General features: G+C 37.3%; 1 pseudogene; it reads right to left on the reverse strand.

The window, feature by feature from the left end:
• Window positions 1–24,639: 24,639 nt before the first annotated feature.
• Window positions 24,640–44,394, reverse strand: LOC132659714 (uncharacterized; annotated as a pseudogene).
• Window positions 44,395–72,089: the final 27,695 nt, after the last annotated feature.

The raw sequence follows: 72,089 nt of genomic DNA on the forward strand, positions 1-72,089 counted from the left end.
GCTTTAAGCCAACTTTTCCACTCTCCTCTTTCACTTCCATCAAGAGGCTTTTTATTTCGTCTTCACTTTCTGCCATAAGGGTGGTGTCATCTGCATATCTGAGGTTATTGATATTTCTCCCGGCAATCTTGATTCCAGCTTGTGCTTCTTCCAGCCCAGCATTTCTCATGATGTACTCTGCTTATAAGTTAAATAAGCAAGGTGAAGATATAAAAACTTGACATACTCCTTTTCCTATTTGGAACCAGTCTGTTGTTCCAAGTCCAGTTCTAACTGTTGCTTCCTGACCTGCTTATAGGTTTCTCAAGAGGCAGATCAGGTGATCTGGTATTCCCATCGCTTTCAGAATTTTCCACAGTTTATTATGATCCACACAGTCAAAGACTTTGGCATAGTCATTACTGTCTTTAGTTGGCTTTAATATCGCCTGACTCCCTGTATGTGTCATGTGTCACTTGACAGTTTTTTAAATATCACTCACTCTTAGTATAATCTGCTATTGTGGTACAATGGGGGATGGGGAGGGAGTGGTGAATCTCCAAGAGTTCTTTTGAAGCATCTGATTAAAGAATTCATCATTTTTAAATACTAGTCAAATCTAAGGATGAAGCTGCCAACTCTGGACAAGAATGTGTGTGTGTTCAGTTGTTCAGTTGTGTCCAACTCTTTATGAACCCATGGACTCTAGCCTGCCAGACTCCTCTGTCCATGGGATATTCCAAGCAAGAATACAGGAGCAGGTTGTCATTTTCTTCTCCAGGCGATCTTCCCGACCAAGGGATTGAACCCATGTCTCTTGAGTCTCCTGCATTGACAGGTGGGCTCTTTACCACTGCACAAAATGAGAAGCCCATGGACAAGAATAGTTAAATAGAAACATTCTTGCCTCTTGCCCCCTCTTTCTCCTCTGCTACCTTCAATCCTGGATATACAGCTTAATGGGTAGCAGAGAAGAGAGTATAAGTAAAAGTGCAAAGTGGATAACTAGAAGGCAAGATGCTAAACCCTTCTCCACAGCAGAAGGCTAGCCTGAAGCAGAGCACAGCACGGGATAAGTGGGGAGTGATGTGTGGGGGTGGCTGGATAAGGAAGTTGCTGCTGCTGCTAAGTCGCTTCAGTTGTGCCCAACTCTGTGCTACCCCATAGACGGCAGCCCACCAGGCTCCCCCGTCCCTGGGACTCTCCAGGCAAGAACACTGGAGTGGGTTGCCTTTGCCTTTGCCTTCTCCAGTGCATGAAAGTGAAAGTGAAATCGTTCAGTTATGTCCGACTCCTGGCGACGCCATTGACAGCAGCCCACCAGGCTCCCCCATCCCTGGGATTTTCCAGGGGAGAGTACTGGAGTGGGGTGCCACTACCTTCTCCAGGATAAGGAAGTACTATAGGCTAAATTGTGTCACCCCATATTAATATTGTGACATCTTACTTAGCAGGGTTTTCTTTTTTAATTAATTAATTACTTTTAACTGGAGGCTAATTACTTTACAGTAGTGTAGTGGGTTTTGCCATACATTGACATGAATCAGCCATGGGTGTACATGTGTCCCCCATCCTGAACCCCCCTACCACCTCTTTCCCCACCCCATCCCTCAGGGTCATCCCAGTGCACCGGCTCTGAGGGCCCTGTCTCATGCATCGAACCTGGACTGGCAATCTATTTCAAACATGGTAATATACATGTTTCAATGCTGTTCTCTTAAATCATCCCACCCTTGCCCTCTCCCACAGAGTCCAAAAGTTTGTTCTTTATTTCTGTTTCTCTTTTGCTGTCTCACATACAGGGTCATCATTACCATCTTTCTAAATCCCATATATATGCATTAATATGTTTTTCTTTCTGACTTACTTCACTCAGCAGTTTTTAAACTTTGATTTAAAAAAAAAAGTTCACAGCCTTTAACCTAGTGATCATTCTCTAAGACATGTATCCTATAGAGACAGCAAAAACTAAAGATACTGATATTCTCTACTAGTAAAAGCTTAAATCCTTAAGGGCAACAATAGACAAACTACTAAATATGACATGTCCATAGGATAATATATTTTTCATCCATTAAAATATTTATAAATATACCAGTGTTCACAAAACAATCACTAGCTGGAGGAGGGAGATAGGAGGGGAGGTGGGACTATATGTGATTAGTAATTTATATATATATTTTCCCTTACTTTTTAAGTCAAATCATAATTTCAATAACTCAAAGATGTTGTAAAAAGAAAAACAACTAAGCAAGCTTTGAGACTTTAAAATTATGTGACAGTTAAAGAGGGATAAAATGGCACAAGAAAGAGAACATTTATTTAGTTAGAATAAAGCCTTTTATACTGAACTAGATTCTCCCAGATAATTAAAAATTATTTTGGCAATTTAGACTCACTTAAGGGAGTCCTGTTGTGGTGAAAGAGATTGGATAGCTCAATGAAGTTATGAAACATCTCAAGAAGGGCTACCTAAGACAGATGGGTCATAGTGAAGAGTTATGTCAAAACATGGTCCACTGGAGGAGGAAATGGCAAACCACTCCAGTATTCTTGCTGCAAGAACCCCATGAACAGTCTGAAAAGGCAAAAAGATATGACATGGAAGATGAGACATCAAAGTCAGAAGATATCCAATGTGCTACTGGGGAAGAGTAGAGGGCAATACCAATAGCTCCAGAAAGAATGAAGCAGCTGGGCCAAAGTAGAAATGACAAGTAGTTGTGATGGGTCTGGTGATAAGTAAAGTCCAGTGCTGTAAAGAAAAATATTACATAGGAACCTGGAATTTTAGATCCACTAATCAAGGTAAATTGGACATGGTCAAGCAGGAGATGGCAAGAGTGAACATAGACATCTTAGGAATCGGTGAACTAAATGGATGAGAACAGGGAAATTTAATTCAGATGACCTTTATATCTACTACTATGGGCAAGAATCCCTAAGAAGAAATGGAATAGCCCTCACAGTCAATGAAAGAGCCTGAAATACAGTAATTGCATACAATCTCAAAAATGACAGGATGATCTCAGTCCACTTCCAAGGCAAACCATTCAACATTGCAATAATCCAAGTCTATAACTCAACTGTTGACACTGAGAAGCTGAAATTGACTGGTTCAATGAATACCTAAACACCTTCTAGAATGAAAACCAAAAAAGATATCCTATTCATCATAGGGGATTGGAATGCAAAAGTAGGAAGTCCAGAGATACCTAGAGTAACAGGAAAGTTTGCCTTTGGAGTATAAAATGAAGCAGTGCAAAGATTAACAGAGTTTTCTCAAGACCACACACCAGTCACAGCAAACACCTTTTCCCAATAACCCAAGAGATTACCTACACTTGGACATCATCATATGGTCAATACTGAAATCAGATTGATTACATTCTTTGCAGCTGAACATGGAGAAATTATATAGAATCAGCAAAAATAAGACATGGAGTTGACTATGGCTCAGATCATGAGCTTCGTATTGCAAAATTTGGTTTCAGTTGAAGAAAGTAGGTAAAACCACTGGGCCATTTAGATATGACCTAAATCAAATCCTTTATGAATACACAGGGGAGGTGATGGATAAATGTCTACTTATCTGGTAGACAGAGTACTTGAAGTTCTTAACATTGTATGGAAGAAAAAACAGGGTACGGAAGATGGAAGTTCAGAACCTCATACAGGAGGCAATGACCAAAACCATCCCAAAGAAGAACAAATGAAAGACGGTAAAGTATCTGAGGAACTCTTACAATAGCTGGGAAAAAAGAGAAGCAAAAGGCAAAGGTAAAAGGTAAAGATGCACCCAATTGAATGCAGAGTTCCAGAAAACAGTTAGGAGCAACAAGAAGACCTTCTCAAATGAATAATGCAAAGAAACAGAATGGAAAATACTGGAGATCTGTTTCAGAAAATTAGAGATACCAAGGGAACATTTCATGCAAGGATGGGCACAATTAGGACAGAAACAATACAAACCTAACAGAAACAGAAAAGATTAAGAGGAGTAGCAAAAATACCCAGAAGAATTAAACAGAAAAGGTCATAATGACTCTGATAACCATGATAATCACTCACCTAGAACCAGACATCCTGGAGTATGAAGTCAAGTGGACCTTAGGAAGCATTGCTATGAACAAACCTAGTGGAGGTGATGGAATTCCAGCCAAGCTATTTCAAATCCTAAAAGATGATTCTGTAAAAGTACTGCACTCAATACCTCAACAAAACTCAGCAATGGCCATGGGACTGTAAAAAATCAGTTTTTGTTCTAATTCTAAAGAAGGGAAATCGCAAAGAATGTTCAAACTACAGCACAATTGCACTCATTTCACATACTAGCAAGATTATACTGAAAATCCTTCAAGCTAGTCTTCATCAATATGTGAACTTAGAATTTCCAGATGTATAATCTGGGATTAGAAAATGCAGAGAAACCAGAGATCAAATTACCAACATTCCCTGGACCATAGAGAAATCAAGAGAATTCCAGAAAAAAAATCTACTTCTGCTTAATTGAATATGCTAAATCCTTTGACTGCATGGATCACAATAAATTGTGGAAAATAATTAAAGAGATGTAAATATCAGACCATCCTACCTGTCTCCTGAGAAACCTGTATGTGCTCAAGCAGAGCACAGGAGAACTGGACATGGGACAATGTACTAGTGTAAAATTGGGAAAGTGGTACCACAAGGCTGTATACTGTCACCCTACTAATTTAACTTTTATGGAGAGTATATCATATGAAATGCTGGACTGGATGAATCATAAGCTGGAATCAAGATGGCCAGGAGAAATATCAAAACCTCAGATATACAGATGATACCACTTTAATGGCAGAAAGTGAAGAGGAACTAAAGAGCCTCTTGAAGAGAGTGAAAAATCTGGCTGGAAACTCAACATTCAAAAAAACTAAGATCATAGCATCTGGTACCATCACTTCATGGCAAATAGAAGGGGAAAAAATGGAAACTGTCACAAATTTTATTTTCTTGGGCTCTAAAATCACTGAAGACAGTGACTGTAACCATGAAATTAAAAAAAAAAAAAACAACACACACTTGCTTCTTTGTAGAAAAACTATGACAAACATAGACGGTGTATTAAAAAGCAAAGATATCACTTTACTGACAAAGGTCCATATAGTCAAATTATGGTTTTCCAGTAGTCATGTATGGATGTGAGAGCTGAACCATAAACAAGGCTGAGCCCTGAAGAATTTATGCTTTCTAACTGTGGTGCTGGAGAAGAGTCTTGAGAGTCCCTTGGACTGCAAGGAGATCAAAACAGTAAATCCTAAAGGAAATCAACACTGACTATTCATTGGAAAAACTGATGCTGAAGCCGAAGCTCCAATACTTTGGCCACCTGATACAAAGAGCCAACTCATTGGAAAAGACCCTGATGGTGCAAAAGATTGAAGACAAAAGGAGAAGCGCACAACAGAGGGTTTGATAATTATATAGCATCCCTGACTTGAGCATGGATTTGAGCAAACTCCTCGACATAGTGAAGGACAGAGGAGACTGGCATTATCTATGGAGTCTCAAGGAGTCAAGCACAACTTAGTGACTGAACAGCAACAATGGAATGGTTTCTGAACTTTGACTTACTTAAAAACTATTTTATCAACTTTCAGTTAATATGTGGGAATTGGATTGTAAAGTTAATAGGAAGGTCAAAAAGGAAGCAGCATCCTTTTTTGCATAAATAGTTTAATTTTAATGAATAAAAGCCAGCCTAATGAAAGATGGTCAGTTTGCTTCCCAGATCTTGATTTTTTAAAGCCTCCTGCTTAACCCTCAGTCCAGAGACAGAAATAAAAATCAAGTTATGCACCTCTTCTCTCATTGTGCTTCTCTTCTTCATCCTCTCAGAAAGAGACAACACAAGCTTAAAAGAATCATGCAATTTATACAGACTGGAAATAGGTTATGCATAGAAACACAGAAGTCAGCTATTGAAGAAATTTTTCTGGCACGCCATAAAAGGAGTGCCTTCAGACCCCATATTTGTGTTTATTTAACCACTTCTTATTGAATTATTCAATAATGTTCGACTCTTTGCCACTCCATGAACTGCAGTACACCGGGCTCCTCTGTGATGGAACTTCCCAGGCAAGAATACTGGAATGGGGTGCCATTTTCTTCTCCAGGGAATCTTCCTGACACAGGGTTTGAATCCACATCTCCTGAAAGCCTCATGCATTGCAGGCTGATTCTTTATGTCAAGACACCAGGGATCCCATTCAGTCACTACTTTAATACAAAATATCAACCAAAGTTAACTGCTACACCCTGTTTCTTTCTGAGATTGTATGTGTGCTTTGAGATTACTGTCATGTATCAGTTTTAAAATTTGAATCAGGTTCACATTATTTGCTTAGTACAGGATGGTATGCTATGGGCAGGGTTATAAAATGGAGCCTGCATAGCACAGTCTTTCTGTTTTGAATTCAATACTGTTGAAAAGTGCTGACTCCTCTGCTTGGGGCAGCATCAGCTACATCAAACACCAACAGTGAAGGCTGCTGAATGAAGTGTAATGGTGGTAATGATGTGTCAGTTTGTGAGGATTTAATGTTTAATAAATGTAAAGTCTATCAAGGTGATCAACCAAAAAACCTTTGCAAAAGTAGAGATTGCTTCTTTGATCTGAAAAGAGAAAACCCAAACTGAGAATATAAGAAATTCAGATTCCTCAGGTAAATTGCTTCTCAGATAAAAGAACCATAAGTAGACTTGAAAGAAAATCAAGGCATACATCCTAAAAAAAATGTTCTCTCCTTGAATATATGTGTACGTTTCTAGGATGGTAAATTAGATGACTACTAGAAAGAAAAGTTTCATTCTTTGCCCTCAGAAATGTATTGTCTTTGTGCAAACCATCTTACCATTAATATATTACATTATGAATTGTATATGGCTAAAATCAGTCTCTCTTTTGAAATTAGCCTTTCTTCTTTGATTATGGTCTAGTCTTGCCTATTTATCCTTTTCTATGTTGTTTTTTTCTTTTTCTTTAATTGGAGCCATCTTTTCTTGCATTCACTAAACCCATTTGCATCAAAAATGTATCACAGTACCATAAAAACCTACTAATTTAGTAATCATAAAAAACTGTAATTTAACAATCATACAATGCATTTCCCAAGTATCTAAAAATTCAAAAAATATGCATAAGAACAGAACTAATTAAAAAAAAAAGCAGGACTGACAGATTCAAAGGTCTCTGCACTGTCTCTTGAGCTTCTCACATAATTATGATGAATTCTGGTTCTGTTAACTGGGTCTCACACTTAGTTCCTCTTGTCCAAATCTCTCCCTGGAAACATTATGCTTAGACCATGAGTGAGGCCCTAATCCATACCTGCTGGGACCTCTTTGGGAACTGAGTTCTGTGTCCCCATCTACTTCTTGAATCCACTGCCCTCATCATTAACTACCACGTGTTCATAGTTGCTCTATACTTCTTTTACTTCTGTTTTGCCTCTCTACCTTAAAAATATTTTCCCCAGGAGTCTATAGAATCACTTAGAGAGAGCTGGCTCTCTGTTCTAGCATGTCCTTCCCACTCAGTCTTACTACAATAAATTTCACCTCTCTCAAAATATAACTCTTTTAATTTCCTTGAGTACTTTTCTTTCTTACAGGAAGATCATGGCCTACTATCAATCACTATGTTTTCTGAAAGTTACATGAAAGAACTATTAAAACATCATTTCATTTTGCCCAGTTAATAAAGATCAATCTTGAAGAGATTACTAAAATCACTCATTGATTTAGGGCATGTCTTCAACTGTGTAGCTTCAATTTGCTGAGATTTCCTCTCACACAACAGAGTAAAATCAATCTAAGAGCATCATAAGTGCTCCAATTTGGTAATTTTCTGTTCCTAAATCTGCTACATGTGATTCAATGGCAAACAGCTGTTTATTTTAGTATAAAGGCATCTGACTGACATTTAGAACTTCATGAAAGAAAGGTTTCAATAAAATAAAGCTTCTAATGTTTTTTTTTAATAGTTAATCAAGAAAAAGACATTCATCAGGGAAAGATATTCAAAATGTTACTGAAGTCTAAGGGTTTCTATTTCAGGCTTCATTCCCTAGCTTTCCTTTGGAAAACCAGCAGGTAGATGTCCTTTTTCTTAGACAGACATGTGGTTCAGGAAGTAGAAAATATAATTTCCAAATCTCCAAAAGAAGCGGTTCCTTCTTCCAGGGTGACCACAATTTGCTTCTACGGCATGCTTTCTCGTGAAGAGAGTAATATTACCCTTATTGTGAATGCTTAGCAAATTAAATTATTTCACTCATCACTGAATAAATACAGTGATTCCAAAGACCTTTAAGTAAATGTGTCTGAGATGAATTATTAATTGGATCTCATATATACTGATTTGATGATGTATAATTGCTTAATTTAGAACATTGGCCTGATTGATAAAATTAATCTCTCTACATTTTTTAAAAACTCCTAGTAATGCCACTCGATTGCCTTTTATTTGACAAGAAAGATGTCACAGAGCTTGTGCCTAATTCAATTTTCCATATCAAGTCTATACCACATGGGATAAATGCCTTTTAAATAACATTATAATAATGTAACTACTCAGATCAGTTTAGTTCAGTCATTCAGTCATGTCCGAAACTTTGTAACCTCATGGACTGCAATAGCCAGGCTTTCCTGTCCATCACCAACTCCCGGAGCTTACTCAAACTCCTGTCCATAGCATGAGTGATGTCATCCAAGAATCTCATTGTCTGTTGTCCTTTCTCCTCCCACCTACAGTCTTTCTCAGCATCAGGGTCTTTCCCAATGAGTTGGTTCTTCACATCAGGTGATCAAAGTATTGGAGTTTCAGCTTCAACATCTGTTCCTCCAATGACTATTCAGGACTGATTTACTTTAGGTTGGACTGCTTGGACTTCCTTGCAGTCCAAGAGGCTTTCAAGACTCTTCTCTAACACCACAGTTCAAAAGCATCAATTCTCTGCTGCTCAGCTTTCTTTATAGTCCAACTCTCACATCCATATATGACTACTGGAAAAACCACCATTTTGACCAGATGGACGTTTGTTAGTAATGTCTCTGCTTTTTAATATGCTGTCTAGGTTAGTCATAACTTTTCTCCAAGGAGCGAACGTCTTTCAGTTTCATGGGTGCAGTCACCATCTGCAGTGATTTTGGAGCCCAGAAAAATAAATTCTCTCACTGTTTGCATTGTTTCCCCATCTATTTGCCATGAAGTGATGGAACCAGATGCCATGATCTTAGTTTTCTGAATAGTGAATTCTAAGCCAACTTTTTCACTCTCCTCTTTCACCTTCATCAAGCGCCTTTTTAGTTCTTCACTTTCTGCCATAAGGGTAGTGTCATCTGCATATCTGAGGTTATTGATATTTCACCTGCCAATCTTGATTCCAGCTTGCTCTCCATCCAGCCCAGTGTTTTGCATGATGTACTCTGCATATAAGTTAAATAAGCAGGGAGACAATATATAGCTTTGACATATTCCTTTCCTGATTTGGAGCCAGTCTGTTGATCCATATCCAGTTTTAACTGTTGCTTCTTGACCTGCAGAGAGATTTCTCTGGAGGCAGGTCATTTGGCCTGGTATTCCCATCCCTTTCAGAATTTTCTGCCGTTTGTTTTGATCTACACAGTCAAAGGCTTTGCTGTAGTCAATAATGCAAACGTAGATGTTTTTTCTGGAACTGTCTTGCTTTTTTGATGATTCAGTGCTTGTTGGCAATTTGATCTCTGGTTCCTTTGTCTTTCTAAATCTAGCTTGAACATCTGGAAGTTCAAGGTTCACGTACTGTTGAAGCCTGGCTTGGAGAATTTTAAGAATTACTTTGCCTGCGTATGAAATGAATGCAATTGTGAGGTAATTTGAACATTCTTTGCCATTGCCTTTCTCTGGGATTGGAATGAAAACTGAGCTTTTCCAGTCCTGTGGCCACTGCTGAGTTTTTCAATTTTGCTGGCATATTGAGTGCAGTACTTTCACAGCATCATCTTTCAGGATTTGAAACAGCTCAACTGGAGTTCTATCACTTCTACTAGCTTTGTTCATTGTGATGCTTCCTAAGGCCCATTTGACTTCACATTCCAGGATGTCTGGCTCTAGGTGAATGATCACACCATCATGGTTATCCAGGTCATGAAGATCTTTTTTGTATCATTCTTTTGTGTATTCTTGCCACCTCTTCTTAATATCTTCTGCTTCTGTTAGGTCCATACCATTTCTGCCCTTTATTGAGCCCATCTTTGCATGAAATATTCTCTTGGTATCTCTAATTCTCTTAGAGGTCTCGAATCTTTCCCATTGAATTATTTTCCTCTATTTCTTTGCATTGATAACTGAGGAAGACTTTCTTATCTCTCCTTGCTATTCTTTGGAACTCTATATTCCAATGGGTGTATCTTTCCTTTTCTCCCTTGCCTTTAGCTTCTCTTTTCTCAGCTATTTGTAAGGCCTCATCAGACAACTATCGTTATAATATTAATAATAATTAATACAATGTTATTGAGCATTTTGTGACAGATATTATAGTAAATGAAAAATACATTGGGTTTTCTATTGTTATCTTAACAAAATTATGTGAATTAGCTTTTTTGGTATGCCCATTTCACCGATGCAAGAAATAGGTTTAAGGAGACCCAGCATCACAAGATCATTTGGATACTTTTAGCTGTATGGGAGCTTGAATTATTATGTCTCATGGCAGTACTTTTTTATTAAAAATGTTTCTTTTCTATTCTTTTATGATTTAATTAAAGATATACCTCTGATCCATCTTTAAGGAGTTATAAGCCACTAATTGTTGTTTTCAAATAGCAATCTAATCATCTCATCACTATTAAAATGTTTCTATTTTTTTCCACTGTTTTGAAATGTCAACCTTATTTTCTCATCTATTTCCTTTCATTTTATTGTATCTACTTCTGAAATCTCCAATCCAGCCTACTTACTTTTCTGCTTATCTGACATTGTATTGTGCTGTCTTATTTACTAGCTATTATTGGAAATTAATAATATATTCAAATGGGTAGTAAGAGCAATTCACTCTTTTAAATATTTTTGTTTTGAATTATCCTCAGTATTCTTTACAAGTGATTGGCTTGAATCTCATTGGAGAAGAAATAACATTTTTATTTTATTGAAGATTCTTAACACTCTGTGTGTGTGTGTGTGTGTGTGTGTGCATGAGCACTCATAAGTGTGTTTCCTAACCATAATTCTGAGCTCACTTGTATTAGGGCACATTCATATGGTTTCTTCTGGGACTTCAGTTGTGAGTAGAAATGATACTCAGATTGGCACTTTTAACTTATAAGACTATTTTTTCCTCCTTGCTGTGGTCATTGGGAAGTTTTGAATCGGTTGATTCAGGGACTTGAATCTGAACAAGGAGATTGATAACTGTTCACCAAATGAATTGCGATGAATTTATCACCATTTCACCATGTGAAATATACATCCCTTGACAAGTTACTAAGTGTCCATGAGGATTTTTTTTAATGCCAGGATATTTGTAGTTCCTTAGTAAAAACAATTGTTCTATGAAGTTTCCCTTTAAACTATGTATGCCTGGTTCTGCTAAATTTATACTAATATTGGAATACAATTGTAGAAGTTTCCCTTTTAACCTATTTCTCTGTAAGATTATTTTAAACATAGAATCTAACATTATTAGAAGTTTGAATAAAATTTGCTGTAAACCTAGTTAGGTAAATTTTTGAGTGCTGATTAAATTATTTAAAGTTTTAGATTTTTTTTTCAATTTTGTCATATCTATACTTTTATTTTCAATCAGCAATTTTATATAGATTTTAAAATTTATTAGCAAATTTGAAGTGTTATGTAAATATTATTTAATCCCTATTTTTTAAATTAGATAAGGTTCATGCTCCTAATCTTCATTAGTTTCTTCTCTTTTTAGTTCTTTCCTTTGATAGCATCCACATTATCAACATTTTTTACTTGTGATATTTGTTTCAAGTATGTTTTTTTTTATATTCAATCATTTTCTTTATATTTGTTTCTTCTTTCCTATATCTAAGCATAAGGTAAAGGAATTCCTATCTGGTCAAGTCTTTAAAGATATATGTACTAACTTGTTTCAAGCATAAATTGTTCCTATTTTTTTTATCTTTGTGGGGGAGATTTATTAATTCTCTTCTGAGAAACATACACTGCATACAATGAATTTTATTAACGATTTTTAATATTGAATATTTGGGGAATTTTTATTCATTGTATTAAAAGACACAATTCTCTTAATGAAAATCTGTACTCAGCTTGGTGGTTTCTTTTAATTGAATTCATTTTTCCCCCTGATATTCAGGGTTATTTTTATCTATAGTCTTTCCTAAGGGCTTGTCAGATGACTCAGCAGGTAAAGAATTTTCCTCCAATGCAGGAGACCTGGATTTGAGTCCTGGGTAGGGAAGATCCCCTGGAAGAGGAAATGGCAGCCCACTCCAGTATTCTTGCCTAGAGAATCTCGTGGACAGAGGAGCCTGGCGGGCTACAGTCCGCAGGGTTGCAAAGAGCTGAAGTAACTGAGCACATACACAGTTTTTTCCTTATGTATTCTTTGACACTAGCGTTATGAATCCTCTCAGCAGACTTTAAGAAACCAGCTTCTATTTACCATTTTGGATGAAAGGGGCAAAATCACTACTAGAGAAAAGTGATAGCTCTGTTTTCATTTTGTATATTTATCAACAGAACTCTGAGAAACAAAAAAACAGACAAGTGATACTGCAGCTATCAATAGCTATTCTTTCCACTTTGGCCTAGAACACCATAGAATTTCATCCTGTTACTCATTTTAATAATTAGATTTGGAGTGTGCTACGTTGCACATGCACATTTATTATAGTCATTACAATACCAAATGGTGTTCTATTCTTTTCTGCTCCAATATTGCTGTTTACTGTGTATTGACATAACATTTGCAAAAGTCCTTGTACATTCTCAATTTCAAAGACAAAACAGAATTACAGTCAATAAAACGTGAAGAACAGAGTCTAAGCCAGATGATAAAACAAAAGGGTGAATGAGACATAAACACAGAGAGGTTATTGGGAAAAAACTGTTTAATTTTTCCTTTAAAAGGAAGTCCTCTGAGTAGAAAAAATCAGATTAGCATATTGGAGAAATAAAAAAAAAAGTTCATGTTTCTATGTTAAGCTTAATGTTTTATTTCAGAACAGATTTTAGCTCTACATGAAAATGAGAACTTTAAGCTCAAATGGCCTCACATATTCAAAACTATGACTGCTTTTACTATAAGAACCTGATTTTAAAATATTTTTAATTGAAGTATAATGACCTGTGATACTATGTTAGCTTTAAATTCACAATACAGAGATTAGGTATTTCTGTATGTTAAGAAACAATCTGATAAGTCTAGTCATCACTGAAATTGACTCTTTTAAAAGCGTTAATATCACTTGATGGCAAAGTTGTTATTTAGTAAGTTTGCTAATGTTTATCCACTATCCTGTTCAATGATGTTATTTTGATTGGTCTGTTTTCTTCTAAAGCAGTATAACCATATCTTTCTTATTACCAAGAGAGAGAAATTTCTATAGTTGGCCATCTGTAAGAAAGTTCTCTGTGAGAAAGAGATTCATAAGATGTGAAATCAAGTAACATAGATACGTATCTTCTGGTGGCATAAGTAAGTTAAAGTCGCTCATGACATAAGGAAGTAAAGTAGCTCAGTCGTGTCTGACTCTTTGAGACTCTTTGGACTGTAGCCTACCAGGTTCCTCTGTCCATGGGATTTTCCAGGCAAGAATACTGGAGTGGGTTGCCATTTCCTTCTTCAGGGGATCTTCCCAACCCACGGATTGAACCCAGGTCTCCAGCATTGTAGGCAGATGCTTTACCGTCTGAGCCACAAGGGAAGCCCCTGGTGGCATAACGTTCCTTCAAACAATATTGGAATTAAAGATGAGTTGAAGAATCCAGATCTTTGTTGAATGTGTTAACTTAGATTGCAAATTGCATCATATGGTTTGCAACCTATGTTACTGTTATGTGAAATTGTGAAGTTGCTCAGTCGTGTCTGACTCTTTGGGACCCCATGGACTGTAGCCTACCAGGCTCCTCTGTCCATGGGATTTTCCAGGCAATAGTGCTGGAGTGGATTGCCTTTTCCTTCTCCAAAGGATCTTCCCAACCCAGGGATCAAACCCGGGTCTCCCACATTGTAGACAGACGCTTTACCATCTAAGCCATCTAATGCTTTATTAGCTACTGATTTTAAAGGGTCAGTTTATCTATATGGAAGCTAAGATTTGTTCCTTAAATGCTAAGAAATAATTGTTATACATATAGTTTAAATGGTTAGAAAAATCTACATACTATCTTCACATCATACAGGAGAACAGTCTATCAGTAATCCTAATGTATAGAAACAATACAAACCTATAGATGCATTCTGATCAATAGAAAATACTTAGGAATGTTTGCATTTGTTATAAGGTAAGAACCAAGATCTTTTTGAACTGTGGTGTTGGAGAAGACTCCTGAGAGTCCCTTGGACTGCAAGGAGATCCAATCAGTCCATTCTGAAGGAGATCAGCCCCGGGTGTTTTTTGGAAAGAATGATACTAAAGCTGTACTGTCCAGTATTTTGGCCACCTCATGCGAAGAGTTGACTCATTGGAAAAGACTCTGATTCTGGGAGGGATTAGGGGCAGGAGGAAAAGGGGACGACCGAGGATGAGATGGCTGGATGGCATCACCGACTCAATGGACTTGAGTTTGAGGGAACTCCGGGAGTTGGTGATGGACAGGGAGGCCTGGCGTGCTGCAATTCATGGGGTCGCAAAGAGTCGGACATGACTGAGCGACTGAACTGAACTGAAGAACCAAGAGGTCTTGAAGATAAACTATATTTTAATGATATTTTCCTAATTATAAATTAATATTTATTATAAAACATGCAAATACAAAAATATTTTAAATAGGAGATAAAGTGTTCCTATAGAGAAACCTGCCATGGGTATCACATTTAGATTATCATTAATATTATGTGCACCGTCTATATGCTATAGGTCACATGTTTACGGACATTCTATAAAAACTACATTGAAAATAAATATCCTTCTAAAATAGAATTTTTATGGCTTCATAGTATTCCATCAATGAATGTTCTCTAATTTAACTACCCCTTTGTTGAGGATATTTCCCATTTTTCATTAATATTTTTCTATGAAATCTTATTGAAAATGTTTGACTAATTCATCCTAATGAATTTCAAGAATTAGAATTATTTATGTTGCTCAATATATTTAGCCAAATTTTACAATTTTTTTACCTGCCTTAATTCTACTAGATATAAAATAGGGTACATTTACTTATATATTCATCATGTTTAAGTATTATAGTTTTAATAGCTGTCACTTTTATAAGGAGAAAATGTCTTGTTTTTATTTTAATTTTATTTTTTAACAGGGAGACCAGTGCATGTTAAAATTTTAAAAACTTTTATAACTAAGTATCATAGTTTCAAATCAATTTTTCTTAATTATTGTTTTTCAATAGGGATTTTACATAAATCTTGCTTTTACTATAATCATGACTGAATGACTTCACTTTGAATTTTCACTTTCATGCATTGGAGAAGGAAATGGCAGCCCACTCCAGTGTTCTTGCCTGGAGAATCCCAGGGACTGGGCAGCCTGTTGGGCTGCTGTCTATGGGGTTGCACAGAGTCGGACATGACTGAAGTGACTTAGCAGTAGTAGCAGCAGCAAAAAGTCTATCCTACTGAAATTCTTTCTCTGTCATTTAAATTCAACCTTCTGCTAAGTCACTTCAGTCGTGTCCGACTCTGTGCGACCCCAAAGACGGCAGCCCACCAGGCTCCCCCATCCCTGGGATTCTCCAGGAAAGAACACTGGAGTGGGTTGCCATTTCCTTCTCCAATGCATGAAAGTGAAAAATCAAAGTGAAGTCGCTCAGTCGTGTCCGACTCTTCAGGACCCTATGGACTGCAGCCCACCAGGCTCCTCCGTCCATGGAATTTTCCAGGCAAGAGAGCTGGAGTGGGCTGCCATCGCCTTCTCCATAAATTAAGCCTAGACTTATATAAATCAAATCTGAAAATAACTGCTATTTTAGATTACCATACTATAGTCCCACAACTTTTTAAAGGAAGAGATTGCATCCTACTACTTTCTGTTATTATTCAGTAAGAATGGTGGCACTAGTGGTAAAGAATCCAGCTACCACTATAGCAGATATAAAATACTCTGGTTTGATCCCTGGGTTGGAAAGATCCCCTGGAGAAGAAAATATCAATACACTCCAGTATTCTTGCCTGGAGAATCCCATGAACAGAAGAGCCTGGCAGTCTACAGTTCATGGGGTGGCAAAGAGTTGGACATGACAGCCTGTCTGAGCAATAATAATATCAAAAAGAATGTCATTTAAATTTCTAAAAACTATAATCTTTCAGAGCCTTCTGGCTCCATATGTTATGAAAGAAAAGAGAAATGTGCCAAAAATATTGTTATATTAATGTAACTTAAAAAATATTATTAATATATTTAGTACGTATTGCTGGGTGAAATTTTGAGGATTCATAGAAATTTGGGACTTTTCAGATGTGTGAGATGTTGTCTATTTTAAAAGAATCTCTGAGTATTTTTACAACAATGACAAATCTTTGTAGTTAGACATTGATATATTAATACAGGCACTTTCTGATTAATCTACCGCATCATTTTAATCATCCTCTTCATTAAAATTATTTCCCCATTATGATTTAAGTCTTTCACCAAAAGATAATGACAGAAAAGGGAATATGAGACTTACTTCTAATGTTTAGAGATGAAGCTCAGACAAAGTATGTTTTACTATCTAGAGATATTAGGTATTGATAATACCACCTTTAAGATGGCTTATTGAGTATGAACAGAATTATTGGTCAAAGAGATAATATAAAGATAGAAGTGAGAAGAAACTACTTTCTTGATGCTTCTGTGAGGCTATGGAGAACAATAAGGGAGAGATGATAGAAAGCAATCAATCTTCAAGTAAAACTGGAGGTGGGGAAGTTGAGACACATAGTTCACCTATGAAATCTTTTTCACTGAGGCATATCTTGAAGAAGCACTAAGTTCTGATGTCTGATCACTCCTCTGCTGCTGCTGCTGCTGCTAAGTCGCTTCAGTCGTATCCAACTCTGTGCGACCCCATAGACGGCAGCCCACCAGGCTCCTCCGTCCATGGGATTCTCAGGCAAGAACACTGGAGTGGGTTGCCATTTCCTTCTCCAATGCATGAAAGTGAAAAGTGAAAGTGAAGTCACTCAGTCGTGTCTGATTCTTTGCCACCCCCCTGGACTGCAACCTACCAGGCTCCTCTGTCCATGGGATTTTCCAGGCAAGAGTACTGGAGTGGGTTGCCATTGCCAAAGAGTATTTTACCATATACTTTAGTCTTTTATTTGGAATATGGCCTATATTTGTCCTTAAATTTCCCTTTTCAATATTGGCTACATTTTCTGGGGCTTCTGTTGTAGCTCAGTTGGTTAAGAATCTGCCTGCAGTGCAGGAGACTCAGGTTCGATCCCTGGGTCAGGGAAGATCCCCTGGAGAAAGAAATGGCAACCCACTCCAGTATTCTTGCTTGGAAAATCTCATGGACACAGGAGCCTGGTGGGTGGCAGTCCATGTTGGCAGTCATATATATATATATATATATATATATATGAACATTGATTTATCTTATAAAATTTTTCATAGTATATAAAACAAAATCAGCTTATGATATTATTTTCCACACAAATTGTAGATTACCTTCCATCTAATTGGAGTAAATTTCAGTTTTCTTACTTTGTTTTATGGCCCCAGTGATTGTACTTCCACAGACTTGCCTTTCTGGGTCCATAATGGCAAACTCTCCCTTTGTTCACTCGTGCCAGCCACACTGACCTCCTTACTAACTATTCTTTGGATATGCTGAACACTTTCTTACCTCAGAACTCTTCTTCCTCTTGCCCAGCATATTCTTCTGTTAACAACTACATGCCTTACCACCTTACTTTCTCTTGTTCATTATTCAAACATCACATTATCAGAGAGGTTTTCTGTGATAAATAGGGTGCATGCATGAATTCTAAGTCTCTTCAGCCATGTCAGACTCTTTGCAAACCCATGGACTGTAGCCCACCAGGATCCTTTGTCCATGGGATTCTCCAGGCAAGAATACCGGAGCAGGTAGCCATGCCCTCCTCCAGGAGATCTTCCTGACCCAGAGATCGAACCCACGTCTCTTACATCTCCTCCATTGGCAGACAGGTTCTTTATCATTAGCGCCACCTGAGAAGCCAGATCTAGATGTATACATACCAAATTATTTTCAGATTATCTCTGAGTCTTAGTAAGGGAGAAAGAGGCAGCTTTCATTTCTACTACTTTTTATAAAGCATGTGCTATTTTGCAATAAAATTAAAATACAGAAATTAAAGACAAATAGAAATCATACCATAGTGTGTCTTTGCCTCTGTCAATCATTTATTCTAGTTTTCTCCTTATAATAGTCTTCTTCTATAAAATATAGGAGAGTACAGTGTGAAATATTTATGTCTAAGATCCATGCAATCTGTTATTTAAAAACTGCAATTTTCTAGGTGTATACAAATGTATCTTTAGTATATAGAGAAAGGATATACAATTAAGGTCCCTGGTATTTCCACATATGTTAAAAAAGCACATTAAGATACTTAAAATAGCATCATTGGCTATTTAGAGTCCAGATGATTATATGTTGGAAAACATGCACAAGTTCCGCTTCCTGACTAATGGATGTTATCGTCCAGATGGATTGGGCTATAGATAGAACTGTTCTCCCAAGGATAATCAGTGCCTTTTGATAAAACATAAAATTACTTCTTGGTTGAAATAGTTACCTCATTTCTGGGTAGCTTCAGTCTCTTTCCAAAATATCTTGGCAAAAGAGTAGAGTAAGGAATATGTAAGAAAAGTATGCATTTCTTTTAAGTGGACCATCTTTGGCATGAAGAATTTAATGGCAATAGAATTGGCTAAACTAATAGGACAGCCATCTGTCAGGGGCAGCTTTGGAATGCTGCTTTCTATGATTTACAGGATGTTGGTTTTTCTTTAGAAATACATAAATATGTGTATATATATGTGTATATGTATGTATGTATATATATGTATATATGTATATATGCATAGGCTTTCCCAGTAACCCAGCAGTAAAGAATCTGCCTGCAATGCAGGAGACTCAGGTTCAATCCCTGGGTTGGAAAGATCCCCTTGAGGAGGGCATGGCAACCCACTCCAGTAGTCTTGCCTGGAGAATTCCATGGACAGAGGAGCCTGCTGGGCTGTATAGTCCATGGGTTTGCAAGAGTCAGGCATGACTTACTGCCTAAACGATCACCACCAACATATAAATATGGTATTTTAATTTCATGATAATGTAGTGGGTTTAATCTTTCTTCCTGCATTGTACTAGAGACTTGCAAATATTCTATAAATTCATATTTTCTGGAAAATTTTATATTATTATTATTTCTAATTTTTATTATATCATTTCTTTGCTACATCCTTTCTATTTTTTTTAAATTTTGTATGTGTGTGTATGTGTGTGTGTGATCTATGAATCTGATAATAAATTTGTCAGAATGTTTCTCTACTTTTATGTTTCTTACTCTATATTTATTCCCTGTGAGATTTCCTCAAATTTGAACAGCAAACTATTAGCTGTTAACTTAGAATTCCATATCTTTGATTTCTAGGACCATTCTCTTGACCTACATTGCTTTAATTTTTTTCTCAATAGTACTTCATTTTGTCACGATGCAGTATCTTCTCCTATCTGTAACAGTATATAAAGGACTTTCCTCTGTTTTTCTGTTCTTTCCTCTGACTTCTTTCATTCTATTTATTACTTTTATTTTTACTGTTTATGTTAAAGGTGATCCTTGACTGCCATTTATATTTGATGTGTTATGTTACCAACTTGTGCTTCCCTGGTGGCTCTGACTATAAAGACTGCCTGCAATGCAGGAGACCCAGGTTGTGTACCTAGGTTGGACAGATACCCTGGAGGAGGGCGTGTCAACTCACTCTAGTATTCTTGCATGGAGAATCACATGGACAGAGGAGCCTGGTGGGCTATAGTCCATGGGTCACAAAGAGTCGAACACAGCTGAGCAGCTATCACTTCCCCTTTCATTATCAACACACAGATATTACAGTCATGGCATTTGGACAGGGTTAGGGTGGAGAGGTCTGGTTGACTGGTGTACTGTTTTGTTTTCCCTGCTTCAATAGTCCATTTACCACAAACTGGGTCAAGATTTTTGCCTTATGAGTTTAAGTTTAGCTATCAACATATTTGGATTGGAGAATGGTCCTTTGGTTGCAGAAAAGTGTTTTCTCTCTCCCTAACCTGTTCCTGGTTTTATTGACTACAAAGACTCCAGGGTAACTTCTCTAGCATGAAAGCCTCTTGCCTTCTGCAAGAATTAGAGAGGAATAGAAACCTGGCTACTTGGGTGGATGAAAGAGATCTTGGGGTCTAACAATTCCATAGACATCCAAACATGCTCTTAGTCTTAGTCCTACCATGTGCCTTTGCCTTCAAAAATCCCTGACGAGTTGAATTTCTGAGCTCTTATTGGAGAACCAGACAGCTTTTTGTTATCTGCACTGGTCTCTAATAAAGTTTCCTCCCACACTCACACATACTCTGTGGAGCAGTAAAACTTTAACTTTCCCTTTCCATATTCCATGGCATCATTTTTGTCAGCTCTTTCTCTGTCTTTGAAGCTCCATATGTGCTTTATCCCATTATCCCATATGTGCTTTTCCCCATTGTTCTAGTAGGATTTGGGAATGGTTCAGAGACAGACATACGTGCTTGATTTTTCAGTTTTAAAACTAAGCCTATAATGTTGATTTTTTTTTTAAAAATTCAGGAACAAGTTATATGTTTCCATTTATTCAGGATCCCTGTTGTACCCCTCAATAGTGTCTAAAAATTTTCTTTGTATCATTTCTACATATTTTTTGTTATTTTCCTAGTTTTTTTTTTTTTTAACATTTTGGAAGTTCAAAACACAAATTTTTAAAATGTTCATAGTCTTTCATTTGAAATTTTCATTTCCACAGATCTGTCCTTAGAGAATAATCTAAAACTCACATAATGGATTATGAAAACAATGGCACAGTTTTCTTTTACAATAGTATATTTATACAACTTAAATAGCCAAGGAGAAGAGTATTTCATAAGTATGTTACATGCATCAGTAACATTAAGGTGATTTCTATAATCCTTCTATAAGCCTTCTATAGGCTTTCAATGTCTTGAGAACACGTCTTGGATATAATTTAAGTTGATCAATTCACATGGAAGATTAGAGGAATAGTGATAAAATCTTAAACATCTTTATCTTTGGGTATAAAGATAATGGTTGTTTTATCCATTTTGTCTGTCTTTTTCCAAACTTCACACAATGTAAAAACAGGTTTCTTTTATTTTCTAAGCAGAAAAAAAAAAGTGTTCATATTATGCAACTGATACAATGAGGAAATAAACAATGAAAAAAAATTTTTTCCAGATGGCTGATTTTTAACCATTAAAGCACTGAACATAAATTAACAAAGGAAAGTTTCCAAAATGACACCTTTCTTGTTTTTTAAAACTGATCTAAGATATTCATTATAAAAATTAAAGTGTGTAATAACAAATGTATAGGATATTTATAGTTTATATATAATGCATATATTTTTATATTTATTTATAGATATAATTAAACAGAACATAATGATTTTATAAATGTAAGGGTGAATGTAGCTCACTCTGTAAAGAATCTGCCTATAGTGCAGGTGACCTGGGTTTGATCCTTGGGTTGGGAAGATCCCCTGGAGAGGGAAATGGCAACCAACTCCAGTATTCTTGCCTGGAAAATCTCATGGTCAGAGGAGCCTTATGGGCTGCAGTTCATGGGGCCACAATGAGTCAGGCATGACTCAGTGACTAACACTAACACTAAGGGTGAATCTCAGAGAAGCCTTATGGCCCTTGCAGGTGGAGTCTCTCATACCTTCAGAGATTTAGGACATTCCTCTTTGTTTGTACAGAAAAAGTCACATTCTGAGAGCTTTCCAAAGATGGGATCAAAAATTTATAATACATATTGAGAATTTCTGATTGTTCCAAATGATTGATTTGAAACATAAAATTAAAATTATAAAAATGAGTTATTTAACTGTAATCTGTAAATTTTGGTAGTAATTACAAATATAACTTTAAATTGTATTAATTTTTAGGGAGTAATTTTCCTGAGAAAACTAAATGATAGTACTCTATTTGTAATTAACAATCTGAAGATTAGGAGGATCATTTTTGCAAGAATTTTCAAGGACCCCTTCATTAAAATTCCAAAATACTCCCCTATCTTTTGATATTCAAATCATTCTCTCTTAAAAGATCTATTTTCTTATCTTTTACATTTCTCATCTTCTGCAGTTAACTGGGATAGCTCTGCTAGAGTCTTCAATTCTTAATAGCTTTGTGTTTATTGTATTAATTCTCAAAAAATCACTTTACTAAATTTCATGAAATCTTGGAATTTTTATAAGAATCAGAAATTTCCTACCTTTTTTGCTTAGCATTTTTGTGAATAGACTTTCACAGTATCTGAAAAGAAAGTAAGACACGACAGAGATAAAGCAATAGATTTAGTTCAAATGGAGTATTTTAATAATCAGTTCATAATGAATATATTCATTAATGAACATGTCTTGTTAACTATTAGCATTGGAATGAATGGCTTTCCTGTGTGCATGTTTATTTGTCCCTCTTCTAAACTGCCATGAGCTTTGCTTTTGTTTGATGTTTACAATAGTTCATTGGTCTCCAGTGTCAGCATTAGCTCTTCCTGGCTTGTCAGGTCTTGCTGGTACCAGTGAATCTGACTATGGCCAATTCTCCCTCACTCTTAACACCCCATGTCTCAATACAAACACATTGCCTCCACTTACTGATTTTTTACAATAGCAGAAGGTAAGTTCCAGACACCTGGGCTTCCCAGGTGCACTAGTGGTAAAGCACTTGACTGTGAATGTAGGAGATATAAGACACTCAGTTTCAGTCCCTGGGTTGGAAAGATCCCCTGCAGGAGGGCATGGCAACCCACTCCAGTATTCTTTCCTGGAGTCCCAGGGACTGAGCGGCCTGGTGTGCTACAGTCCGTAGGGTCAAACAGAGTAAAATATGGCTTAGCAAGATATGCAAGCTATAGACAAGATTTAATGGGCCATCTTGTAAGTGATATGAGCTGTGGGATGCAGATTTTGTGACTTTATTTTAACTGCTTAAAATGAACTTGAAGAATTCTGTCATATTTCTGTGAGAAGTTATATATTACACACACACATACACACACATATATTCCAATGGTATATATTTGCAGTTTCTTTCTTTTTTTTTTTAACTGCAAGACATCTTAGAGCCTTTTTTAGGCAAAATGACTCTTCAGTGTGAAGATGTAATATGTAGCATGTCTCTGAATCTGGTTAGCTTCAGATTTATTCATTTTTAATATATTGATGGACTACTCATTTCAGTTCACTTCACTCGCTCAGTCGTGTCTGACTCTCTGCGACCCCATGAATTGCAGCACGCAGGCCTCCCTGTCCATCACCATTTCCCGGAGTTCACTCAGACTCATGTCCATTGAGTCAGTGATGCCTTCCAGCCATCTCATCCTCTGTCATCCCCTTCTCCTCCTGCCCCCAATCCCTCCCAGCATCAGAGTCTTTTCCAATGGGTCAACTCTTCACATGAGGTGGCCAAAGTACTGGAGCTTCAGCTTTAGCATCATTCTTTCCAAAGAAATCCCAGGGCTGATCTTCAGAATGGACTGGTTGGATCTCCTTGCAGTCCAAGGGACTCTCAACAGTCTTCTCCAACACCACAGTTCAAAAGCATCAATTCTTTGGTGCTCAGCCTTCTTCACAGTCCAAATCTCACATCCATACATGACCACAGGAAAAACCATAGCCTTGACTAGACAGACCTTAGTCGGCAAAGTAATGTTGCTGCTTTTCAATATGCTATCTAGGTTGGTCATAACTTTTTTTCCAAGGAGTAAGAGTCTTTTAATTTCGTGGCTGCAATCATCTGCAGTGATTTTGGAGCCCCCCAAAATAAAATCTGACACTGTTTCCACTGTTTCCCCATCTATTTCCCATGAAGTGATGGGACTGGATGCCATGATCTTCATTTTCTGAATGTTGAGCTTTAAGCCAACTTTTTCTCTCTCATCTTTTACTTTCATCAAGAGGTTTTTTAGCTCCTCTTCACTTTTTTGCCATAAGGGTGATGTCATCTGCATATCTGAGGTTATTGATATTTCTCCTGACAATCTTTATTCCAGCTTGTGTTTCCTCCAGTCCAGTGTTTCTCATGATGTACTCTGCATAGAAGTTAAATAAGCAGGGTGACAATGTACAGCCTTGACATACTCCTTTTCCTGTTTGGAACCAGTCTGTTGTTCCATGTCCAGTTCTAACTGTTGCTTCCTGACGTGCATACAGATTTCTCAAGAGGCAGGTTAGGTGGTCTGGTATTCCTATCACTTTCAGAATTTTCCACAGTTTATTGTGATCCATACAGTCAAAGGCTTTGGCATAGTCAATAAAGCAGAAATAGATGTTTTTCTGGAACTCTCTTGCTTTTTCCATGATCCAGCAGATGTTGGCAATTTGATCTCTGGTTCCTCTGCCTTTTCTAAAACCAGCTTGAACATCAGGGTGTTTACAGTTCATATATTGCGGAAGCCTGGCTTGGAGAATTTTGAGCATTACTTTACTAGCATGTGAGATGGACTACTATTGAGATAATATTTTGAGAAACCCAGCTTACATCTGCTTTGTTCTCACTTACTTTTGAATCTTATTTCATTCCCCAAAACTGAGAACACCACATAGCTCATACTTATAGAAACAAAGTGTTATATTTGGCATTTTAATCTTATCATGGGACTCTGTGTACTGGTATTTTTCTTAAAGCCAAGTTCAGTTAAAAATACCAACTCCTCGTTGAAACTTTCAAGGCATTTTCACTTTCTTTTCTTTTTTACCACCAGAGGTAGTGAGCCACAGGCTCTCTTGGCTTTCTTATAGACCAGAGGTGCTCAGTGAAGAATGGGAGATGTCTGGGTACATTCTTGGTTGCTACTGCTGGCATCTAGTGGGCCAGGCCAGAGATGATGTTATATGTTCAGCACTGCAAAAGAAAGAGCTTAAACTAATTATGAGGAAGGCCCAGACTGCTATAGATGGCTCTGCTTTCCACACACCCTTTTCACAAATCTCTGAAGTGATATTATGTTAAAAAATCTGGAAGTGCCCAGGTTAAACTAAAAACCAGAAAATATATTAATATGGATTTCTTCTCTTTCAGGTAAAATAAACATTAACTGAGAAAAGGCAACTTTCTCAAATCCCAAAAGTGCAAGGCTAATTATAAACTCTTACATAGTCTAAAACAAACACTAACTGAACTTGATAGGTAAATTAATGCTGGGGGCCAATCTCTTGCAACACTCATGCTTTGACACTTAACGTTTTCCCTCCTTTCTAATACTTGGACTGAAAGTGCATTTCTAATTCTTATTCCAGTCATTACATAACGGGAACACCGAGGTCACTGCAAATAAAGCAGTATGAGTTAATGAGAACAGCTTTAGCCAAAGAGGAGGTAGTTCTCCAAGTACATCAAGTGCTTCACATATATTAAGAAACCCCAGCTGAATCGATTTAATAATGTTGGGATTTACACAATTATTAAAGAACCTTCATTATTCACCCAGTCTGCACATACCACAGCACAAATGAACATCTCAGTCTGGTGGTATTAACATTGCCATTTTCTCACCCATTCCCAGACCATCTGCTCCAAGCTGATCATTCACTGCTTTAACATTTAACAGTTACCCAACTGCAACTTAGCAGATTTGTGTACTTTTGAAAACAGCTGGTTTAATAACTGCTTCAGAGCTTCTGGATAAAGAAATTATTTTGTAGTGCTTTATAATAGTCTTTTTTTTATCGGTGCCTCTGAGGAAACAGTATTATACTTGCTCCATTTATGCATCTGCAATCGCTCGTAATATTTCTTGTCACATTTGGAAACATATTTTCAGTATTTATAGCACAATAATGTAAGAAGTCTTTATTACTCTCCTTGTTTCTGCTGTTTGTTTTTTTTAAATGTCTCTGAGGGCTAGAGTGAACCTTTTGCATGGAATAATTTAGCCTGGCACAAAGGTATAAATTTAAGTTGTCTCTGTCTCCACTCCTTTGCTGTGTCTTGTGAATTTGTTTCTACTTCAGTGATGTTCCTTTTTCCCCTCTTTGTTAAAGACAAGGCAAGAAAGAAAATAACTACTTGTTTCAATCTTCTGGGCCTCCAACTAGATATATTACCTCTGGGGAGTTTATTAGGTAACTTTTTGAATTGGCTGCCCTGTTAATGGCTGGAAGTGGCCTAAGGGCTGCTTCCAGGATCTGGCACTACTTTGATTTCTTGATCTGGGTAGGGATTACTTGTGCATGTTGACTTTGTGAAAGCTTATTGAGGTGTACATTTTGCATATTCTTTTGTAGGTATATTATATTTCAAATAAATTTTCAATTAGTAAATATACCAAAAGAAGAAATTGTTTCACTGGGTTCTTTTTCTTGTCTGGACTAGAATCCTAAACTCTTCATTATGGCATAGAAGGTCTTTGGTCCTGACATGACTGTGACCTCAGTCTAATATCCTACTGTTCCTAACTTTACACATTGTATTCAGCTATACAGAGCTGTTTGCATTTGAAATACAACTTGCTGTTTTCCACCCTAAGGCTTTGCCACTGATTCTATTCCCTGGTAGTGGTAAAGGAGGAGAGTAAATTTTTGTTTGTTTTGTGTGTTTTTTAATTTATTTTTTATTGAAGGATAATTGCTTTGCAGTATTGTGTTGGTTTATTTTTTTCAGTTAATTTATTTATTTTGATTGAGGATAATTAAAATATTGTGATGGCATTTTGCCATACATCAACATAAACTGGCTACAGTACACATGTGACCCCTCATATTGAACTCCACTCCCACTTCTCCCCCCACCCTATCCCTCTGGGTTGTCCCAGAGCACCAGCTTTGGGTGCCCTGCTTCATGCATCAAACTTGCCCTGGTCATCTGTTTTACATACTGTAATTTACATGTTTCAGTGCTATTCTCTCAAATCATCCCACCCTCTCCTTCTCCCACTGAGTCAGTCCAAGAGTCTGTTCTTTATATCTGTGTCTCCTTTGCTGCCCTGCATGTAGGATCATCAGTACTGTCTTCCTAAATTTCATGTATATGCATTAATATATAGCATTTGTCCCAGGTTCATCTACCTCATTACAACTGACTCAAATGTGCTCCTGTTTATAACTGAGTAATATCCCATTGTGTATATGTATCACAATGTCTTTATCCATTCGTCTGCCAGTGGACATCTAGGTTATTTCCATGTGCTAGCAATTATAAATAGTGCTGCAATGAACATTGCGGTACATGTGCCTCTTTCAATTCTGGTTTCCTCAGTGTGTATGCCCAGCAGTGGGATTGCTGGGTCATATGGCAGTTCTATTCTGTTTTTTAAGGAATCTCCACACTGTTCTCCATAGTGGCTGTGCCAGTTTGCATTCCCATCAACAGTGTAGAAGAGTTCCCTTTTTTCCACATCCTCTCCAGAATTTATTGTTGTGCTAGTTTCTGTGAAACATCAACATGAATCAGCCATAGGTATATATACATATATATATATATATATATATATATATATATGTCTCTACCCTCTTGAACTTCTCTCTTACCTCCCTCCCCATCCCAACTCTCTAGGTTGTTACAGAGCCCTGGCTTGAATTTCCCAAGTCATACAGCAAATTCCCATTGGCTATCTATTTTACTTACAATGATGTATGTTTCCATGTTACTCTCTCCATGCATCCCAACCCCCAGCAGATGTTTTCACTTTAATGCATCCTCTTGTTTACTATAAATTCAGTGTCAAAAAATAAGCACTAATATTTGTATACTGACGTATCAATATGATCTAATCAAATTTTTTAAAAATCATATTTTCATGGGTATTTATTTTATCTTCCTTCCCTAGTCTAAGGCATGGTGTACAAATGTATTTTCTAATATAGTATTTTTGCTTAAATTTTTTGTTTAAGTTTCCTAACATATACTACTGTTTTAAAGAACTTGAGCTTTTGTTATATGATTCTTTTTTTCTCAAATGGAAGTTAAGTCAAAACCTACATTTTATGGGTGTTCCCTTGTGGCCTAGTGGTTAAGATTCTGGGCATTCATTGCCGAGGCCTGGTTCAGTCCTTGGTAGGGGAATTGAGATCCCATTAGTCACATGGAATAGCCAAAATAATGCCTACATTTTTAGATACATTAAAACACAAGGGAAGAGCCCTCTGCTTTCAATCAAGAGGAAATAAGATAACTGGATTTATCTTCTCATCTGAAACAAACACACAGCAATAAATAGATAAAATATAAAATTATAGCATTCAAGGCACTAGACATCAGACAGTAAAAGAAAGGAACCCCTGAGAGATAGAAAATGAAGAATCAAGGTGGCTACAATTTCCCATACAGAATAGCTGTGAAAAGAACTACATAGAAAGAGAATCCCAGAGATATACAGAGTCCAAATGTAACATTTAGCATAGCAGTGATCAAAGCATGCAAGCAAGGAAACTGTCTGAATCTGTAGAAAGAATCATATGAAAGTATAATGAGAAAGAAGTCAGCACTCACATAGAAACTGGAATAATAGCTATTTTAACCAGCCAGACTAGAACATGTCAAAACTCACAGGGAATTGGCTAGAGTGCTAAGAAGGTAAGAGATAATTACATCTAGATTAAATGATGCTCTGTTCCTAACAGATCAATTTACTTCTTTTTTTTAACAAGTAAATTAAGTGCATACTTGAGTAAAGGTGATATGCATATAGCTAATCTAAGCATACTAAACAGTAAGTGTATATATGTATTGTTGTTATTGTTTAGTCACTAAATCATGTCTGACTCTTTTGTGACCCCATGGACTAGTCTGTCAGACTTCTCAGTCTATGGAATTTCCCAGGCAAGAATATCAGAGTGGGTTGCCATTTCCTTCTCCAGAGGATCTTCTTGACCCAGGGATCAAAATCAAACCTGTGTCTCCAGCATTGCGGGTGGATTCCTTACCTCTTAGCCACGTGTGTGTGTGTGTGTGTGTGTGTGTGTCTGTGTGTGTGTATACACCAGGAATACAAAAATATCAAGCCCCCAACAAGATTCAGTTTACAATACCTGATACCCATAGAAGAGCAGCATCTAAAGAAATAGGAGACCACAAAGTTTAAAGTAATGAAAGAAATAATACTGTGGCATAATATCACTTGAAAATAGATTCTTGTATAGATATCTGCAATAAACTCTAAAACTATACTACCTGCACAACAAGTTCTAGCTAATGACTCAATAAACAAGGTAAAGGAACAACAGACTGGTTCCAAATAGGATAAGGAGTACTTCAAGGCTGTATATTGGCCACCCTGCTTATTTAACTTATATGTAGAGTACATCATGAGAAACACTGGGCTGGAGGAAGCACAAGCTGGAATCAAGATTGCTGAGATAAATATCAATAACCTCAGATATGCAGATGACACCACCCTATGGCAGATACTGAAGAACTAAAGAGCATCCGGTCCCATCACTTCATGGAAAATAAATGGGGAAAAAGTGGAAACAGTGTCAGACTTTATTTTTGGGGGGCTCCAAAATCACTGCAGATGGTGACTGCAGCCATGAAATTAAAAGATGCTTACTCCTTGGAAAAAAAAAGTTATGACCAACCTAGGTAGCATGTTGAAAAGCAGAGACATTACTTTGCCAACTAAGGTCCATCTAGTCAAGGCTATGGTTTTTCCTGTGGTCATGGGATGTGAAGAAGGCTGAGTGCCGAAGAATTGATGCTTTTGAACTGTGGCGTTGGAGAAGACTCTTGAGAGTCCCTTGGACTGCAAGGAGATCCCACCAGTCCATCCTGAAGATCAGTCTTGAGTGTTCACTGGAAGGACTGATGTTGAAGCTGAAACTCCTATACTTTGGCCATCTGATGCAAAGAGCTGACTCATTGGAAAACCCCCTGATGCTGGGAAAGATTGAGGGCAGGAGCAGAAGGGAATGACTGAGGATGAGATGGTTGGATGGCATCACAGACTCAATGGACATGGGTTTTGGTGGACTCTGGCAGTTGGTGATGGACAGGGAGGCCTGGTGTGCTGTAGTTCATGGGGTTGCAAAGAGTTGGACATGACTGAGTGACTGAACTGAACTGATTTGAAAGTGAAATTATAAAAAATAATATATCCAAAGAAAGCAAAAATAAGGAACAAAGAACAGATGGGGGAAATAGAAAACAAATACCTAGTAAATGATAATAGCCATAAACTGGAAGAACATATTTGCAAATCAAATATCTGAAAAAGCAGTCATATATAGTTTAGTAAAAGATTTCTAAAATTCAATTGCTTAAAAAAAGAGAAATATTTGAACAGATACTTTCCATTAGATAAAATAAATAAATGGCAAATAAGCATATGGAAAGATCCATAACATCAAAATCATTAAGGAAATGCTTACTGCAGATAAAACTCTACTTGCCCTAAGTAGAAAAGGTAAAATTGAAATTGACCATGCTGAGTGTTGGTGAAGAGGTAGAAGAATAGGAATTATCTGACATTGATGATAGGAATGTAAAATGGATTTTAGAAATCCTTTACTGTTCTGTATACAACTACTTTTTTTCCAGATATTTGATTTGCAAATATGTTCTTTGCGAAAAAAGGAAAAAAAAAATGTTTTGGCAGTTGTTTTTTTTTTTTTTTTTGGACTTATACTTGTCATGTATTCCAATTACAGTTCTACTTACCAAAAAGAAATAAAAGCGTAAGCCCAAAGACTTGCACTCAGATGTTAACATAAGTTTTATTTGAAATGTGTCCAAACTAGAAATAACTTCAAAGCCCAATAATTTGCCTGCAATGCAGGCAACTCGGGTTGGATTCCTGGGTCAGGAAGATCCCTTCGAAGAGAGACTGGCTACCCAGTCCAGCATTCTTGCCTGGAGAATTTCATGGACAGAAAATTTTGATGGGCTGTAGTCCCTGGGGTCACAAAGTGTTGGACATGACTGAGGGACTAACATACACTTCTTTTCAAAACCCTTCAGCATGTGAATAAACAAATTAAGTCATACCCATACAATGCAGTGCTATTCAATACTAAAACTTAATGAACTATTGTTATATGAAAAAACATTTGTACATTTCAAAGTAATTACGCTGAGTGAAAGAAGCCAGACAAAAAGGTATATATACTCTACAGTTACATTTATACAAAATTCTAGAGAATCCCGTAAATCACATCTGTGTTTGCCTGAGATCTAATGGACTGAGAGTAGGAAAACAGAGGGATTGAAATGGGATATGAGGCAATTTTCTTGAGGCAATCAACATATTCTTATCTTGATGTTTACCATAACTGCCCAGGTACATGCAAATATCAAAACCCTTTGTACACTTTAAATATATTCAACTTATTGTATGTCAATTATAAAGAGTTCTTAATACAAATTAATGTTAGCTGTTCTGTTTCTTTGCTTTTCTATAGATTCAACAAGTATAAAAATCTTTTTCTGGTTTTTAAGAAAAAATACTATTTTAACAATTATAGAGTCATACTTAGTATATACTACAAATTTGTAAAATAGATTATTTTGACAATTAGGTTAAAACAACTGCATAGATGATATGTTAGTAAAGTGGAAATTCTTATTTATTGGACATGATAAGATTCAAGTCTCATTTGTTTTGTCCATTCTTCTCTGTCCTGTGTAGTCCAGCTTTAAAACGTGTGACGATTGTAATGCACAGAAACATTAGTATTCAGTATTGTTCAGTGGAATTCAATCAGTTAAATAGACAAAACCTTGTATTTATGTGCCCACAGAGTGAGGATTCGTGGTGGTTTTTAAAGACTTCTTCTCTCACACAGCCATCAATCAAAGTGACAGCATTCTTTAGATTAACTTTGGATTCCCCAGCACAAATTAATTAATCTGTCCAATGCTTCCTATCTCAGTGTTTCAATCAGCCAACAAATAAAGCCAATCAAGATTTCAATTCTTTGCTGATTAGCCAATAAACTGCGACAGTGGACTTGTGGCAAGACCTCTGGGACTCTCACAGAAGCTTATTTATAGATGTAGCAGTGCTGTGATCAGTCTCTAAACCACAAATAAGAATATTGTGTTTTCTTCCCTGTTACTTTCATCAAGGCAAAAAATCCTGTTTCAGGTAGAAATAAAACTGTTATAACAACCCGTTGCAAAGATATTCTCCTTGAGGTTATATTAAGGACATGTTTGGTGCTGCTGCTGCTTTTTTAGTATCAGATTGTATAAATGCCATGGAATTTAAAGAATTGCTTTTGTTCAAATGAAAGGACGCATGCTAAATCTGTCACCATTTCCTCACTGTCAAGTCCTTATCGATAAGAATCCTAAGTATTTCTTATGCCAAAAGAGAATCACTTTCTGCTTTTTAAATATTTATGAAGGAAAAAAATACTGTGTGTCCTAAAAATTAATCAGGTACATACACTGTACCTGAAAAATTGTTCTTAGAGAAGAATAAGCCTGCCTAAAGCAAAGGATATAAACTGGGAGTTAGGAACCTAGGATTAGTAAAGGCTTGGCTAGTAACAAGCGTGTGAGCTTGAAAAAGTCACTTAGTTTAAAAAAAGCTTTGGTTTTCTCTCATGTGAAATGAATGGTATAGACTAAACCTCTAAAATTTGATGGCTCAACAAAGCATGCTGGTAACTTTTTTCTTATAAAGACTAAATTGAGAGTTTTTTTCTTTCTTTTCACCACCACCAACACTTTTTGAAGTTTATCCAAATATCAGTGACCTCATGAACTTGACACTGAGCAGTAAGCAAACATGAGGTTGGTGACCTTCTGGTTCCACATGTGACATTGTATTCAAGTTCTTCATCTCTTTCGTGAGCAGCCAGAGGGGAAGGAAATAAATGCAGTTAATCCTGTTCCTCAAAATATATGAGTGCCATCTATCCCTCTTGACAGTCCATGACCTTTACCATTCTACTTCTTTTCTTAAAGAGTTTGGCCTTGTATAGCTATCTTTATTTTAATGCCTACTTCTATCATCTTGGAAGGAGACCTCTCAGTTCCTTGACTTCTTTACTCCTTGATGTGCTTATTTCTAATGATATTTTTTACCATATCACCTCAGTTGGTCATTTCCAATTTTACACCCAAATGTGAATTCTTTCTAAAAATCTCTATTTCAAATATTTCATCCTTTATACCAATCATCTGTCCTTTCACATGACTTTTTCCAGGATATATACAACTAAAAGTCTCTGACTTCTTAACAATATTAATTGTTCATCATTTTAGTCACATCCTTGAAGAATTCTTACTTCTCTCACTCACCTCATTTTCTTGTGTGTGCCAAGTCGCTTGAGTCATGTCTGACTCTGAGACTCAATGGACTGTTGCCTGCCAGTCTCCTCTGTCCGTGGGATTCTCCAGTAAGAATATTGGAGTGGGTTGCGATTTCCTTCTCCAGGGGATCTTTGCAACCTAGGGAGCGGACCCATATCTCTTATATCTCCTGCCTTGGCAGGCAGGTTCTTTTACCACTAGTGACACCTAGGAAACCTGTAAAAACTCTGACTTCATAATGACATGAACACATGTTATTTGTGTTCATAGTTATTTGGTTCACAAAACACTACCTGAAAAGCCAGCCATTCTCTAAACTCTCGAATTTGATTTCTCACTTTCTATGATGGCACTTCATCATAATCCATTGAGAGAATGTAAGCTGGAAGTCTGAAACTCCCTCATCTTTCCACTAATAAATTTACTTTTTTACTTTTAAAAGTACCAAACTTCTATTTTCTCCATTTCAATTAAAAATATATATATATATTTCTACTCTTATTCCTAAAGAAATTATGTTTGTTTCCATTTCAGTCCTGAGCCTAATTTTCTGTCTTCTCTGAATGATTCTTATATTTTTGACAATTTCCCTTACTTTCTGCATCTTCACTCACTTGTCCTCTACTTAGTTCAACAAAACCCATAAATTCTTTATCTCTTATAAAATCAAAGCAAAAAATGTTAAATTTGGAAACACTCTTTCTTCAACAAACTCACCAGTGAAACACTGACATGATGTCTTTGTTCTCTTTCATATCATGCTTTTTCCAAACTTCTTCAATTTTCATACGTTTCAAGATATTCTAGTTCATTATTTAAAAATTCTTTCAAACTTCTCTCTTTAAAACTTCTCTTAAATCATCAAGTAACTCTATTTTGCCAAATCCAAGGACACTTCTGTCTCCACCTTGCTCAACGTCTAAGCAGCTCTAAGACTTTCATATCCAAATTTCAGTTTAATAGCAGTAATGGAAATATGCCATTCAGATCTCTATTTGAGAAAGAAATTGTCATTTGACTGCAAGTAATGAAATCAGTTGACAGTCTTCAGCTTCACTGTCTTTAAGATCTGCTTCTGATTTCAATCACAGACAATCTCTTCCCAGGCAGCCCCCAGACAATGGCTGTGGAAGCAAAAGTACCAGAGTCTGTCTATTTGTGCCAAAAGTAGATCTCTTCAAGTAGGTAGCTCATTATACTTTATTACAGGGTTATATTTTTGCCTTTGCATCACTGATAAGATGGCACAATTATTTTATTTATATGGGTCTTCCAAATAGATAGCAACTATCACTAAAGACAAACCTCTTATAAAATCCCAGTGAATGTTCAATTTATAACACAGCATTCATAATATATTCTAGATAAAGGTTTATTAACTTGATGAATGATAAGCAAGCTAGTTCTCTTTCAAACATTAATATTTAATTTATCCAAAATTTTAGTATCTGCTGATAGCATGATAAAATAATCCAGACTGAGATACAAATTGTAGTAATCCTGACATTACCATCTTCAGGTTTTACTCTTTTGGCTTTAGTTATTTTATTGATTTTTAAATTTTACTTCTGTTTTATTAGTAAGCATAGTAGAATTTTAAATGTTTTAAAGATCTGCAGCTCACTTATATGAAAGATAATGAAGAACAACAAACATGTAAAAATTAATCACATGGTTAACTTAGTTTAGTAACTTAATATGGTCTCCTTTCATCACACACACACACACACACACACACACACACACAGAATTAGTTTTGTCTCAATGACACAGCTGTATAAACTTAGAAAACTCAATTTTGAAAATATCACAACTATTAAGAAACAATTCTAGACTCCTGAATTGTGAGACAGTTTCTGTTGTTTAAGCCATTCATTCTGTGGCACTTTGTTATAGCTGCCCTATCAAACTATTATAATATACCCACTTAGTTAAGAAATACATTGAATATTAATGAGATGAATAGATCAGAGTACTAGCTACCATGGCAGGGTTTGCCAACCTTTTTATGAAAAAATCCAAATAGTAATTATATTAGGTTTTGCTGGTGTCCATAATGGTCTCTGTGGTCCTACTCCATTCATGTCATTGTAACATTAACACAGTCTTAGATGATGCATTAAAAAAAATGCATGGTTATTTCCCAAAGCACAGAGTTTACAAATATAAGCAGTGGGCTGAACTTAGCTCCTGAGTTAGAGTTCACTGACTCCTTTATGAGGAAATTAAATAAGGTTTAAGTTTGAAAGAGATCAGAGGTGGCACTCTTGATAAAGCAGTGCTCCTGGGGAAGATTTAAGTCATTTGAAAGGCAGAGATGCCCTTATGATTCTTGATAATGAAGAAAAAGAAAGAAAGAAGTATTGAATGACATATCCCCCATGCTCTCAGTAAAATAACCCATCTCTTAAAGAAACTGAATATATTAAATCAATACAATAGATACAATCAATAGAAGAGGGTGTTATGATTTAAGAACTTACAAGCTACCTAAGTTTTTCACCTCTCTCTGCATACAACTGTCATTTCTAGCCTGGGGGTGGGTATTTTAAACAAAACAAAATTTGTATTATGGAATTTGTAATATGAAAAGCAAAGTGCTGTAATCTGAGGCTTGGCAAATTTAGAAAATGCAATCTTAACAAGTAAGACTTGTGCTTCATTGTACAAAGTGATGAACCTGTTAAAGATGGAATTAAATATTTCTTTCCTGTCAAAGCCTATTACTTCAGAAGACTTTGTGGCATGGGCCAATAAATTATGAGGGATAAAGAGAAAAAGCCCTGAAGCTAGTAAGTAAAGATCTGAGACATTAAGTTAAAAATTACTTCCTGATAAAGCTTATAGTTATTCAAACACATAATGAAGAAAAAATATAGACCCCAAGTTTCCTAGTTTTTTGAGGAAACTGTATTATAAAGGAAACACCAATCCTACCTGTAGAAGCTTGTCTTGGCTCCTTTTACCAAGACGAGATGAGCTGCTAAAGTTAAAATCAACACTCCAGTTTTGATATGGCACTGGAAGATAACGCACCAGGAATAACATTCTGGGGCCCAAAGCTGAGGTCTAAAGAGATAACTTATGCTTGATGCAGCCTAACTACTGTTGGCCAGAAATCAGGGACTGCTAAATATTACCTACTTGCCCCTTTTATGGAGAGGAGTTTTAATGAGCTGTGTTGTTCCTTGTTCATCAATGTGAAGTGAGTAAGTTTCAAGCAGATGAATTACCATTCAGTTTATAGCTTAGCGAACCAGGAGGAGACACATATGAACCTAATCTGGGGGGCTGAACTAGTCCAGATGTAGATCTAATAGTAAATTAAAGAGAATTTGGGGTTATGAGAAGTAAAGTGTGTCTACATATAGAAATAAGGATGTATGTGAATGAGGTCAGGTAAAGGGACAGACTGTGGCTAATTCATCATTTAATAGCACACCCATATAGATTTTCCTTGCTTTTCCTTTGCCTAGAGGAACTGAACATGATGGCTGTGTTGTCTGTATGTATTAGTCTATACTCTGACCTTGAGTCCATAAGTCAGACTAGCAGAAAGAAGTTAAATGACTTTACAGAGTTTGCATATTGTCTAGGAAGTCTTGTTTTTTGTTGTTGGTGGTGGTGAGGCGAGTTGTTTTGTTTTTGTGACGTTTCCTTTCTTTGATGATATTTCTTTTGTTTTCATTTTCATGTGAGAGAATAAATTCTAGTGTGTTTAATTCAATTTATTATTATTGTTATTATGTGTACTTGAACCTAACCCTCATTTACATAAATGTCCATATATTTTTTGAACACTTTAAAAAATTATTTTTAATTGGAAGATAATTGCTTTACAATGTTGCATTGGTTTCTACCATACAACAAAGTGAAACATATAAATGCTCAGAATTATTTTCTTGATGGGGCTTCAGTACATGGAATTAGAAATGTTTCCAAAATGTTTCTTGATTTTTCCAAGGACCATTAGTTATGATAAGAAGTAATTGTAAGTTCCAATCCCAAAGAAAGGCAATGCCAAACAATGCTCAAACTACCGCACAATTGCACTCATCTCACATGCTAGTAAAGTAATGCTCAAAATTCTCCAAGCCAGACTTCAGCAATACGTGAACAGTGAACTCCTTGATGTTCAAGCTGGTTTTAGAAAAGGCAGAGGAACCAGAGATCAAATTGCCAACATCCGCTGGATCATGGAAAAAGCAAGAGAGTTCCAGAAAACCATCTATTTCTGCTTTATTGACTATGCCAAAGCCTTTGACTGTGTGCATAACAATAAACTGTGGAAAATTCTGAAAGAGATGGGAATACCAGAATACCTGACCTGCCTCTTGAGAAACCTATATGCAGGTCAGGAAGCAACAGTTAGAACTGGACATGGAAAAACAGACTGGTTCCAAATAGGATAAGGAGCCCGTCAAGGCTGTATATTGTCACCCTGCTTATTTAACTTCTATGCAGAGTACATCATGAGAAACGCTGGGCTGGAAGAAACACAAGCTGGAATCAAGATTGCCGGGAGAAATATCAATAACCTCAGATATGCGGATGACACCACCCTTATGGCAGAAAGTGAAAAGGAGCAAAAAAAGCCTCTTGATGAAAGTGAAAGAGGAGAGCGAAAAAGTTGGCTTAAAGCTCAACATTCAGAAAAAGAAGATCATGGCATCCAGTCCCATCACTTCCTGGGAAATAGATGGGGAAACAGTGGAAACAGTGTCAGACTTTATTTTTTGGAGCTCCAAAATCACTGCAGATGGTGACTGCAGCCATGAAATTAAAAGACGCTTACTCCTTGGAAGAAGAGTTATGACCAACCTAGATAGTATATTCAAAAGCAGAGACATTACTTTGCCAACTAAGGTCTGTCTAGTCAAGGCTATGGTTTTTCCAGTAGTCATGTATGGATGTGAGAATTGGACTGTGAAGAAGTCTGAGCACTGAAGAATTGATGCTTTTGAACTGTGGTGCTGGAGAAGACTCTTGAGAGTGCCTTGGAGTGCAAGGAGATTCAACCAATCCATTCTGAAGGAGATAAGGCCTGGGATTTCTTTGGAAGGAATGGTGCTAAAGCTGAAACTCCAGTACTTTGGCCAACTCATGCGAAGAGTTACTCATTGGAAAAGACTCTGATGCTGGGAGAGATTGGGGGCAGGAGGAGAAGGGGATGACCGAGGATGAGATGGCTGGAAGGCATCACTGACTCGATGGACGTGAGTCTGAGTGAACTCTGGGAGATGGTGATGGACAGGGAGGCCTGGTGTGCTGCGATTCATGGGGTCACAAAGAGTCGGACACGACTGAGCGACTGAACTGAACTGAATTGTAAGTCACTAATTGTAAGTTAGGTAGTAATTGTAACTAGAACATTTCTCTGAAAGGATTGCACATGTTTCATAGGAACAAGCTATCTTTTCTTCAGCATTTTGCTAAATATCTAAAGTGAAGGTGAAAGTGTTTGTTGTTCAGTCATTCAACTGTTAGCAATCCCATGGACTGAAGCCCTCCAGACTCATGTGGCCATAGGATTCTCCAGGCAAGAATACTAGAGTGGGTTGCCATTTCCTTCTCCAGGGGATCTTCCCAATCCAAGAATCGAACCCCGGTCTCCTGCATTACAGGCAGATTCTTTACCATCAGAGCCACCAGGGAAGCCCTAAATTGTCTAATAGTAAAGAACTGTCCATTTATATATGCACCTAATTCAGATTTAAGACATCAGTATCCACCAGCTGATGGACTCTTACTTGGGTCCTGTAATCTTGAACTGCCCCAATTGAAAAATAAAATCATTCTGGATAGGTAAAAAAGTAATCTCAGATACTTTATGCTTTATCAAATTATTTGCCCTATTAATTTCTCAAGCTTAATATCACAATGAACTTAAACAATTGTACACTGCTAGTGTTCACCATTGCAGAAGGCAGTGGCAACCCACTCCAGTACTCTTGGTTGGAAAATCCCATGGACGGAGGTGCCTGTTAGGCAGTCCTTGGGGTCACTAACAGTCAGACATGACTGAGTGGCTTCACTTTCACTTTTCACTTTCACAAATTGGAGAAGGAAATGGCAACCCACTCCAGTGTTCTTGCCTGGAGAATCCCAGGGATGGGGGAGCCTGGTGGGCTGCCGTCTATGGGATCACACAGAGTTGGACACAACTGAAGCAACTTAGCAGTGTTCACCATTATTAAAAATTACTCATTACTCACTGAACTGCTATAAACCTTTGATTTACTAAAATGAACTAGATTTAGACATATAGGAGGGTGGTGGAGATACAAAATATCAACACTAGGGTCAAAATATATTAAGAAACGATTTCCCTTTTCTATCATAGAGATCATGAAGAGTTATGAAATATCTCTCACTGTGATCTAAATGGGCTATTTATTGAATCTATAAAGAATAACTCTAGAATTTTGTTAGAATCTCCAAATGTTTGGCTCTGTAGTTTATCAGACATCTGGGTGAAAACTACTGATATATATGCTGGTATATCTGTGTTTTCTTAAACACATACTTTTTTTTGTTAAACACATGCTTTTCTCAGTTTTCATCAGAACTTCAATTCATATATTTTATAGGAAAAATAACAAATTTTAACCACACTTTGGACTTTTGATAGATCCATCTTGGTTAGAAAGATCAAAGACTATTTTAATTGCAGTTGTCCAGATATTTTTTATTCTCTTTCTAATATCTCAGTAGGTGGTCTCAGATATAAAAAATAGCTATTTAGCTACAAAATTAAAAAATGATAAATAATATTTCATCCAGAAATCTTCCCATTTAATTTTACATATAATGGAATAGTTGAGTGCAAAGAAAGAAAATCTGCTCATGAGGAAGAGAGAGTAAGGATAACAACTCAATGTTTCTGATGAGAAAAATTAAAATTCTATACAATCATAAAAATGATAGATTAAAAATATCAGAAACCTGACAATATTAATGACTGTTCCAAACAGTTATTTTAAATAGGGTTAAGTAGAACTGATTATAAAAGAGAACACTGAGAAAATATGCTTCAGGGAATCCTTTTCAGAATAATAATCAACATATATAATAAAGAATTGCATCCAATGATCATAAAGTGCTGCCAAAACTCAGTTATAAGAACAAAAAAGTCTCATAAAAAGATGAGTCAAGGATTTAAATGGACGTATCAGCAAACAATATATACAAATGACAAAAAAGTATATGAAAAGATGCTCAGTATCATTATTTATTAAACCCAATTAAAACCACACTAAGATTCTTCTGCATATCCACAAGAATCTCTAAGTAAATAGACAAGATATATATTGTAACATTTATGTGGAGATTTGGAGAAAATGGAACTCTCATTTGTTTCTACCAGAAATACAGATGACATGATCACTGTGGGAAACAGTTTGGTAGATTTTTTTTGGGGGGGCGAAAATTTATGTAGTTAAATATTGACCTAGTAATTCAACTTCTAGGTATTTACTCAACAGAAATTAAAAGAAAAAAAATAGAAGTTGACCAAAGCAAAAGCAGAAAATCCTAAGCAAAATATTAGCAAAGCAAATCCAGTTTATGTAAAAGGACAAATTAATTCCAGAAATTTCACAACCAAATGTGAATGGTAAAACAAGAGCACTTTGGAAGAAAACAGAAGATCTTCACAGACTTGAAGTAGAAAAATATTTTTACATGATAAAAATCTAACTAAGGGAAAACATTTTAAATTGGAAATCTTTCAAAATTGATTATTTCAAGGTCATCATGCCACTGGGGCTTCCCAAGTGATACAGTGTTAAAGAATCCAGCTACAATGCAGGAAACATAAGAGATGAGGGTTTGGCCCCTGAGTTGGGAAGATCTCCTGGATCAGGAAGAGGAAATGGCAACCCACTTCAGTATATTTACCTAGAGAATCCCACGGACAGAGGAGCCTGGTGGGCTACAGTCCATGGGGTCTCAAAAGACTTGGGCATAGTAACTCAACAACAACAAAGAAACCATTAATAATATAAAGAAAAGACTGTCTGTCAGGGATGGATAATTTTAATGTGAATGTCTTACTAAGCACTCATTCAGAGCAAGTCTTATAAATAATCTATAAGTCAATAAGGAAGGTAGACAATCTAACAATAGTTTGGGCAAAGTAACAAACAAGTATTATACCAAAAAAGATATATGCAAAATACCAGTGAATATATTTTTCAAATGTTTTATTTTTACTAGGTCATCAAGGAACTAAAAATTAAAATGTAATGTGATACCACTGTCACTGACAAGAATGGCTGAAGTAAAAAGCATGAAAATATCAAGTTGGTAGAGATATAGAATTGAAACCCTTTTATATTACTGATGGTAGTGCTGGAATATATATGTATTATGTTTTGATCCATGTGGGAGCACGTATCTATATACACTCAATATAAAAGTAATATCTACCAAAAGATATTTCTATAATGTGCATATTTATATTATTTGAAATATTCCAAGACTGAATATGTGCACATTCTCAACAAGGATAGAATGGATAGGTAAATAGTTGCATATTCAGAAATGAAATAGGACACTATAGCAATGAGAATGAACATAACTATAAGCAACACCATACATAAATCTCATAAATACAGTTGGGTGAAAGGACCCAGATACAAAATAATGCATAGTATAAGATTTCATATTTGTAAAGTTCAAAAACATGCAGTGGTAATCTGTGATATTAGAAGTGAGGGTAGTATATATTTTCAGGGTGACAGGAGAAGGACATAAGGGAAGTTTCTTGAAGTGATTCTAAGATGCTCTTTTCTTTTCTTTAAAAAAAAATTAATTGGAAGATCATTACTTTACAACATTGTGATGCCATACATAAACATGAATTAGCCATAGGCATACACGTATCCCCTCCTCCTGAATCCCCCCATCACCTCCCTCCCTATCCCATCCTTCCAGGTTGTCAGAGCACTGGCTTTGGGTGTCTGCTTCATACATCAAACTCCCACTGGCTATCTATTTTGCATATAGTAATGTATATGTTTCAATGCTATTTTTTTTCCAGATCATCCCACCCTCTCCTTCTCTCACTGAGTCCAAAATCTGTTCATTATGTCTGTGTCTCCTTTGCAGCCCTGCACTCATGTGCTGTGCTGTGCTAAGTTGCTTCAGTCATGCTTGATTCTTTGCGACCTATTGGACGGTAGCCTGCCAGGCTCCTCTGTCCATGGGATTCTCCAGGCAAGAATACTTGGAGTGGGTTGCATGGCCCCCTACAGGGAATCTTTCTGACCCAAGAACTGAACCCAGGTGGAGTCTTTACCATTTGAGCCACTGGGAACCCCTCTAGATTCAATATATATGCATTAATATACTATTGTCTTTCACTTTCTGACTTATTTCACTCTGTATAATAGGTTTCAGTTTCATCCACCTCATTAGAACTGACTCAAATGTTCTCCTTTTCATAGCTGAGTAATATTCCATTGTGTAGGCTAAGTTACTTCAGTCATGTCCGACTCTGTGCGACCCCATAGATGACAGCTCACCAGGCTCCCCTGTACCTGGGATTCTCCAGGCAAGAACACTGGAGTGGGTTGCCATTTCCTTCTCCAGTGCATGAAAGTGAAAAGAGAAAATGAAGTCGCTCAGTTGTGTCCAACTCCTAGTGACCCCATGGACTGCAGCCCACCAGGCTCCTCCATCCATGAGATTTTCCCGGCAAGAGTATTGGAGTGGGTTGCCATTGCCTTCTCCTCCATTGTTCATATATACCATTATTTCTTTATCCATTCATCTGCCAGTGGACATCTAGGTTGCTTCCATGTCCTCAACATTTTGAATGAACATTGGGGTACATATGTCTTTTCATTTCTGGTTTATCAGAGTATATGCCCAGTAGAGTGATTGCTGGGTCATATGGTAGTTTTATTCCTAGTTTTTTAAGCAATCTCCATACTATTCTCCATAGTGGTTGTGTCAGTTGGCATTTCCCAAAAGCAGTTTAAGAGCACTCCATTTTCAAATTCTGTCCAGCATTTACTGTTTGTAGACTTTTTGATGATGGCCATTCTGACTAGTGTGATATGATACAAGGTATGCATTTTGATCTGAATATTAAGACAGGAGTGCTACACTTTTTGAAAATTTATATTCTTATGTTTTTCTTGAACTCTCTTGTTTTTTCAATGATCCAACGGATGTTGGCAATTTGATCTCTGGTTCCTCTGCCTTTTCCAAATGCAGCTTGAACATCTGGAAATTCACGGTTCATGTACTGTTGAAGCCTGGCTTGGAGAATTTTGATCATTACTTTGCTAAAATGTGAGATGAGTGCAGTAGTTTGAACATTCTTTGGCATTGCCTTTCTTTGAGACTGGAATTAAAACTGAACTTTTCCAATCCTGTGGCCATTGCTAAGTTTTCCAAATTTACTGGCATATTGAGTGTAGCACTTTCACAGCATCATCTTTCAGGATTTGAAATAGCTCAACTGGAATTCCATCACCTCCACTAGCTTTGTTCATAGTGATGCTGCTCAAGGCCCGCTTGACTTCACATTCCAGGATGTCTGGCTCTAGGTGAGTGATCACACCATCATCGTTATCTGGGTCATGGAGATCTTTTTTGTTCAGTTCTTCTGTGTGTTCTTGTCACTTCTTCTTAATATCTTCTACTTCGGTTAGGTGAATACTGTTGCTGTCCTTTATTGAGCCCATCTTTGCATGAAATATTCCCTTGGTATCTCTAATTTTCTTGAAGAGATCTCTACTCTTTCTCATTCTATGGTTTTCCAATATTTCTTTGCGTTGATCACTGAGGAAGGCTTTCTTACCTCTCGTTGCTATTCTTTGGAACTCTGCATGCCAATGGATATATCCTCATTTTCTACTTTGCCTTTCACTTCTTTTCTCAGCTATTTGTGAGGCTTCCTCAAACAAACATTTTGCCTTTTTGCATTTCTTTTTCTTGAGAATGGTCTTGATCACTGCCTCCTATATAATGTCATGAACCTCTGTTCATAGTTCTTCAGGCACTCTATCAGATCTAATTCCTTGAATCTATTTGTCACTTTCAATGTATAATCATAAGGGGTTTGATTTAGGTCATACCTGAATGGTCTAGTGATTTTCCCAAATTTCTTCAATTTAAGTCTGAATTTGGCAATAAAGAGGATCACAAGAAACTGCGATCACAACAAACTGTGCTCTTGTGGATAACAACAAACTGTGGAAATTTTTTAAAGATATGGGAATACCAGACCACCTGACCTGCCTCTTGAGAAATCTGTATGCAGGTCAAGAAGAAACAGTTAGAACGAGACATGGAACAACAGACAGGTTCCAAATCAGGAAAGGATTATGTCAAGGCTGTATATTGTCACCCTGCTTATTTAACTTGTATGCAGAGTACATCATGCAAAATGCTGGGCTGGATGAAGCACAGGTTGGAATCAAGACTACTGAGAGAAATATCAATAACCTCAGACATGCAGATGACACCACCCTTATGGCAGAAAGTGAAGAAGAACTAAAGAGCCTCCTGATGAAAATAAAAGAGGAGAGTGAAACAGTTGGCTTAAAACTCAACATTCAAAAAACTAAGATTGTGGCATCCAGTCCCATCACTTCATGGCAGATAGATGGTGAAACAATGAAAACAGTGATAGGCTTTATTTTCTTGGGCTCCAAAATCACTGCAGGTGTTGACTGCAGCCATGAAATAAAATGATGTATGCTCCTTGGAAGAAAAGCTATGACCAACCTAGAGAGCATATTAAAAATCACAGAAATTATTTTGTCAACAAACGTCTGTCTAGTCTAAGCTATGGTTTTTCCAGTAGTCATGTATGGATGTAAGAGTTGGACTATAAAGAAAGCTGAATGCTGAAGAATTGATGCTTTTGAACTGTGGTGTTGAAGAAAACTCTTGAGAGTCCCTTGGACTGCAAGGAGATCCAACCAGTCCATCATCCTAAAGGAGATCAGTCCTGGATATTCATTAGAAGAACTGATGCTGAAGCTGAATCTCCAATACTTTGGCCACCGGATGCGAAGAATTGACTCATTGGAAAAGACCCTCATGCTGGGAAAGATTGAAAGTGGCAGGAGAAGGGGATGACAGAGGATGAGATGGTTGGATGGCATCATTGACTCAATGGACTTGAGTTTAAGTAAGCCCACCGGGAGTTGGTGATGGATAGGGAAGCCTGGCGTGCTGCAGTCCATGGGGTCTCAAAGAGTCAGACATGACTGAGTGACTTTACTGAACTGAACTGATACTTGTGTTTTGTGTATTTTTCTGTATCTATGTTATAATTCAATTATTTTTAATTAAATAACCACTAAAATTCTACAAAGTTAAATGTATAAAAATCTAGAAACCATAATAATAAAATAATTGAAAATTTCTTGTAATCAAAGAACAGCTTATTGTTGCTATCCAAGGCAGATATTTTACCATATTTTACCCACAAAAATGTTAATTAAAATAAATAATATATTCTTTCCTTCTAAAAATACATATTACACATTAACAAAATAGCTTTACTCTTTTTGGAAAAACTCTTCTTTACAAAAGAGTGCCATCCAATAAATGTGAAAGTAAGAAAGCTTTAGGAAATCACCATTTTTAGAGCTACTGGGTAGAAAGTTGATTGTCCAATTTTTCTCAGGATTTAAAAATATTACACCATCCAGTATTTCTAGTCTTGGGGAAGAAAAAAATGTTTGCAAAGAATAAATAAAGCTATCCTCACCCTCACTTGGTGATTAAATATAGCATCATTGTGAATAAAAAGATAAAGCATTATGTACCTACCCACGTGCTATAAGTAGAAGCTCCACACCACTTATGAAATGTTCTTGCCAAAAAAGATTCACCTGAGTTAAACAGAGTCTAGAAATCAAATTTTCAGCTTATAAGAAATACAAATGTTGAGATTGGATGTGTGTTTCACCCCTGAATTCATATGTTGAAGCTCTAACATTCATGTGATGATATTAGTTCGGTGAGGTCTATGGGAGGTGTTTTTTTTTGTTTGTTTGTTTTTATTTTTTGTTTTGGTACATTATTAGGGCAGAGTTCTCATGAATGAGATTAGTGCCCTGATAAGGAAATCCCAGACACCTCTCTCACCCCAGACTCCTTTCTCATCCCAGACACTTTTCTCACCTCAGACATCTCTTTCACTTCTTCTGGCATGAGAGGATATAACAAGAAGACAGCTGGCTATTTATGTACCATTAAATGGTTCCTGACCCTCAGCAGACACCAAATCTGTGAGTGCCTTGATCTTGGATTTTCTCGCCTCCGGAGTTATGAGAAATGAATTTCTTCTTTTTTTAAAATAAGCCACACACTATAGTATACTTTGTTGTAGCAGCTTGATCTAAGGCAACAGGGGTAAAGAAACAATAATGTGGCAATCTGGGAATTTGAATGCAAGATGTATCAATATATTAGATTTTTAAATAAATAATTACTTCAATGTTGTAATAATTGTTAATTTTTAGATGTAATATGATATTACTTTTAAGTGATACAATGCACTGATTTTATTTAGAAAAACATAATAAACTATTTCACAGTGAAGAGTCTTAATATCAATCATTTACTCAAATATTTTAGCAAAAATAGAAGACATAAATATGGAAAAAATTTGATTATCTAATCAGGATAATGGGCATGTGGGTGTATATTATATGATTTTCCTGTATTTATGCATAATATTCTGCTATGTGTATAGAATATGTAGCTAAAGATTTAAGCAAATTTCTAATATACAGTTAAGTATATTATCATATATAAATCTACCAAATTATAGATTTTCATATTATTTCTCCCTAGAGTAGGAAATGCTCTGGAGCCCTGTAGAGTTCATCTTGACTTTCTGTGGTGAGATGTGCATGGCAGATTGCTTTTAACATTTCATTATTTATATTTTGGATGTACAAATCTGAGGTGTTTTTGATATAGAAGGTGTTATTGATTACAATTCAGATACATTTTCCACAGTGAAAAGAGTCTCATCTCCATGAATTATACGCTATTTTTTACTTATATAACTACTGACTTTTAGCCTATGTTTCCTTAATATTTCACAAAGCAACTAAACTTGTGGAAACCAATACTATATTTTGTTGGATTTCTCATTTGTTTCCATAGCTGTATGACAGGCCAATTCTATCATCAATGAGTGACTTGAATAATTTATTGATGAAATCAGTGCATTGGTAAAAATATAATGAAAGGTTGCTTAATTGCCGACTACTCTGCTGCTTTAATTTTAATATATTGGTGGGCAACTGCCTATATTTCTTTTCATTTATTATCAGCAAGACTGATGGATAATACCACAATCCATTGTGGAGTAATATAAAAATGAATTTTTCAAGATAATAGTACACTTTATTTTAAGCCAAACATTAGGTGAATAATTGTGTGTTTTAGTATTACTGCTAAGGATCAATTTCATTGGAAAATATCTTTCTCTCTTGATCTCTGATGATCCAATGTCTGTGACCTCTCAGGAGTCTCTAGTGTGTTTAATTTAGGGAGTTGGATACCATGACTGGCTAAAAGAAGAAGGTAGTATGCTTCTGAGGCAGTCTGAAATAAATAGGGACAAAAATAAAGCAACTTATGGTTATATTTGCTAAGGCTGTAAATTTTCTCAGACTCAGGTTTCTTATTTTCACATTAAAATTTTGCTAAATTCATAGTCCTAGTCATATCTTGGATTTATTTTTGGTGTCTGGAAGAAATCCTGTGCAAAATGTATTTTGTTTTGCATCATTTACTGCACATTTAGTGTGAGAACATAAAAGTATTTCCTTTATATATGTGTGTATGTATGTTTGTGTTTTCATCTTCTGTTACTCATTAGCTTTCACTGTTTTAGGAGAAAACTAACTAAAAGAAAAAAATCTTGATCTGCTACATTAACTTACATTGATTCAGTGGTAGCTACAGCCAAGGTTGTTAAAGTGAATAGGGAATTACCCCATTATGCATCTTTCCAAAACAAATGTCTGCACACCCAGAATAGGCTGACCAGCCCACTAGGCGGATGCTCTGGTTTTCAAAGATCTTAGAAGTGCTGAGTTCTCTTATATGTTGCTCAGAAGATTATTAGTGTTTAACTTGAATAAAAATGGTTATTTGGCTTTCTATGCTATATTATCCAATCCCTGCTGTATAAATGAGTTACAGTATTACAAAGAAAAACTAGTGGCTGACTACAGAGGCAAAATACAAGGTAAGATAGCCATAGCTAACATCTAGGTATATAACACCTACTGTATAGGCAATGTGATATATTAAGGAAGTTGACAATAAAATAATACTCTGAAGTGAAAAAGCAGTGTCTACATGTATGAGGTGCCAGAGACCAAAGCATTTAAATAAATAACCTAACTTTATATTACTCAACCAGGATACTTATGTGTCATGTCATTTTTACTCTAACCCTTTTGCTCTCAAAATCGTAAATATTAGTGAAAATTCAAATAATTAGACATTATAAACAGTCATACACTATCTTTTAGTTTAGATAGGCATACATCAAATATCATAATTTCGTCACTCATTTTGTATCCTAGGTACACAAGAGGAAACATACACTCCTTGCCTGTGAGGTGACTCATACTACAGTACAGAGGAAAATCAGCTAACAAATGATTATACCAGTCTTCACACCATACTAGCAGTTAGGTGAATGGTGACTAGAAAGAAAGAAGCATGTAAATGAATTGGCCTGGAGAGTCAAAAACTGATGCAGTGATCTCTAAGTGAGACCATTAGTGATGAAAAACGTGTCTGTTGTTTAGAAGAAGATCTGAAGGAGGTTTCCAGACAATTTCAAGCCGTAGCACAGAGCATGAAATCACCTGATTCCTCTGTAACCCAACTGATGGGGGCACATGATGAGATGTTTTATTGAAATCAGGCAGGGTCCTGAGAAATGGGGCTTATCCATAGACTTCAATCTGCAAGTTAAGAGAACTATTGAAAAATGTCATCATGGTATTGGTGTACAAAAATTGTCATTTCAGAAGCTTAACTCGAACAGTGATATGGATGAAGGGATGAGTTCACTAATGGCAGTGAGATCACTGGGGAGGCTATAAAAGGTCATTTTTTATTTTATTTATGTGTCAACATCATTCGTTGTCCTTTCCACAGTATTTAACACTGTTGTCAAACAGCATTTATCTTTAAAACAATTCATCTTCTTTTTGTTCCTATGATCTTAGCTAAGGCTTTTTTAAGATGCTAACTGGAGAGGGAAAGTTGGGAGGTGAGTAAAAGAAGCCAACACATATAGGATATTTTCAAGAGGCTTGAATAAAGGAGAAGAAAAAGTTCAGGGAGTGTTGACAAAGGTTAGGAAAGCGGGTGAAGAATGGTCATACTCTGAGAAATCTTAAGGAAAGGAAACTGTGGAGAAAGGTGAGCACCTCAAGTAAATTAGGGGATGAGAATAGAAACCATAAAACAGGTTAAAAATATTTTTTAAATAATCCAATTTTAAAAGTGAATAATCTGTCTTCCATGATGTCTAAGACTAGAGCAATCACTTTGTTTTTCAAGATTCAAGAAGTGGGTACACGTTAAACTGAGACTCTAAGAAGCCTGGTGCTCTTCTGAACTCCACCAAGAGCCATGGAACAACAGGTTTGTATCTAACTTTTTGTGAAGAATTAAAACAACGACTCTAGACAGTGCTTATGTAAAAGGAGAAATGGCTGGTTCAGTACTCAGTGTTTGTGAAAAAGTGTTCATAATCTCTGGTGTACAAGTCCTATGCACACAAATAGTACATCAGAGAAATTAATAGCATACATACCACATACTTAATTGTAGAATTTGCAAAATTAATACAGCATAATTTAAGCTAACTATGTCAGTTCAAATATTTTGAATATTTTACCTGTTTTTGATTTTTTATTGGGAGAGATAACCTAACAAAGTTTGGTATAATTGTAAAAGTTGTACTCACAGTCGTTTACAAATCTTTTGCGACCCCATAGACTGTAGATCACCAAGCTCTTCTGTCCATGGTATTTTCCAGGCAAAAATACTGGAGTGCTTGCTATTTCTTTCTTCAAGGGACCTTCTAGACCCAAGGATCAAACCCACGTCTCCTACATCTCCTGCATTGGCAGGTAGATTCTTTACCACTGAGCCACCTGGGAAGCTAGTGTGTATGAGCTAAATGTATGAGCTAGAATTTCTTGTGAAGATTTTGAGAGGGTTTTTCTTAAAAATATTATCTTTTCAAGGTTTTAGAATAAACAATTTAGGAAAATATTTCTTAGCTTCCCTTTCCAATAGAATTTCTAAAATCTATACTTTATTATTTTTTTAGATGATGTTGTCTATTTTTAAAAATTGTGTATTGAATTGTTCTAGTGTGTTGGGTAGAACCTAGGTGATTAGGATGAATCTTTTAGTTAATCCACGTATCAACTTTATATGAGGTATTAGCTAAGTAGTTCAAGTTACTGTTTAGGATCATGCAGTTTAAAGGGGGTATATCTTATAAGATGATTTTGTTTTGATAATTCATGCTTTATGAGTGACTTGTATTTTTCCATATAGTGAAATTAGACACAATAATTTCTTTGTTTTACTTATTCAGTCAACATATTTTTATTAAAAGTGAAAGTGAAGACTCTCAGTCGTGTCTGTCTCTTTGCAACCCCATGGACTGTAGCCCACCAGGCTCCTCAGTCTATGGAATTTTCCAAGCAAGAGTACTGGAGTGGGTTGCCATTTTTTTCTCCAGGGGATCTCCCCAACCCAGGGATCAAACCCTGGTCTCCCACACTGCAGGCAGATGCCTTACTGTCCAAACCACCAGGAAAGCCCATATTTTTATTGAGTGCCTTCTATGTGCCAAGCAGCATGCTAAGTTCTGGTATTTAGTGGTGAGATATACACGCATGGTCACTCTGTGGAAGAGCAATCCTTATGCAGCACTTTACACTGGGTCATGTGTGACAGAAGCCAAAGACACTGACATCCAGGACTGATGTAGCAATTGTCATCACAGACATAGGCATGTTCATAAAGGTGAGAGAATAAAGGTGCAGTGGACAATTTCATCTTTTGGAACCAGAGTGTCCTTTATATCTGTAGAATAAAATTCCCTGGGTTATTCATGAAAATAAATCTAATTATTATAACTTTTCCCCCAAGGCACTTTTAGCAATGTTTGATACTCAGAAGCTAAGCATTTTGGCAAAATTGGGGCAGGGCTCAAATATATGTATACATTACTGAGTTCTCTGAGAATAGTAAATTCCAGATAGCCAGCTGCTGGTTTTGTTTCTGACTACCTACTTTGAGTCTGTTGTAGACTATAGCATGTAAAAAGAAGAGGGGGCAAAAACTACAGGACAGCCATAAGCCCACTGGAAGTTTCCTAAGAATTTTTTTGTGTGTCTAGGGAGAGAAAATGTCATAAAGGAATTTATGATATTTTAACTTTGGGAGTGAAAAGTTATTAAGTGATACTGTGCAGTGTATGAAATGGCATTGTGACTAAAAATCAGAGGGCAGGGATCCATGTGCGAATTTTACCACTTAATAGCTGTAGACTTTCAACCTCACTTTAATCACTTCAATATTCCTTAGGATATATAACAATGCCTGCCCTTCTAATTAAGAATATGAGGGAAAACTAAGTGAAACAAAATGTGAAATTTGAGTATTAAGAGGATGAGATGGTTGGATGGCATTACTGATTCAATGGATGTGAGATTGAGGAAACTCAGGGAAATAGTTAAGGACAGGGAATCCTGGCATCCTGAAGTCCATTAGGTAACAAAGATTTCAACCCAATTTAGAGATTGAACAACAAATGTAAATCATGAGCAAAATTATACTAGAGATAGTGGTGGTTCCCAAATAGTCCATCTACTCTTCCAATTTGTCAACATTTTTCAGGTAAAGATGATTAGCTCTAGTCAGATGGTTTGAATAGAAGCAATGTGTGTCATTCAGAGGCAGGAACATGAAGAGACTGCATATAACCATCTAGTTATCCATCTCCCTTTCATAATCCCTTATTGATTCTTATTTTGATATGAGATATGATACTGAAGGGTTGATGACAAGATACATGCCATAAGAATTTAGAAGAATAGATCTGTTAACAATTAAGATGAGAAAGGGCTTCCCCATTAGCTCAGCTGGTAAAGAATTTGCCTGCAATGCAGGAGAAGCTGGTTCGATTCTTGGGTCAGGAAGAGCCACTGGAAAAGGCATAGGCTACCCACTCCAGTATTCTGGCCTGGAGAATGCCAGAAGTTGAACACAGGAGTTGACATATGGTTAGCATCTAAGTCTGTCAGACTGAGATTACCTAAGGATGGAATGTAAATACAGAAAAGGAACAGGAATAGGGCACTAGGTCAATTCAATATTACGAGGTTAGATAGAAGATGAAGAATTAGCAAAGGGGACTCAGAAAACAATCAGAAATATAAAGAAATCTCAGAAGTGTGTGATGTGTTAGAAGTCAAGGAAATAAAATATACCAGAAAAATAGGGAGTTATCAAATTTATCAAATGATGCTGATTGATAGCATGATGAAAATAAGGAGTAAGAAATCTGGACCATTGAATTAGAAGATGAGATTCCCACTATGTGTTGTGATAACAATCCATCCTAAAATTTGGGGCTAAAATTGTGAATCCATTATTATATCTTCTGGTTCTATGTGTTGACTCATCTCAGTTGAGTGATTCCCTTGTGGGGTCCCTCAGGCAGTGGCAATTAGGTGTCAGTTCAGCTGTAGTCATCTGAAAACCCAAACATCTGTAGTATGAACATCCCTGATGGATCACTCATATGGCTAGCAGTTGAAGCTGTCAGTTTGAAGCTTAGGCTGAGGCTGTATGATAGGTAGGAAAGTGACCTCTCAAAGATGTCTGTTTTAATCCCCATAAGCTGAGGATTAACTGTGATATATGGTAAAGAAAATCAGCTGATGGAATTAAGGTTGCTAATCACCTGATCTTAAGATGGGGAAAATGTCCTGCATTATCCCATTGAAATCAGGGTAATCACAAGGGTCCTTACATACAGAAGAGGAAGGCAGAAGACTCAATGTGAGGCAAAACAATACGAGGAAGGCTCAATGCTCATTAATGTCTTTGCAGGATGAAGAAAGTGTTTACCAGTCAAGGGATGCAAGTGATGTCTAGAAACTGGCAAAGACAGAAAAGCAGATTCTCTCCTTGAGTCTCTAGAAGAAAAATATATTCCTGCCAACACTTTGATTTTATCTGCAGCAGCTATTAATAAGTTTCAGGCAGACCTGAAAGATAACTATTTTATTTTATGATTCTAAGTTTGTGGTAATTTATTATGACAATCGGAAGCTAATACAGGCTGCCAAAAACAACAATATAAAACCAAAACATTCATCTGTCACATCTTCATCTGGATTAAGTGCCTTTGATCACGAAGGCTGGATTCAGAGGCAGCACCTTAAGAAAACATTATTCAAGAGATTCAAATAGAAGCTTCCAGCCTTCTTAAAATACAATCTTGATGTCTCAAAATGTCACTTCTGCTTCATACTGTTGATGGAATAACTAAGGTGAGCCCAAATTAAGGGGTAGTTGAGGTAAACTATACCTATTAATGTGAGGGGAAGCATGCTTGTATAGGAAACAAGGGATTGATGACAAGCTTATTGAAAAATATCTATCACACTGAATGAAAAGGAAAACAATATCAATACCTGGGGAGGTTGGAAGCCTGTGGGGAGTGAGTTGAAGAAAGAATCAGAGGAGATAAATGGGACATGTTTAGATATTACTTTGAGAAAACATATGCAAAGAAGAGCAAAAAGTAAGTAGCAATGGGAAGAGAAGCAACATCAAAGGAAAAAAATGTATAAGAATAAGAAAAAAAAATCTTGTTTCTTTACTAAATAGTAACAATTAGTTACATTCAAATTTTATCATAATTTTTGTTTATATGTGTATGCATGCCATAATATTACAAAATTATCACCGTACACACCATACAAAAGTGTTCAAATATATTTTGAAGGGATCTAGTTGTAGTTTTGGTTCCAAGGAAGCAGATTTTGAGGCAAACATTTTTGTGTTATTATTTATGGATATATGATAGGGGTTGACTTGTGTCCATCCAGAATTTATATGCTGAAATTTTAACCCCCGTGTAACTATATTGGAGATAGAGTCTCTAAGGAGGTAACTAAAGTTAAGTGATATCATAGGGTAGAGTCCTGATCTGATGGAACTAGTCCCTTATCAGAAGAGGAAGAGAGACCCCAGAACTCTCTCTCCCTCATGCAAGGACACAATGAGACGGCAGCTGTTTGCAAAGCAGCAAGAGACCTCTGGCCAGAATCTGACCATACTGCCCTGATCTTTGATTTCCAGGCTCCAAAACCAAGAGAAAATACATTCCTATGCTAGGGTGACTCAGTCTATGTTATTGATATCTTATTATGGCAGCCTAAGCTGATTAACAGGGCTTTCCAGGTGGTGCTAGTGGTAAAGAACCTGCCTACCAATGCAGGCAACATAAGAGACGGGGTTCAAACCCTGAGTCGGAAAGATTCCCCTGGAGGAAGGCATGACAGCCCACTCCAGTATTCTGGCTTGAAGAATTCCGTGAACAGCCTGGCCTGGTGGGCTATAATCCACAGGGTCACAAAGAGTCAGACACAACTGAAGTGACAGCACAGTACAGCACAAGCTGATTAATAAGGCATTGCACACCCAGAAATGCAGGAGTAAAGGAAGGGGAAAATGAGTTAGGGAGAGAGGAAAAAAATAGGAAGTTGGCCATTAAGCATAACTTATTGACTACTATATCTTAAAAATTCCTACAAGTGATAGTCACTCAGTCGTGTCTGACTCTGTGGCCTCATGAACTATAGCCATCAGGCTCCTCTGTCCATGTGATTCTCCAGGCAAGAATACTGCAGTGGGTTGCCATTCCCTTCTCCAGGGAATTTTCCCTATCCAAGGATCAGACCCAGGGGCTGAATCTGGGTCTTCTGCATTACAGCAGATTTTTCACCCTCTGAACCATCAGGGAAGCCCTGGTACACAATAAAATAGAAATGTCAGAACTTACTATAATTCAGTTAGACAATCTGAGTAACTAAGACAAATGCATAATTGCATTTTCTTTTTAATGTGCGTAATGCCCCAATCTACCTAATTTGGAGGATATGTGAAACTGGACCATAATACTGAGTGAGTAAAGGTGATGGAATTCCGGTGGAGCTATTTCAAATCCTGAAAGATGATGCTGTGAAAGGGCTGCACTTTATATGCCAGCAAATTTGGAAAACTCAGCAGTGGCCACAGGACTGGAAAAGGTCAGTTTTCATTCCAATACCAAAGAAAGACAATGCCAAAGAATGCTCAAACTATCACACAATTGCACTCGTCTCACATGCTAGTAAAGTAATGCTTAAAATTCTCCAAGCCAGACTTCAGCAATATGTGAACCATGAACTTCCAGATGTTCAAGCTGGTTTTAGAAAAGGCAGAGGAACCAGAGATCAAATTGCCAACATCCACTGGATCATCAAAAAAGCAATAGAGTTTCAGAAAAACATTTATTTCTGCATTATTGACTATGCCAAAGCCTTTGACTGTGTGGATCACAATAAACTGTGGAAAATTCTGAAAGAGATGGGGATACCAGACAGCCTGACCTGCCTCTTGAGAAATCTGTATGCAGGTCAAGGAGCAACAGTTATAACTGGACATGGACCAACAGACTGGTTCCAAATTGGAAAAGGAGTACATCAAGACTGTATATTGTCACTCTGCTTATTTATCTTATATGCAGAGTACATCATGAGAAATGCTGGACTGGAGGAAGCTGGAATCAAGATTGTAGGGAGAAAAATCAATAATCTTAGATATGTCGATGACACCACCCTTAAGGCAGAAAGTGAAGAGGAACTAAAAAGCCTCTTGATGAAAATGAAAGAGGAGAGTGAAAAAGTTGGCTTAAAGCTCAACATTCAGAAAATGGAGATCATGGCATCCCGTCCCATCACGTCATGGGAAATAGATGGGGAAACAGTGGAAATGGTGGCTGACTCTATTTTTCTGGGCTGCAAAATCAACGCAGATGGTGACTGCAGCCATGAAATTAAAAGACGCTTACTCCTTGGAAGGAAAGTTATGACCAACCTAGATAGCATATTCAAAAGCAGAGACATTACTTTGCCAACAAAGGTCCATCTAGTCAAGGCTGTGGTTTTTCCAGTGGTCGTGTATGGATGTGAGAGTTGGACTATAAAGAAAACTGAGCACCAAAGAATGGATGCTTTTGAACTGTGGTGTTGGAGGACTCTTGAGAGTCACTTGGACTGCAAGAAGATCCAACCAATCCATTCTAAAGGAGATCAGTCCTGGGTGTTCATTGGTAGGACTGATGTTGAAGCTAAAACTCCAATACTTTGGCCACCTGATGAGAAGAGCTGACTCATTTGATATGACCCTGATGCTGGGAAAGTTCGAGGGTAGGAGGAGAAGGGGATGACAGAGGATGAGATGGTTGGATGGCATCACTGAATCAATGGACATGGATTTGGGTGAACTCCAGGAGTTGGTGATGGACAGGGAGGCCTGGTGTGCTGTGGTTAATGGGGTTGCAAACAGTCAGACACGACTGAGTGACTTAACTAAGCTGAACTGACCCTCTCCCAATATATAAACTCCCTAATAAAAATAAATTAGATTTCTTTAATGTATTATATATTTCAGAATAACAAAATATGCCCTTCTTCCAGCCACCTCAGACCTTTTCTGCCTGCCCATGTACATTTTTGGGTCTTTTCAAGATATTCCTTGAATGATGGCCTTCACATAAATTTGAGTACTTAAACAGATTTAATCAGCCTCTTTATCAATGACAAAAGTAACTTTTATGAACACATTTTGTCCTCAAGCCCCAAATTTAATAAGCATAAAACATAACCTATTCTATTGAACACTCTTGCTACTCATGTAATGTCATTACTTATAATGCTAAACATACTTGTAGCTGTCCTGTTTTTGCATCTTTAGGGAAAAAAATAAGAATGGATTATTCAAATGATTTAAATCCCTTTGAGACATGGGGGTTATAGTATTACTATAAATTGTGTTTCCCCTCCAAGGTTAGTTGCGATGTTGGCCTTGATTTAAAGCCCAAGATCCTGTGGGAAATGGCAATGATATTGAGTTCTGACAAATTGAATTGGTCTCAAGGTGTTGGAGGATGACTAATAAATCTGCAAGCTGATCCAAAAAATATTCTATACAAGACATTTTTTCTTCTTGAAATATATGTGGCATCTTTAAGTGTTAATACCACTACCTGTTTGGTTTACTTAAATTGTGTGTTTGGGAGTGATTTCATTCTTGCTAAGATCAACACCCACCTGCATATGACAATTGCTTTGGATAAAGATACAAAGGAGTATTATTTTGTTTCGTTTTCCATGTTGTGTAGCATTTTATGTCTAATATCATTTATTTTAATTCTTGCATCTCCTAGCATGACTTGGCAAGGTACGGTTACTATATTCTCTGTAGTTTGTCATGCCATGAAAGGGAATGCCAGGTTTGCATAAGAGTGTTTCAGTAATGTGACTTAAAACTTGCCATTTTACTACTGTACATCAAAATACATAAACACTTTTACCAATACTGGAAAGAATAAAACACCATATCTAAAACAAAATTGGAATTTTTAGAAATTTGTTCAAGAGAGTCAAAGATGGAATTAGAGTTTGAATATAAATCTCTTAACCCAGAATTTGACAACAAAGCTTTTTAGAGGGCTATTTTAAAATATTATTATCTGTCAGGATATTTTCATGGATTATTTCTTCTTAAAAGTGTTCTAAACACATCTCAGAAACTTTATCACTTTTGTTTATTAATTTGTTGTTATATTTATAGATATTGGAGATGTAAATATCTTATTCACCAGGTCTGAAAAGAACTCTGAGACCCAGCTCAGATGCCTTCTCTCTCACAAATGCTCCCTTGTTGCTTCATCCCACATGAATCTCTCCTTTATAGACTTCAGCCTTTAACTGCACAATTACAGTTTTATTTTATTGAGTCCTAATTTTTGTTTTGCATCACATAAATGGTTTTAAGAATAGATAATAAGTCCCATATATCATGCATAATATTTCCTAAACCACATATTCTATCTTCTCAGTGAAGTTTTGCTTAACCACACTAAATTGTATTATCTGTTTACAGCCTCAAAATTGGGTAGCTTTTGATATTAGTATCAGACTTTATATGTCCCATATTATTCATATTGTAAATCCATTTTTCATATGTACCTATTTTATTCCTATACTTCTTTTGAAAGTCAAATGAGGGTAGGTACTAAGACTTATGCATTAAATAGAAAGTCCATGTGGCTCAAAGGCTATTGAAATTATTCTATTGAATAGATTGTTATGTATATACTTTGATTAAAAATCATATTGCAATAAGTTATAACTATGCTATGGCTTCAAAACAAATTAAGTCATTGAATTCACAAAATAAATTAGCCTCTAGAATTATAAAATTTTAAGTCATGATTATGATAACATAAAAAACATCTCACAACTGAGTCGAAGATTTTAAAATAAATGCTTTTAATCTTATAAGAAAAAAATGAAAAAAAGATATCTAAGGTTAGATGATTGGTTAAATTGGGTGTGTAGTGTGTGCATGTGATGAGCATACTATTAAAATACTGAAAACTAAAAGGAACATGCAGTGAATTTAGAAAATTTTTATTCAGGAGCTATTAAAATAGAAAAGCAGATATTTTTTAAATGAAGAAAGGAAAAATTAAGAGGTAACAGTCTTCTTTTGCCTAAACAAAAAGTGTCCCAGGATAGAGGACTACTAGTGCTAAAACCAGGGAAGTTCCAGGAAAACTAGGATGGATTTATCACCTTATAAGAGACCTTACTTATTTTTAAAATTAATTCATTTTTGGCTATGCTGGATCTTCATTGCTCCTTGCAGGCTTTCTCTAGTTGCAGTGCATGGTGAATACTGAACCTGAAGATCCAATACTTCGGTCACCTGACACAAAGAGCTGACTCATTGAGAAAGACCTTGATGCTGGGAAAGATTGAAGGCAGGAGGAGGAAGGGACAACAGAAGGTGAGATGGTTGGATAGCCACCATTGTGGTAGCTACTCTTGTTGTGGAACACAGGCTCCAGGGCACATGGTCTTCAGTAGTTGCAGCTCACAGACTTAGTTGCTTGCACAAGTGAGATCTTCCTGAACCAGGGATTGAATGCATGTCACTATATTGGCAGGCAGATTCTTAACCACTGGACCTCAGGAAAGTCCCAGAGACATATTTTAAATCTATATGTAATTTATTCAATACATAAGCACACATACAAACACGCACAGTATTTTTGCATAACCTATACGTATCCTTGGAGAAAACGACGGCACCGCACTCCAATACTCTTGCCTGGAAAATCCCATGGACAGGGGAGCCTGTTGGGCTGCCATCTATGGGGTCGCACAGAGTCGGACACGACTGAAGCGACTTAGCAGTAGCAGCATACATATCTTTAAAATACACATAGTGTATGCATACTCATACTGAGAGATATTTTTTTAAATGGATACTTAGAAGAAAATATGCCAGAATGTATGTATATATGTATGTGTGTATAGGTCTGTACATACATACATGCATACATACAAATACCCAAACGTAAAATCTCCATTGAAAGGTAGGTACATAGGTCAACTTTGCTGTGTATCAGCATTCTCAGAATCTCAAAGGTTTATTGTTGTTGTTCAGTGGCTAAGACATGTCTGACCCTTTGTGGCTCCAGGGACTGCAGCACACCAAGCCTCCCTGTCCTCAACCATCTCCCAGAGTCTGCCCAAGTTCAAGTCCATTGAATCGGTGGTGCTATCCAACCATCTCACCTTCTGTTGTCCCTTCCTCCTCCTGCCTTCAATCTTTCCCAGGATCAGGGTCTTTTCCAATGAATCAGCTCTTTGCGTCAGGTGACCAAAGTATTGGATCTTCAGGTTCAGTATCAGTTCTTCGAATGAGTATTCAAGGTTGATTTCCCTATGGATTAACTGGTTTGATCTCTTTGCTGTCCAGGGGACTTTCAAGAGTCTTCTCTAGCACCACCATTTGAAAGCATCAATTTGTTTATATTAAGAGATTTACTTCAGGGTCAAAAAATGGCCAGCTGGAACTTGGCTAGATCTGGTTTGGATTGGATAAGCATTTTTACTCTAAGGAGGAATATGCTTCCCTGGTGGCTCAGACAGTAAAGCATCTGCCTACAATGTGGGAGACTGGGGTTCCATTCCTGGGTCGGGAAGATGCCCTGGAGGAGGAATTTGAAACCATTCCAGTACTCTTGCCTGGAAAATCCAACGGACTGAGGAGCCTGGTAGGCTACAGTCCATGGGATCTGAAAGAGTCAGACATGACTGAGTGACTTCACTTTCACTTTCAAGGGGGAATATATACTACTCTAAGGAGCGGTGGCTGTGTGGTAAGGGAGCCAGAGTGACTGTGTGGACATACCTCACGTCCAAGTGCAGAGAAGCCCCAGCAAGATGGTAGGAGGGGCAAAATCGTATTTAGAATCAAACCTCATCCTGCCAGAAAAGCTCAGAGGGCTCAAATAAACCTTGTACACACCAGGACCCAGAGACCACACAGAGACTGAGACAGAACTGTGTTTGAGTATCTCCTATGGGAGTACTGGTCAGCAGTGGACTGCCACAGGGGCAGGTGCTCTGGGTGCAGCAGACTTCGGTATGGCATAAGCCCTCTTGGAGGAGGTCACCACTAACCCCACCATAGAGCTGCTAGAACTTACACAGGACTGGGAAACAGATTCTTGACAGGCAAAAACAGAACCTTGTGCGCACCAGCACTGGGGAGAAAGGAGCAGTGATCCGACAAGAGACTGGCTGAGACTTGCCCTTAAGTGTCCAGGAATCTCCGGTGGAGGCCTGGGTCAGCGGTGGCCTGCTGCAGGGCTGGGGGCACTGAGTGTAGCAATGCATTCATGGGACCTATTGAAGGAGATTGCCATTATCTTCATTACCTTCATCATACTCTGGCCCCAGGTAAACCTATATGCAGGTCAGGAAGCAACAGTTAGAACTGGACATGGGACAACAGACTGGTTCCAAATAGGAAAACGAGTAAGTCAAGGCTATATATTGTCACCCTGCTTATCTAACTTCTATGCAGAGTAAATCATGAGAAATGCTGGACTGGAAGAAGCACAAGCTGGAATCAAGATTGCCGGGAGAAATATCAATAACCTCAGGTATGCAGATGACATGAACCTTATGGCAGAAAGTGAAGAGGGACTAAAAAGCCTCTTGAGCAAAGTGAAAGAAGAGAGTGGAAAAATTGGCTTAAAGCTCAACATTCAGAAAGTTAAGATCATGGCATCCGGTCCTATCACTTCATGGCAAATAGATGGGGAAACAGTGGAAACAGTGTCAGATGTTATTTTGGGGGGCTCCAAAATAACTGCAGATGGTGATTGCAGCTATGAAATTAAAAGACACTTGCTCCTTGGAAGGAAAGTTATGACCAATCTAGACAGTATATTAAAAAGCAGAGATATTACTTTGTCAACAAAGGTCCATCAACAAACGTGAGTTTGGTTAAAATCTGGGAGTTGGTGATGGACAGGGAGGCCTGGCATGCTGAAATTCATGGGGTTGCAAAGAGTTGGACACAACTGAGCAAGTGAACTGAACTGAAATAATAGGGAGGGAACACAGCTCCATCCTTCAACAGAAAATTGGATTAAAGATTTACTGAACATGGCCCTGCCCATGAGAATAAGACCCAATTGGCTCAGAGGTTAAAGTGTCTGCCTGCAATGCAAGAGACCAAGGTTCAGTCCCTGTATCAGGAAGATTCCCCTGGAGAAGGAAAAGGCAACCCACTCCAGTGTTCTTGCCTGGAGAATCCCATGGACAGAGGAGCCTGGTGGGCTACAGTCCACGGGGTCGCAAAGAGTCGGACACGACTGAGGGACTTCACTTTCACTTTCACTTTCACTTCCCCCCCTCAAGCAGTCTCTCCCATTAGGAAGCTTCCATAAGCCTCTTATTCTTCCATAAGCCTCTTTCATAGCTCTCTTATCCTTCTCCATAGGGTGACAGACTTAAAACCACAGCCTCAGGAAACTAACCAATCTGATGACGTGGACCACAGTTCAGGTCAGTTCAGTTCAGTTCAGTCACTCAGTCGTGTCCGACTCTTTGCGACCCCATGAATAGCAGCAAACCAGGCCTCCCTATCCATCACCAACTCCTGGAGTTCACTCAGACTCACGTCCATCATGTCAGTGATGCCATCCAGCCATCTCATCCTCGGTCATCCCCTTCTCCTCCTGCCCCCAATCCTTCCCAGCATCAGAGTCTTTTCCAATGAGTCAACTCTTCGCATGAGGTGGCCAAAGTACTGGAGTTTCAGCTTTAGCACCATTCCCTTCAAAGAAATCCCAGGGCTGATCTCCTTCAGAATGGAGTGGTTGGATCTCCTTGCAGTCCAAGGGACTCTCAAGAGTCTTCTCCAACACCACAGTTCAAAAGCATCAATTCTTTGGCGCTCAGCCTTCTTCACAGTCCAACTCTCACATCCATACATGACCACAGGAAAAACCATAGCCTTGACTAGACGGACCTTAGTCGGCAAAGTAATGTCTCTGCTTTTGAATATGCTATCTAGGTTGGTCACAACTTTTCTTCCAAGGAGTAAGTGTCTTTTAATTTCATGGCTGCAGTCACCATCTGCAGCGATTTTGGAGCCCAGAAAAATAAAGTCTGACACTGTTTCCACTGTTTCCCCATCTATTTCTCATGAAGTGATGGGACCAGATGCCATGATCTTCGTTTTCTGAATGTTGAGCTTTAAGCCAACTTTTCCACTCTCCTCTTTCACTTTCATCAAGAGGCTTTTTAGTTCCTCTTCACTTTCTGCCATAAGGTTGATGTCATCTGCATATCTGAGGTTATTGATATTTCTCCCGGCAATCTTGATTCCAACTCGTGTTTCTTCCAGTCCAATGTTTCTCATGATGTACTCTGCATATAAGTTAAATAAGCAGGGTGACAATATGCTGCCTTGATGCACTCCTTTTCCTATTTGGAACCAGTCTGTTGTTCCTTGTCTAACTCATTGAAACTATGACCCATGCTGTGTAGGGCCACCCAAGATGGATGGGTCATGGTGGAGAGTTCTGACAAAGTGTGGTCCACTGGAGAAAGGAATGGCTAACCACTTTGGTGTTCTTGCCTTGAGAACCCCATGAACAGTATGAAAAGGCAAAAAGATAGGACACTGAAAGACGAACTACCCAGATCGGTAGGTGCCCAATGTGCTACCAAAGATCAGTGGAAAAATAACTCCAGAAAGAATGAAAGACCCAGTTGTGGATGCAACTGGTGATGGAAGGAAAGTCTGATGCTGTAAAGAACAATATTGCATAGGAACCTGGAAGGTTAGGTACATGAATCAAGGGAAATTGAAAGTGGTCAGACAGGAGATGGCAAGACTGAACATCAACATTTTAGGAGTCAGCAAACTAAAATGGCCTGGAATGGGTGAATTTAACTCCGATGACCATTATATTTACTACTGTGGGCAAGAATCCCTTAGAAGAAATGGAGTAGCCATCATAGTCAAAAAAAGCCCAAAATGTAGTACTTGTGGATGCAATCTCAAAAAACAATAAAATAATTTCTGTTCATTTCCAAGGCAAACCATTCAATATCACAGTAATCCAAGTCTGTGCCCCAACCAGTAATGCTGAAGAAGCTGAAGATGAATGGTCCTATGAAGACCTTCAAGACTTTCTAGAACTAACACCCCCCAAAAAATGTCCTTTTCTTATAGGGAACTGGAATGCAAAAGTAGGAAGTCAAGAAATCCCTGGAGTAATAAGTAAGTTTGGCCTTGAAGTACAGAAAGAAGCAGAGCAAAGGCTAATAGAGTTTTACCAAGGGAATGCACTGTCCATAGAAAACACCCTCTTCCAACAACACAAGAGAAGACTCTATACATGGACATCACCAGATAGTCAATACTGAAATCAGATTGATTATATTCATTGCAACCAAAGATAGAAAAGTTCTATACAGTTGGCAAAAATAAGATCAAGACCTGACTATGGCACAGAACATGAACTCCTTATTTTCAAATTTATACTTAAATTTAGGAAAGTAAGGAAAACCACTAGACCATTCAGGTATGACCTAAATCAAATCCCTTATGATTATACAGTGGAAGTGACAGATTTAAGGGATATCTGTTAGACAGAGAGCCTGAAGAACTATGGATGGAGGTTCATGACATTGTACAGGAGGCAGAGATCAAGACCATCCCCAACCAAAAGAATTGGAAAAAGGCAAAATGGTTGTCTGAGGAGCCCTTACAAATAAGTGTGAATAGAAGAAAAGCAAAAGGAAAAAGATAAAAGGAAAGATATACCCATTTGAATGCAGAGTTCCAAAAAATAACAAGGAGAGATAAGAAAGCATTCCTCGGTGATCAATGCAAAGAAATAGAAGAAAACAATATAATGGGAAAGACCAGTGATCTCTTCAAGAAAATCAGAGATAGCAAGGAAATATTTCATGCAAAGGTGGGCACAATGAAGGACAGAAATGGTATGGACCTAACAGAAGAAGATATTAAGAAGAGGTGGCAAGAATACACAGAACTATACAAAAAAGATCTTTATGACCCAGATAATCACGATGGTGAGATCACTCACCTAGAGCCAGACATCCTGGAATGTGAAGTCACTTGGGCCTTAGGCAGCATCAGTAAGAACAAAGCTAGTGGATGTGATGGAATTCCAGTTGAGCGATTTCAAATCCTAAAATGTGATGCTGTGAAAGTGCTACACTCAATATGCCAGCAAATTTGGAAAACTCAGCAGTGGCCACAGGACTGGAAAAGGTCAGTTTTCATTCTAGTTCCAAAGAAAGGCAATGCTAAAGAATGTTCAAACTACTGCACAATTGCACTCATCTCACACACTAGTAAAGAAATGCTCAAAATCCTCCAAGCCAGGCTTCCACTGTACATGAACCATGAACTTCCAGATATTCAAGCTGGATTTTGAAAAGGCAGAGGAACCAGAGATCAAATTGCCAACATCCACTGGATCATCAAAAAAGCAAAGGAGTTCCAGAAAAACATCTTTACTTTACTGACTATGCCAAAGCCCTTCACTGTATGGACCACAACAAACTGGAGAATTCTTAAAGAGATGGGAATACCACACCACCTGATTTGACGATTGAGAAATCTGTCAGGATTTCTGACAAATTTCTGACAGATTCCTGATCTGAGAAAGCAGGTTAGGAAGCAACAGTTAGAACTGGACATGGAACAACAGACTGGTTCCAAATCAGGAAAGGAGTATATCAAGGCTGTATATTGTTACCTGTTTTATTTAACTTATATGCAGAGTACATCATGCAAAATGCCAGGCTGGATGAAGCACAAGCTGGAATCAAGATTGCTGGGAGAAATGTCAATAACCTCAGATATGCAGATGACACCACCCTTATGGCAGAAAGCAGAGAAGAACTAAAGAGCCTTTTGATAAGAGTGAAAATGTTGGCTTAAAACTCAACATTCATAAAACTAATATCATGACATCTGGTCCCATCACTTCATGGCAAGTAGATGGGGAAATAGTGGAAACTGTGACAGACTTCAGTTTGGGGGGCTCCAAAAATCACTGCAGATGGTGACTCTACCATGAAATTAAAAGATGCTTACTCCTTGGAAGGAAAGTTATGACCGACCTAGACAGCATATTAAAAAGCAGAGACATTACTTTGCCAACAAAGGTCCATTTTGTCAAAGCTATTGTTTTTCCAGTAGTCATGTATGGATGTAAGAGTTGGATATAAAGAAAGCTGAGTGCCGAAGAATTGAAAACTGAATTCAAAACTGTGGTATTGGAGAAGACTTTTGAAAGTCTCCTAGACTGCAAAACGATTCAGCCATTCCATCCTAACGGAAATCAGTCCTGAATATTCACTGGAAGGACTGATGCTGAAGCTGAAACTCTGATACTTTGGCCACCTGATGGGAAGAACTGACTCATTTGCAAAGACCCTGATACTGGGAAATATCGAAGGCAGGAGAAGGGGACAACAGAGAATGAGATGGTTGGATGGCATCACTGACTTAATGGACATGAGTTTGAGTAAACTCTGGGAGTTGGTGATGGACAGGGAGTCCTGGCATGCTGTACTCTATGGGGTCTCAAAGAGTCGGACACGACTGAGTGAATGAACTGAACTGAACTGAACTGAACAAGAAATGGAGTCTTTGCTGAGATAAGTCTAATAAGCCAGTGTGGGATTTTGAATAATGTTTATTTTTTTCAATTATGTATTTTTTTCAATTTTCTAAACTAAAGATGTATTACTTTAATACTCAGAAAAATATATAATTTAAAACTAATAACAACAACAACAAAACACCCTGAAGTCTCATTAAACATTTCCTACACAGCATAGTAAAGAGACAAATAGTACCTATTGTCCATACAGAAAATATCTTTCTTCCATATCTTATGCAAATAAAAGAGATGACTATATGACTTTAAGGTATGGAACTGAGGATGAAAATTAAATGGTCCTGGAAACAGCATCTGCATTTGAAAGGAAGCTGGAATAATTTACACTGTGATGTCAAATGAGTGTCCCAAGGATGTGGCTATTTGTTAGTTTTAAGGCCCTTTTTTAAGATAATAGGAAGAGAATTGCATAGGAACATTTTCATCCCTAGCAGAGGGAGAAACCTCAAAGAAGAAGCCCCGTTCTTCACAGAGTCAACAAAAAATACACTGCAACCTTTATTTGTCTGATAAGTCTCTGAGAAAATATTCAGACCAACTCTGATGATTTAAACCTCTTTAGTAGTAGCAAGTATCACTGGTTTAAAGATATATCCCTGGTCAAAAAGATGGGCTACCCTAATCCATTCCCAAGCAACTCAGTCACTATAAAGAATCATATATTTTGGGGGGAATATGTCATAAAAGAATTCTTATAGCACCCAAAGTGCCTTCTACCCACCCACTTATTTGTACTTGTTAGGCAAACAATAATAAAGAATTTGTCCCTGACAGTACATTTTGTGATTTAACTTCTAATGTGTCAGGCTGCCAGTGGTAGAAATGCATTTTTTGGCTTCCATTCTTTTAGTTACTTATAATAATTTAATTACTGAACCATAAAACAGACAAAACTAATTAAGAGATTGGATTCGAGGTCAAAGACTCTTGAGAGTCGCTTGGACTGCAAGGAGATCCAACCAGTCCATTCTGAAGGAGATAAGCCCTGGGATTTCTTTGGAAGGAATGATGCTAAAGGGGATGCTAAAAATCTATGATCCAGTACTTTGGCCACCTCATGCGAGGAGTTGATTCATTGGAAAAGACTTTGATGCTGGGAGAGATTGGGGGCAGGAGGAGAAGGGGGCAACAGAGGATGAGATGGCTGGATGGCATCACGGACTCGATGGACATGAGTCTGAGTGAACTCCGGGAGTTGGTGATGGACAGGGAGGCCTGGCGTGCTGCTATCCATGGGGTCTCAAAGAGTCAGACACGACTGAGTGATTGAATTGAAATGAACTGAACTGAACTGAAGTGCAGGTTCATATTTGTCATGACGATTGCCTGTGGTGGTCTCCCCAGATCACTTTAGCGAAGACTTGGAATCGTCACAGCCACAGAGAGTCTAAAAAGGCTGCCTACATGCAACACAGATGCCTCTGCATCCATCCAGCAGACCCCTTCTTCCTATTTTGTGAGGTAATGCATGGAATACACACTCGGTTTATCCTTTAGGAAATCCCAAAAAATGTTGTGCATATTTTTCTTCCCAAGAATATAGAAAGATAAATTAAAAGAGTGAATATAATATACTTGAGTCCACTTTGCCATAGTTTTACCTATAAAAACAAAAGCATTCAAATTTGTTTTCTGGTATATGCATTTATTGATTGGTCAAAATAAAGTACCAACTACAGTTCACATATTAATTTCCATGCAAGGAATGCAATTTCAAAAACTTTTTCAAAAGTAACACAAAAGAAATTTACATACAGCAGTGTGCAGAATAAATTGTATGTGCATTGGCCTATCTGAGTCTGACTGAATCACTGTGAGTAGGTCAAAAATATAAAAAGCAGGTGTTAGTATTTTTGTACCAGTGAGGACCTAGAAGCAGTTTTTAAATGAAAGATAAGAGAAAATAAATTCAAGAGCTGGTTGTTTGAAATCACCTACACAATTGTTAAAATCTAGCAAGACTGATAGGGAAACATAACAGAGAAAAACCAAAATATTGTGTCAATTATAAGAAATATAACTGATTTACAGATATTAAAGTTGTGATAATACTTGGATTTACTTCATGGCATAAACATAGCAATTTTAATGAAATAGAAAAAAAATCCTTAAATGATACAAACTAGTAAATTTTACTCAAGAAGAATTAGGATACTAAAATTGCCAATATTCATTGTGGAAGTTGAATCTGTATTTAAAACCTTTCACAAACAAACAAAAATCACCTTATGTTCAAATGGCTTTGTAGGTAACTTCTTCCAAACATTTAAAGAAGAAAAAATATCAAAAATCCATTAGTCCTTCCAGAAAATGGAAGGGAATAAAACAGTTCCAAACTCATTGTATGAGACCAGTAAAAATCTATGATCAAAGCCAACACATGTAAAGACCATATTGTTCATGAATGCAGATGCAAAAATTCTAAACAAAGTTAACTAAGTTGAATCTCACAATACATAAATATTGATAAATTTGTAACCAAATAGAATTTATTTTAGGAATTCATTTTTTCTTAACATTTGAAAAATCAGTAAAATTAATTGTATTAAATTAAAACAAAAGTCATACGATCATCTCAATAGACACACCAAAAATTCATTCAACAAAATTCAAATCCATTTATGAGGAAAAAAAAAATACCCAGCAAACTAGGAAACTTTTTTTCCTTTATTGTATTTAATATATGCATTTAATTAAATGTATCATGTGAACAGTAGATACTGAGACAATTTGTATTTATTCCTAGAAATAAGACTGGCTCTTCCTTTGTCGAACTTCTGGCTTAAAGCACTGAGTCATCTGGTCAGGAGTTGAGCAGAGTGTGGGTTTCATGGATGCTATTGTTATTCTTAGTGCAGAATTCAAGTTCTTCTAGTGGTTTCTTATGTTTAGGGTGGGAGTTAAGCTACCAGAGGTTTTCTTTTTTTTTTTTTTTCCCCCATGATCCTGCTCCAACCTCAGTTTCAGCCATCCTTGTCTAACTGCAACATAGATGGTCTCTCTTTAACAAGGATGCTTGCTCCTTCCCCAGGAAAGAACATTATTGCATGTTACTACTTGCTGGGCTTCAAGACAGAAGCTATTCTCTTTTGGCCTGGTCCAGTATAATAAGTCTTAGTTAGATTCTGTATGCCTGGGCTTTATAACTTTCTCACTATTGCTACACCTGCTGCCCATGATAGCAAGTCTCTAATTTTACTTGTATGTAGTAGGTCTCTTGAAGGATTTTTGTAGATCTTGTAGATTTTCCTTCTACATTGTGTGCATGGATAAGTGTACTAAGTCATCCAGCCATGTCCAACTCTGTTCAACCCCATGGTCTGTAGCCCACCAGGCTCTTCTGTCCATGGAATTCTCCAGGAAAGAATACTGGAGTAGGTTGCCATACCCTACTCTAGGGGATCTTCCCAACCCAGGGGTTGAACCTGAATCTCTCACGTCTCCTGCATTGCAGGTAGGTTCTTTATCACTAGTACCACCTTCTACAGTTGTTGTTCAGTCACTCAGTCATGTTTGACTCTGTGACGCCATCAACTGTAGCACACCAGGTTTCCCTGTCCTTCGCCATCTCCCAGAACTTGCTCAAATGCACGTCATCTCGTCCTCTGTTGTCCCCCTCTCCTTCTGCCTTCCAATTTTTCCCAGCATCAGGGTCTTTTTAATGAGTCAGTTCTTCACATCAGGTGGCCAAAGTATTAGAGCTTCAGCTTTAGCATCAGTCCTTCCAATAATATTCAGGATTAATTTCCTTTAGAATTGACTACTTTGATGTCCTTGCAGTCCAAGGGATTCTCAAGTGATCAAGAAAATCTCAAGAGATTCTCTTCTTCAACACCACAGTTCAAAGCATCAGTTCTTCAGTGCTCAGCCTGGTGGGCTACAGTCCATAGGGTCACAAGAGTTGGACACAACTGAGCAACTAAAACAACAAAACAACCTTCTTTATAGTCCAACTCTCACATCCATACATGACTACTGGAAAAACCATAGGTTTGACTAGAGAGTCCTTTGCCGGGAAAGTAGTGTCTCTGCTTTTAAACCTTCTACACTGCTGAAATTCTCTTTCTTTCTTTTTTTTTTTTTTTTTTAGTTTTGAAATTCTTAATGCTATTGACATAAGATACTGTATGGAATTCTTCCTGCCATTTCCCTAGGGGTATAGGTGTGTTTCTACTTCCCTTTCCACAGCAATAATGGGATCAACCTGTGCTTTGAGGGCTTCCCTGGTGGCTCAGTGGGGCTGAGCCTAGAGGGCTACATCCATAGGGTCACAAAAGAGTTGGACACAACTTAGCAACTAAGCAACAAAGACAACCTATGCTCTGAGAGTGATGAGTTTGTTGTTTTTCCACAAAAGTCTCAAGGTTTTAATTTTATATGAGAGAGGGTACAAACAAGACCCTTCATGCCTTTTCTATAGTAATAAACAACTCCTTCCATTGTGCCCCCACCACCCATGGGAGCCTTTCTTCTGTCTCCTGTACTTACACAAGCTTTCTTATGAGTCTCTTATTCTTCAGTGGAGGTGCATGGAGAAGAGCCACCAAGTGAGTGAAGATTCCCTTGCATCTGAGGCACCCAAGGATTCTATGCTTTTGGCCTAGCCCCTGTTCATCTTGTAAAAATGTGATGGAATTCTAATTTCCTCTTACCTACTGGAGCTGCACTTTCTTCTTTTGTATTCTGTCTCTCCTGCTTGGACTTCTCTGGACTGAAAACATAATGCTTCTCCAGCTCTTCAATGGAATAAAAACATGTTAATTTTGTAGCTTATATAGTTTATTCTTTTGTTGTTAGAGCAGGAGTGATGCTCTTGTCTAGCTTTATATATCCTAAGTAAGAGTAGAACCCCATCATATAAGTAATATATCCTTTACTTCTGCAAACATATGAAACACACATTTTTAATTTTAACTCATGCCATCTTCATGGGTCTTTTTCTACAGGTAGTTCCACCACCAGGGTAGTATCCCACCCTGGGATAATTTTTATTCACAGTGGTTTTATTTCTTTAGGGCTTTTTAAAAAATTGCAAACAAAGTT

The sequence above is a fragment of the Ovis aries genome, chromosome 4 (assembly GCF_016772045.2).
Source record: "Ovis aries strain OAR_USU_Benz2616 breed Rambouillet chromosome 4, ARS-UI_Ramb_v3.0, whole genome shotgun sequence".
NCBI classification, from domain to species: Eukaryota; Metazoa; Chordata; class Mammalia; order Artiodactyla; family Bovidae; genus Ovis; species Ovis aries.